At 28.5% G+C, this 59,359-nt stretch overlaps 8 protein-coding genes, 1 long non-coding RNA gene and 1 pseudogene across 12 annotated transcripts; 1 reads left to right on the top strand and 9 right to left on the bottom strand.

Annotated features, from left to right (window-relative positions):
- The first annotated feature begins 12,313 nt into the window (after positions 1-12,313).
- On the top strand, positions 12,314-14,039 carry LOC126683081 (berberine bridge enzyme-like D-2). Its single transcript, XM_050378911.1, has one exon. It carries the CDS (start codon positions 12,314-12,316, stop codon positions 13,940-13,942), a length of 1,629 nt encoding a protein of 542 aa, XP_050234868.1. The 3' UTR covers positions 13,943-14,039.
- An 805-nt stretch (positions 14,040-14,844) lies between these two features.
- Positions 14,845-17,187, bottom strand: LOC126681342 (GDSL esterase/lipase 2-like; annotated as a pseudogene).
- Positions 17,188-17,920: 733 nt separating this feature from the next.
- LOC126680962 (GDSL esterase/lipase 2-like) lies at positions 17,921-19,874 on the bottom strand. Its single transcript, XM_050376283.2, has 5 exons — positions 19,578-19,874; positions 19,344-19,465; positions 19,032-19,262; positions 18,563-18,818; positions 17,921-18,352 (listed from the first exon to the last, which is right to left on the bottom strand). The coding sequence occupies exons 1-5, from the start codon at positions 19,834-19,836 to the stop codon at positions 18,108-18,110; spliced, it is 1,113 nt and encodes a 370-aa protein (XP_050232240.1). The 5' UTR covers positions 19,837-19,874; the 3' UTR covers positions 17,921-18,107.
- Positions 19,875-21,420: 1,546 nt separating this feature from the next.
- LOC126680965 (GDSL esterase/lipase 1-like) lies at positions 21,421-23,990 on the bottom strand. Of its 2 annotated transcripts, none has more exons than XM_056105812.1 (5): positions 23,718-23,990; positions 23,162-23,283; positions 22,370-22,600; positions 21,902-22,160; positions 21,421-21,775 (listed from the first exon to the last, which is right to left on the bottom strand). In XM_056105812.1, the coding sequence occupies exons 1-5, from the start codon at positions 23,953-23,955 to the stop codon at positions 21,561-21,563; spliced, it is 1,065 nt and encodes a 354-aa protein (XP_055961787.1). In that variant the 5' UTR covers positions 23,956-23,990; the 3' UTR covers positions 21,421-21,560. The 2 variants fall into 2 exon arrangements, with proteins under 2 accessions (XP_055961787.1, XP_050232245.1); XM_050376288.2 differs by having other exon boundaries at positions 21,421-21,784.
- A 7,437-nt stretch (positions 23,991-31,427) lies between these two features.
- On the bottom strand, positions 31,428-35,210 carry LOC126680964 (GDSL esterase/lipase 1-like). Its single transcript, XM_050376285.2, has 5 exons — positions 34,903-35,210; positions 34,365-34,486; positions 33,233-33,463; positions 31,927-32,185; positions 31,428-31,810 (listed from the first exon to the last, which is right to left on the bottom strand). The coding sequence occupies exons 1-5, from the start codon at positions 35,141-35,143 to the stop codon at positions 31,581-31,583; spliced, it is 1,083 nt and encodes a 360-aa protein (XP_050232242.1). The 5' UTR covers positions 35,144-35,210; the 3' UTR covers positions 31,428-31,580.
- Positions 35,211-37,840: 2,630 nt separating this feature from the next.
- Positions 37,841-45,549, bottom strand: LOC130015509 (GDSL esterase/lipase 1-like). The gene is made up of 6 exons (XM_056105814.1): positions 44,549-45,549; positions 40,355-40,476; positions 40,017-40,100; positions 39,661-39,807; positions 38,287-38,545; positions 37,841-38,173 (listed from the first exon to the last, which is right to left on the bottom strand). Exons 1-6 carry the CDS (start codon positions 44,787-44,789, stop codon positions 37,950-37,952), a joined length of 1,077 nt encoding a protein of 358 aa, XP_055961789.1. The 5' UTR covers positions 44,790-45,549; the 3' UTR covers positions 37,841-37,949.
- Positions 45,550-46,305: 756 nt separating this feature from the next.
- Positions 46,306-48,921, bottom strand: LOC130015510 (uncharacterized). Of its 2 annotated transcripts, XR_008790734.1 has the most exons (3): positions 48,654-48,902; positions 47,544-47,628; positions 46,306-46,624 (listed from the first exon to the last, which is right to left on the bottom strand). It is a non-coding gene; the product is annotated as an uncharacterized LOC130015510 (long non-coding RNA). The 2 variants fall into 2 exon arrangements; XR_008790733.1 differs by lacking the exon at positions 46,306-46,624 and having other exon boundaries at positions 47,352-47,628; positions 48,654-48,921.
- A 567-nt stretch (positions 48,922-49,488) lies between these two features.
- Positions 49,489-52,895, bottom strand: LOC130014502 (GDSL esterase/lipase 1-like). 2 transcript variants are annotated; one of them, XM_050376291.2, is made up of 5 exons: positions 52,744-52,895; positions 52,238-52,318; positions 50,812-51,042; positions 50,005-50,263; positions 49,489-49,894 (listed from the first exon to the last, which is right to left on the bottom strand). In XM_050376291.2, exons 1-5 carry the CDS (start codon positions 52,810-52,812, stop codon positions 49,668-49,670), a joined length of 867 nt encoding a protein of 288 aa, XP_050232248.1. In that variant the 5' UTR covers positions 52,813-52,895; the 3' UTR covers positions 49,489-49,667. The 2 variants fall into 2 exon arrangements, with proteins under 2 accessions (XP_050232248.1, XP_055961788.1); XM_056105813.1 differs by lacking the exon at positions 50,812-51,042.
- An 815-nt stretch (positions 52,896-53,710) lies between these two features.
- On the bottom strand, positions 53,711-54,484 carry LOC126681343 (uncharacterized). Its single transcript, XM_050376888.1, has one exon. It carries the CDS (start codon positions 54,482-54,484, stop codon positions 53,711-53,713), a length of 774 nt encoding a protein of 257 aa, XP_050232845.1.
- A 1,627-nt stretch (positions 54,485-56,111) lies between these two features.
- Positions 56,112-58,360, bottom strand: LOC126680966 (GDSL esterase/lipase 5-like). The gene is made up of 5 exons (XM_050376292.2): positions 58,082-58,360; positions 57,860-57,981; positions 57,435-57,653; positions 56,639-56,900; positions 56,112-56,492 (listed from the first exon to the last, which is right to left on the bottom strand). Exons 1-5 carry the CDS (start codon positions 58,320-58,322, stop codon positions 56,266-56,268), a joined length of 1,071 nt encoding a protein of 356 aa, XP_050232249.1. The 5' UTR covers positions 58,323-58,360; the 3' UTR covers positions 56,112-56,265.
- Between the last annotated feature and the right edge of the window lie 999 nt (positions 58,361-59,359).

A 59,359-nucleotide genomic window follows, 5' to 3' on the forward strand; every position in this document is an offset into this window, starting at 1 on the left:
CACCTCTGTTTCTAACCGCCACACTCGTTTCGCCTTCAGCCACCGTACTCGTTTCAACGTCAGCTGCCGCACTTCTTCTTTCAGATGCAGTCGCGACACTCCTTTTAACTCCAGTTGTCGTCGTTTTCGGCCGAAAAAACCGTACCCAGCTGTTCCCTCATAGCGATGGTGATGAATGGAAAAGTGGCGAATACAATAGCGGTTCTTTTTTTTTTAATTTGGAAGTTAACAATGGAGAGAATTTGGTTTAATTCATGACCACAAGAGTAATTTATGCAAGAATTTATATGTATCTTTATTGAATCTGAGAAATTTAATCTTTTGATTGGTTTTAATCTTGCATATATTTTCATTTATGGGTTAGACATGGGGATTTTTCTGATTTTGCAGATTAAAAGGAAGAATATCATAAGTGTCTAAAGATTTGTATGCAGCAACTAAGGGTTTGGTTATAGTGGATTCGATGCAACGTTTTAAGGTTGTGTTGGTTGTTTGAGTTTAAGATGGTGGTGGTTGTTGGTCGCCAGAGATTACATGGTAGTGGAAATTAGAAGAAATTTTATTAGATTTTAATTTTAATTATATATCCATTAGATTATTAAATAAAATAAATTTAATAGATTTAGGTTAAATTTGATTTTATTGAATTAATTAGAATTTTAAATAATTTTAATTAATGTTAATTAGAATTAATTAGAGAATATAATTAAAATTTATATAGAAATTAATTAAAATTAAATTTAAATAAATTTATTAGTCGGCGTGAATTTTAATCGGAATAAAATAAAATGTTGAGATAGTTAATATTTATTTTAATTAAATATTTTTTTTTTTAAATTGAATTGATTTGATTTAGTTGGATTTGATTTTATTTGATTTAGTCTTTGGTTTAGTTAGGTTTGGGTTAGTGATTTGGAATTTGCCATGTCAGCTAGTTTTGTTGAGTTGGCAGTGACATGGATGACATGAAGGCACAAAATCTGGTTTGATTCAAAAATTGCTGAAAAAGAAACACAACATATATGGTTTGGCTAAATATGGTGGTTTTTAAAGATTTGGCTAAAATTGACCCAAGCCGCAAAGATTTGGCATTTTTCGGTGAATAAGCCTATATAAAAACATGGATGGGAGGAAAAGACGATATGCACATTTACATTAATACTCATTATAATTTATATAATTTATATAATTTAATATTAATTAAAAAAATATTAAGATAGTTATTAGATTTCGAGTACTAACTGAAATCAACTACTTATAATATATATAAAGATAATTGTCCATATTGCTAATTAAAATAAATTATGTTAGATATCTAATTACTACTGTTTTAATTATTATTAAATTATTTAGAATTCTAATTAAGATACTCTGCTTCTAATAAATTACTATTATAATTATTATTTTTTATTTGATATTTATTACTTAAATACAATTTATAGTTATAAAAATAATTATTAATTAAATATATAATTGCCCTAATTCATAATAAATATAATTATCATTATTTGAGGAGTCATATTTCGTGCTACATGTAAAACACGTAAAGCGACACTAGTATTTCAAAAAAATATAATAAAATTAAAATAGATAATAAAATTTAAGATTTTTGAATAATTAATCTTCATGTAATCAATATTTAAAATTCTATTGTATAAAATATATCAACAACAAAACTGTAACATCATTTTTTTAAAATTAAAATTAATGTCTTAAAAATATTAAATCTTTGCTTTTAAAGTCAATTAAAACTGAATCTTTCAAACTCACTTTTTTGAAAGTTTGTATGTCAATTATACCAATCTTGAAAATAATCAATTTTTGTGTTAAATAAGGTACTTCGATTGGCTGCCACACTGACAAACATATATAAATATTTTTGAATGACTATACACAAATCTCCAAAATGGATTAAATAGGGTGATTTTAAAAGGTTTGTTTATAATTGATCTAAAACGTAAAGATTTAATATTTTTAAGATATTAAGCTTAAAATTACTCACATTTCACTTAAAAAATTACTTGCATAAAAGAATTCCATAAACTCATTTAAAATTTAATTTTTTTGTTTGTATTTAGTTATAACTTTTTTTATAATTATATATTATTGATTAATTTGGTCAACTTTAATAATTAATCAGTATAACACATGTAAAAAGATACTTTAAGTAAATAAATAGTTAATTAGTTAATATTTATTTATAAAATTATAATATTAATTTAATCTTAAATAAACTATATACTCATTAATTTGAATATTAAATAAAAAAATTATTTTTTATGAATTTAAGATTTTCTGGACGCTGAATCTAATATGAAACTGCTAAGCAGCTAAAGTAGATCACCAACTTGTTCTGTAAATATCCCAATGGCATGGAGTAGTTTATTTTCATTTAATTATTTTTCCAACAAAAATAAATAAACCTATATAAAAATTGAAAGTAACCCTTAAATATAAGTGTGTATTATTATATAGTATATTCCAATGTTGAAGATTTGAAAGAATATGTTATTATGCCCTTCTTTTTCTCAACTTGCTTGTACGCATTATATAGCTTCTTCAAATTACATTCATATCCATCTTTGATTTTTTTCTTTTATCATTCGGTGAGGAGTTGTTTTTTTTTTATTCATCGATAGAATTATCAAAAATACAATAACATGTGACTCCTCAACAAGCTGAGAGAGTCAGTCTAAAAAAAATGATGATACTGCAAAAATAGTCTCAATTATAGTAACAACGTATTAAAAAAAGCTATCACCCAAATAAATCTATCATCATTAAAAGAAGAACTTATGATTTCATGAAATAATGATAGTCTATCATTTTAGCAATTGTGAGAAGATTTGATTTTATACATTCGGTCGAATAATAGCTAGCGCACATACTATTTAAACTATAGCTTATTGTCTCCATCCTGAGAAAATAATCTCTAATTATAACCCCTTTTTTTGTTAATAATACGCCATTTTCATTATAAAAGTTGGTGCATAATTATTTTTTTACCAATTATTTTTAAAGTTTTTAGCTCGTCTTCCGCATACTATCATTTTATTAATTGCTGATGATTTTTTTATTAATTTAATATTTTAATTTATTTTAATTCAATATACAAATTTCAAATATTTTATTTTATCTTTCTGGATTTTTATAGATATATTTGCTCATCTTAAATCGATTATATTTTAAAAAAAATATATTGATGTGGATATTTTAACTAGAATAATAAATTTATTATTTTTGATGCTATCAATCATACGCATTCGAAGATTAAAATAGTTGACTTTTAGTTTGAAATATTCGCTGCTGTTTGAAAAGCTCCATTTTGGAGCTTTTTGCCAACAGCTGATAGTTGTTTTAGTTGTTTTAGTTATTTATACAAAATTACCTCTACTTGAATATTTTTTTTTATAATATATAAAATAATGTAAATTATTTTTTAATCCTAATTGTTTATAAATTATATAAGGTTATTTTATTTATATTAAAACAATTATAATTTAATAATTTTTAAAAATAAATTATAAATTTATCAAAAAAAGTCTCTAAATAAATTTAAACTAAATATTGCCTCTTATAAAAAAATAATTATTAATATTTTTATTAAATATTATATAATATAATATATTTATAGTTTAATAAATAAAAACAAAAAAATATTGCCTTTATGGTCATTTTATATATAAACAGCAACAAATAGTCAAATCTTACCAAACACGTATAGTCTACCAGCTATCAGCTATCAGCCAACAGCTAACACTTAACAACTATCAGCAACAGCTACCAGCTATAAGAAACAGCTGAACCAAACAGGCCCTTCATTAAATGAAATGGACAGACTGTCGTGTTGTATATTCAAAAATCTTTATCCAGGAAGCCGAAGTATAAATTGAAAATTTTCATTGATTATTTAATTTTATTTTTTGTACTTCTTGAATAGATTTTTTTTACTTAATTTTAATCAAGAATATAGTTTTATTTTTCTACTAAGGAAATATTATTTATTAGTATTGTCAGAAATCATTCTGGTGAGTAATTTAATTCTTTTGAGTTTAAATTTTCTTCACATTTATATGAAAATATGAAAAAATCAAATAAGTTTGACTTATAGCCGACTATAACGTAATTAAATTGGGACAAGGAATGTATATTAATATTGTTTTCTTGGAACATTAGAATAACCTACACAAACCCATAGTTGAAACATTAATGTTATTTATAAAATCAAATTTGTGTAGTTAAATTGGTTAATCAATCAAAGGCTAATAATGCTGTTAATTATTCTGCGAGAGAGAAGAACAACAAAATGGTGAAAATGTACATTTATATTTCTTTTTGAAGAATTATTCATTCCGTTCCATTTTATTAACATTACAGTTTAAAAAAGACATACCTTACTTTCTCTACATTTTTTTTTTCATTTTTTTTAATAATTAATGATATTTGTTGTTTTTGTCAGATTATTGAAATTTTGAAAGGTTCTGTTGTATTACATTGTAGAAGAACAGTACATAAAAGAAGTATTGTCATGTATATCTTTTAATATCTTAATAAAATTTATTATTTTGAAAATTCTATTTAGTTAGTAATTTTCTAAAGGCTAAATTATTTTTAAATTCAAACCTTTACATTTTTTATTAATTACAATTAAATTATTTAATATTTATAATTATGTTCAATTTAAACGTTTTTATTTTAAATTATATTCCAAATTTTAAATTTTATTTTTTGAATTCAAACTTTTACGTTTTGTATAAACTGCGAGCAAACTTTTGTAATAACTCTTTTTCAAAGTTAGACAATATTTTTAAAATTTGATCGTAATTGATAAAAGATCCAAAAAATTCTTAAATGAAATTTAAAGTCTTGGATACAATTGCAAAAAGAACTTTTCAAATTTGACAAATTGAAGAAAACTAAAAAATTTGGTTCATAATTAATAAAATATATAAAGATTTGAATTTAAAAATAGTTGTGCCTTTTGTAATTTATGTTCAATTAAAGAAATTATAAATAAAAAAATTATGAATATCATTAAAAGTATAAAATATTTACATTTTTTAAAATGGGAGGATGTATATATTAGGATAAACAACTTGCCAGTAATTTTACCTAAAAGAAAGAATGGATTTCCATTGCCAATGGTATCAAAATTATTGTTGAGGACTATTAAAAATTTCAATATATATATGTGGTGCAGCTGGTTTTGCTTTCTTTTCCAACATTAACAAAGCTGATGTTCACATGTAGCATCATAATTGTGCTTATATTAATATTATTTATGGCTATCAAAAATCAATATCATACTTCACCATGTGACATCATTAATTTTAATACCATATCATATCTGGCAAAACATGAACATTAATTATCTTTTCTGATTTTTTTTTTCAATTTTTCTTATAAATTACTTCAAAAAGAAACCCACAAAGAAAATGAGATTTTAGGATTTGTAAAGAAACATTCAGAAAATAGAAATTAAGGAGAGACAAACCCATGAAAGGACCGAATTGCAATAATATGACAAAGTTGACTTCAAGAAATATGGGAATGGACATAGTGTGGGTTTTCATTTAATTTTTCCTTTGAGAATCCAACATTTAAACGTGCCAAGGCCTTTCTACAAAGTATAGCTAATTCCAATAAGTAGATGGAGTGTTTATCCCATGCAACCGTTGCGCCACGTCATTTTTACATCAAGCCAATGAGCATTTGCGATAGGGAATCTTTTAATTATTACTTATTTTTTTTATCATTTAATTTTCCACATGGCTAACGCACAATTGGTTTGTTGCACGAATGACGTGGCGCAACGGTTGTGTGCAATAATTTTTCAAGTAGATGTCATGTCTACAACCATGGAGAATTATTATAAACGTATACGCAATAAATATTTTTTTTTTATTTTTTTTGATAGAGATAGATATATAAGCTAATTACATATACAACATTACAAATATGTACAAATTATACGCTAATCACGCCATTCAGACAATGTTACGTTAAATATATCGCCTTACGAGAGTCGCCATCTTGGCGGGACGATGCCGCATCCATCGCTTCTAACGCTTGTAGCCTTCTTCATAAATCTTCAATAATTTTCATCTTCTTTTTGTCCACGAAGGGATTCGGACCCAGACGCCTTAAAACTTGATGTCTCACTCCTTAATTAAATGAGCTAGAGGTCATTGACGCATTAAATATATACAAAATATCCAAAATGACATTATACTATCAATTAGAAGAAGTATTGCAAATAAAAAAATGGGTTGGGCATCGAATTTGGAATTTAATTAATTGATTATTTAATATGAAAAATGTTATTTATAATATTTTATAATTTGTGTGATATAAATTATTAGTTAAACGTATATTTTTGTAAAATAAGATGCCATTTTATTGAAAAGAAAAATTTATTTTTTTGTGTCATATATTCTTATAATACTCAAAAGTGAAAATAGCAGATGAATATTTTTTAATAGCTATTATCATGTAATAATTTTATTACTATGAATATTTAGTAAAATTATAATTTTTTAAGGAAAAATATTAAATTGGTAACCATAATATTAATCTGACAATTTCTTTTTGATCAAGTTCTCAAAAACAAACAGCAATCTTATGGATTATCTGCAAAACCCGTAGGATTTGGCGAGGCAAGCCCATAAAAGTGAATAGACTAACATGAAAGTGGGTAGGGATGTCAACTAAACTAACCAAACTAAACAATCAAATTGGATCGATTTGAAATTATAAAAAGATTTAATTTTCAGTTATGTTCAATTTAGAAATAAACATGTGTCATATACACACATTAATAATGGAGTAACTAAGATTTAATAAAACTGAAGCATAAATATGTACTGTAAAAAATACCTGATCTAAAGTGAAAATAGGGTAAAAAAATAGGGGCCAGAAATGTATTTTTCCTAGATTTTGCTAACACAAATTTCATGTGCGAGCATGAGAATGGATAGGAACAAGGCACATTCATCCATCAACACATTTTATCATGTGTGGCTATTTTAAGGTGGCCAATCTTTATTTTGATTAAGACCACCTTAAACATGTGGTTTACCTTAAATTTTTAATAATAAAATAAAATTATTCATATCATTTTGAGATTAATTTGCTAGATATGAATATAATCATAATGTAAAGAGTTACACACTACAAGTTCACCAATTTTTCATATTTTGCAGTTTATAATTTATTAAAAATATAAATTTAGTTACTTTTTATTTTATACCATTTCGAAATATGATATAATTTGTTGAGGTGGAAATGGAAAATGACTTCCACTTAACAAATTATTCGGAAAATAGCTCCCGCCTCAGTAGATCATATCAGATTTTAAAACAGTATCAATTTAACATAAACTAAAAATTAATATATAAATTTGATATATTTTATAAATTGTAATAAATTCAAAATATATTAAAATTGAAGATTTTTTACTATATTAACCTAAATGTAAAATCAAATATGAAGGTTTTTGATGTCACTGCGAATTTGCCACATAAAAGAGGAAAGCTAGTAAAATGACGGCTTAAGGTCTGAAAAACTACCGACCTTTCAAGTTTTTTTCAATAGCACCCTCACCTTGTAATTTTTTCAATAGCACCCTATTTTGTATTTCTAGCTTTCAATAACACTCTAAATTAAAAAAATTAGATGATTTGATTACTATAAGGATGAAAAATTTCAAAAAAAACTAAATTTAAAGGTGAAATCATACTTTTTTCTAATTGGACACTTTTAAACAAGTCCTTTAACTTAAAAAAAAATCAAATAAGTTCTCGATAAATGAGTTTAATTTGATGATTTATGGTGCTATTGAAAGTCAAAAATAAAAAATAGGGTAAAATTGACTGTTTTACAAGGTCGGGGTGCTATTGAAAGCCAAAAATACGAAATAGGGTGCTATTGAAGAAATTACAAGGTGAGGGTGCAATTGAAAAAAATTTGAAAGGTCGGTAGTTTTTCAGACCTTAAGCCTAAAATGACAGGCGAAGCGGAAGCAAGAATTTATACTACAAGGCGATAGATATGAAAATACACGTGGCAGTTTCAACGTGGCCAGATATAATGTTTAGCTGGAGCAAGCTGGAGGGATGACGTGGCAATATGTGGACGTTTCATGTTGACAATCATGTGAAGCTCAGACGTTTGGGTTTGGCCGACAGTGATGCCACGTCTGTTATATGTAATAGGTCAAAAACATCATAGTAGAGGATTGTAGAAGGCATGTAGACCCTACCTTTAGAGAGACGGCGCTTCCACTCGCTACACTTTGCTGCCATTTGGCCTTGATAATTACATCAAACAGATAAACATTACTTTAATTTTGTGTTTAAAAAAATTGTGTTTATAGGACTTAAGTGGTAATTTGATCCTTCAACGTGTAAGTAATGCGTAATTAATATAAAAATTAATTTTATGGATAAATTAGTCACTAATTTGTTGATTGGTAACTACTCTCATTTTGGCAATTTGCCCCCTCAACTTGTAAGCTAATTATTTTTTAAATTGACAATTTGCCCCAAATTAATTTGCCCGAAAGTGGTTAATTGCCCATAACTATTAGGTTCGTGACTAATTTGCCCATAAAATTTAATTTATGTGTTAATTGCCCATTAGTTATAAGCGTGCTATACTGACATCAGCATATAGATTCAATCATATTTTTAACCAGAAGTTATAATAAAGTTTAATTGCACCAAAAATCACTAACTTCCGCGTGTTTTTAGTATTTAACATAATATTTTTTTCTTGACATATTTGACATTAACTTTCACTTTTTAGTATATTTGTCCACGATCGCGTTTATTTTAATTTTTTTTATATAGATGCAAAAAGACGCCGTTAAAACGGTGCCGTTTTTAATTCAAAACGGTCCCATAAACAAATATGTGAAAAATAAAAGTTAATGTTAAATATGCCAAAAAGAAAAACTATGTTAAATACCAAAAATACGTGAAAGTTTGTAATTTTTAATGCAATTAATCCTATATTATAACTTATGGTTAAAAATATGATTAAATATGTGTGCTGGTCTCAGGGTAGCACGCTTAAATGGTTACTTTAGGTTTGATATACTTAGGGCCTTTTGTTTGAAGTAGTGGCCCATTTCATTGATTTGGGGCTTATTCATATGACTTTGATCCATATGTTAAGATCATTTATGTTTTTGATGAGAGGATAGTTTCATGTTGGGTGTGCCAAATGAAGTGATCGAAAATTGAATTAAATAAAAACCAAATAATTAAAAAAATGTCAATTTTTTTTATTTTTTTTATAAAAGTCTATATATTTTAATTTTATCTGTATCATTATGAAACTTAATTTTTCATTTCAATAACGTCCAATTACGCGATTTTGCTGATGTGGAGCCTACGTGGCGCTGATATGGCAGTGCCACGCATAAGTAAAATCGCGTAGTTGGACATAATTGAAAAAAAATCTTACATTTCATGACAAATAGAATAAAATTAAAAGATTTAAAATTTTGTGGAATTTTTATAAAAAATTCGGCCTTTTTTTTTAGTTATTTGGCCTTAAATAAATAATAAACATTTTAATTATTTTTTTGCTTATTGGCAAAATGGAGAGTGCTTGTGGAAAATCGAACCAGGCCACGACCTAAAAATTTGCTAACCTGTATGAAGTTTTAAGTGAGCAGATTGTATCCATTGAGCCAATTTGTTGGACCGTAGGTGCGATGATTTACTTCACGGGTGAGATCTCTGGTTCAAGTCCAGGATGGCCCAGCTGCGCCAAAGAAAAGATTTTAATATTTACACTATTTGAGTTATAATTTATTGGTGAACATTTTGATTTATTATTAAAATTTTTGCAAAAAATATTAGTCGGCAATATATATCAATTTTTAAAAAAAAACAATCAAACTCTCTCTCTCTCTCTCTCTCTCTCTATATATATATATATATATATATATATATATATATATAGAAGTGTAAGTACATTATATAATTTAATGTAGAATTAATTATTAAATATAGTAATTTTTAAATTTATTTTCTGTCTTTATTTTTTTAAAATTGTTCTTATATTTCAGTAAAACAAAAATCCAAAAATCAAAAATTAAACCAAACTTCATCTCCTTAATTTGATTCGATACCGGATCGGCTTTGTTATTTCACAACTTAACCAACTTAAATAATCGAATGCACCACCACATGCATTTAAGCTCTTGAACATTGTAATTACGTGATGAAATTTGATGAGCTGAGATTTGATATGATTTTGTGCACCAACTAATAATAGGTATGAAATTGACTACCAGTTCATTACATGAAAGGTTGTTTGTTTTCATTCTAATTATTTGTTTGAGCTGAATTTTTTTGCATCAACCTTAATAACAGGCAGAACTATCAGTGATAGCATGAAACTATAATTAGATGTCTTGAAATTTATAGCATACTATATTTTAATTTGGATACATGAAAAGTTCATTTTAGTTGATAATACATTGGAAGTTAATTATTTCTAAAGGTTGGCATTTCTATATATGTCAGTTAATTGCATGTGGATGCATAAAATATACAGATTAGGGCAAGGCATATCTATTTTCTTTTTCTTAAATAAGACGAGATCTAATTTAGGTGTGCATATTAATAAATTTATTATATGAACTCTTAACTACACAACATAATTTTTAATACTCCGAATAGTGGAATATGATCAATGAGTTATAATTTAAAATTTTAAATATTATGTGCTATGGACAAAATTTTACTGATATCGTAAGATCAAATTCTCGCATAAACGTCAAAAACCTCCCCTTTCCAGTCCAACGATAAAAAAGAAACAATGATATATAATACATATTTTTAGGTAATTGATTCTTATTATCACCGTGTTTCGCTTGTATTTCGTTTTGGTTATCGTACTTGGATTTGTTTTATTTTAGTTACTAATTTATAATATTATTTCGACAGTAAAGATTTTTGTCGATAAAAAAATATCGGAGTGATTTTTTGTTGATTACATGTGTACATAAAATATAAGATGTAATAGGAAAAAATAATAATAAAAAACTGATTGTCAATCACTTTTAAACCTTCTGATATTATGGCAATCATATTTTAGTAAGTTAATTGAAATGATGTAAAGTACGATCACCAATTTAAAATAAGTATAATGTACAATAATCTTCATATTCAATTATCCTATATATTTTTTAGTATTTTATATTTGAAATTAAAAAATTAAAACTGCATGCATGATTTTGCATAACAATGGTATGTTAAAACTGAGAATCTTTTTCCGATTCAGATATCACAAACATAAAAATTCAAATGTATATCAATATGGACAGAGAACATATATATATTATTATCAGATAATCATTTAGGTAGAATTTTTTTAATTGTTAAATAAGATGTTAACTGTAATTATTATCTCTAATTACTAAAAAATTCTCCATAGTCCATACGTTGACGATATTGTAATTTTAATTTTATTAAATTAACAAGAACCAACTAATTGCATTATATATATATATATATATATATATATATATATATATATATATATATATATATATATATATATATATATAAACTAAATTCATAACCTGCCATAAATTAAATAAAGAAAACAAACAACCGAACACAGGCAGGCCTTGGATTTTCTATTTGGCTGCCACTATATAACTCTATACTTATCTTCATCATCCTCTTTTTTATTATATTTACTAACCTTAAAAATGCCTCTGCCTCAAACCTTTAAATTTCATGCAAAGTGTTGTGGTGTTTTTGTCACCTTTCAATGTCTGTTTAAACCCATTAAATATGAGTAGTTCTACTAAACAATTTTTGGCCGGCCACGTATATTATATCCTCTCAACTTTTGATTTTTCTATCTTCTTGTCTTAAATCTATGACTTTGATTCTCATTGTCGTCAATATATGAGTTATTAACTCATGTGCGGTACTAAATCTTTACCCGTAATTTCAACTTAATACCAAAACTTTAATTCGTATCAAAATGATAACCGTAATTTTTAACGATCGTATATTTTGATAAATTTAAGTAAGTGCATAGTTATACGATATTTGAAGATACAGGAATTTATCCAATTATTATCTACCACGTCAACATGCATCAAGCTGAATTTTTCCAAAACCATAACACGAGGTACTGCTTAAATATGAATTAAAATTTAAGTACCAAATTGAAACTACGAGCAAAAAACCGGTACCATAAATGCAAATAATCTTCAACTTGTAGCCTATTTCTTTATCACTATATATCTCTCACCAAGCTTCCAAACTAAAGAATCTCAACAATGACTAACTTTCTTGCAAGAATCACATCTTCTCTATTCAACTTAATATTATCATTTTTTCTTCCTCTTTCTTTAAGTGTTCTTGATCACCGATTCAATTCTTGCTTAACACAAAATCAAATAACCAACTTCACCATATTCAAAGAAAATGACTCCGCATATTACTACACCCTTCTTGATTATTCTATCCAAAATCTTCGTTTTTCAGAGCCCAAAATTCCGAAGCCATTAGCAATTATCTTGCCTAAAACAGTCGACGAGCTAGTAAAAATTGTAGCTTGCTGTAGAGAGGCAGTTCTTGAAATTAGAGTAAGATGCGGTGGCCATAGCTACGAAGGAACGTCGTCAGTAGCCGGCGACGGAGCTAAATTTGTGATAATAGACATGATGAATATGAATAATATTTCAGTTGATCTTGAATCTGAAACTGCTGTAGTGGAAGGCGGCGCGACTCTCGGCGAGACGTATTCGGCCATTGCAGAGGCAAGCAGTGTTCATGGATTCTCAGCTGGATCATGTCCGACAGTTGGCGTCGGCGGACATATCGGAGGAGGCGGGTTCGGGTTATTATCGAGAAAATACGGAGTTGCAGCTGATAATGTAGTTGATGCACTTCTCGTCGACGCTAACGGACGGTTGTTAGATCGGAAAGGTATGGGAGAAGAAGTGTTTTGGGCCATCAGAGGCGGCGGCGGAGGTGGTTGGGGTATTGTTTACGCTTGGAAAATCAAGTTATCAAAAGTTCCACACACCGTGACTTGTTTTATAGTTTCAAGGACCGGCACAAAAGATTACATAGCTAAATTGGTACACAAATGGCAATCTGTTGCACCAAAACTTGATGAAGAATTCTATATCTCATGCTTCGTCGGCGCCGGTTTGCCGGAAACTAAAACCCTAGGAATTTCAGCTACATTCAAAGGGTTTTATCTTGGGTCAAGAACCGAAGCCATGTCAATCTTGAACAAGAATTTCCCTGAATTACGAGTTCACGAACAAGATTATAAAGAAATGAGCTGGATTGATTCAATTCTGTTCTTCGCCGGCTTGAAACAAGGAGCCACCGTCTCCGACTTGAAAAACCGGTATTTGCATGGGAAAAACTATTTCAAAGCGAAATCAGACTACATCAGAACTGAAATTTCTTTTTCCGGTATAAAACTTGCCCTAGATATTCTTGAAAAGGAACCAAAAGGGTACGTTATATTAGACCCTTACGGTGGGAAAATGGATAATATAAGCAGTGAAGCTATTGCATTTCCTCATAGAAAAGGTAATATTTTTGCAATTCAGTATTTAGTGGAATGGAAAGAAAAGGATAATATTAAAAGTAATGAGTATTTAAATTGGATTAGAGAATTTTATAATGCAATGACACCATTTGTGTCATGGGGTCCAAGGGCAGCTTATATTAATTACATGGACTTTGACATTGGAGTAAATGAAATGATCAAGGAGAAGAATATTTTATCTCAGGATCATGCAGTGGAGATTGCTAGGGTTTGGGGTGAAAAATATTTCTTGGGAAATTTTGATAGGTTGGTTAGAGCAAAGACAATTATTGATCCTGATAATGTTTTCAGGAATCAACAGAGTATTCCTCCACTTGGTTCCAAAGCTGAAATCTAATACACATTAGAACCTTGTATAATTCATCTTTTGAATTCTAAATTTTGTCTGCAAGCATTTTTTTAAGATTTTTTTTATTTGAATGGGTGGAGTTTAAATACGGAAAAATATTATTTATCAACATATATATATATCTCATTTGCCGAACATATCATTTTATTAAAACTTTTATTAGTTTGGTTGATCATTTTTCAAGTGTAGCCAATTATATTTAGACTTAGTTTGTAGCCGATTTGGCACAATGTTGTATATGGCAAATAAGATAGATTTTGGTCAAGCAAACATATAATTTTGTGCATGCCAGTTCTAAACAAGTTGTATGTATATTTCAAAAAGGTTAAAAGAATAATGGATCTGTCAAAATTTCCAAATTACGGTATGTTTGGCCACCGATATAATTGTGGGCAGACAATTACAAATACCTATAAAATATTTATATTTGAAAATTTATTAAAATAAGCAATGTGCATAAAAATTTCAGTGTAGAAAATAATTTATTATGTTTTTTAGTCTTATTATTTTATCATATACAAAAATATAAAAATTTAAATTAAATTAAAAGTGTAGATTTTAAATTATGAAATTATGAAACAATATTTTTATAAATAAGTTAAATATTTAATTTCTTTAATATTTTGTACAAAAAGTTATAAGAGTGTTTTTGAAGAAATATTGTTGAAAGGGGGCCAATTATATAAAATTTAAATATAAGAATTGTATTTTAGAAAGTGGAAGATTTTTTTAGAAAAAAATTAAAGCCAGGGTCGTCCATAATTGGCATGCTCTGGCTCATATAATTTCAAATAAGTGATATATTTATAAATTATAATTTAAAATGGTAATAAATAAAAACTGCTATTCGTAGCTGTTTCAAGACGATATAAAACTTGTTGTGATATTCATCAAAAAAGAAACTTGTTGTGAAATTTAACCAGTGTTGTAACTTGTTTCATGCAGCCACCTGATTTTTCAGAGTTTAATGCTCTAATTTTTGGTAGACAATCTACTGCTCCCACATTTTCAAATCCAAAATTTCTTCCACCAATCTCATGTATTTTCTGACAAAAGTAAAAGAAAAGCAAACCGAAAACTGAATCAGAATTTTTCTTCGATTTGATATCATAAAAGAAATTTGGTTTTTAATTCGGTTCGGTTATGAAAGTTAAAATAATAACAGCTATGTTTTGTATAAAACAAACCAAAAATTTGAACCTAACGAAAGAATCAACTGACCGACTAATTTATGTTTGGTTTGATTTGAAAAAGTTTACATCCTTATAAATTCGATCCAGTTTGTTTTTTAAAAAAATAAAAAATTTTATTCTGTTCGAACTACATTGTTCGTGGCCGGACTTGCACGGGCTCGGACCGGGCCCAACTAGGCTTGACTATTTTTAATACAAGCTCGAGCCCTGTTCGGGTCTCATATTTACTATCCAAATCCGGCCCGTGCATTAATTCATACAGGCTTGGGCCGGATTTTTACAAGCTTAAATGGAAAATTATATAATAATAAAAGTCCCCGCCCGTCCGTAAAAAAATCAGACTTATTGCAAGCTCGAACACTAACCGGGCTTAAGATAGAAATTAAATGTCCAAACACAGACCAAATAAGACGGGCTTGGACCGATCAGACAAGTATCCAGGCCCTGATTTAGTTGGAACCAAATTACACACCCTTTGTGAGAGACAAGAAAAACAAAAACAATATAAGAATACTTAAAATCACTTGGAGAACACTTGTCAAATTTCCAATAACCATGCCTACATACTCTTGTTTAGTGTAGGATCGAAACTGATAACGTAGCTAGTAAAATAAAGGCAGTAAAGCGGCTTGAATTCATTAGGATAGGAAACAAGTAATCATTGGTTCCGACGCTGAATAACTCCACAACAATTTCTTGGTTTCTTTGTCACCTAATTTTTGCTTCAGCTGCTGCTTCACTTTCTTGAAATATTTCAGCTGAGTTTTAAGGCTGATCGTTTACAAATCAAAAAATTAACAAGCCAAATTAAAAATGTATTAACATTTTCAAAAAATATTAAAATTAAAGATTATATACCTTTTCTTGAAACGTTTCATCTGGCAGCTCCTCCTGATCAGGGCGAAGTCAGAAATTATTTTTAAGGGTGTCAAATTTTAAAATTTATTATAAAATATAAAATTAACGTTGTCAATTTATATAAATTCTGAATATAATTATGACTAATTATAACTAATTTATACAAAGTGTTTGTATAATTTGTTTTCCAATTGACCACCTAAAGTTCAATATGGCTTCGCCGCCGTCCTGATGCAAAACTTACTCTATTTTTGAAATTACGTATACCAGGCTTAAGATATGGCCTAATAAATGGCACCTTCAAATACTTAGCTACAACAAAAAAAAATTCTAAAACATTATACAAATTTTGTTACAAAGTAAGCAATAGATTAAAGCATATTTAATGTATAAAGATTTGTGATAATTTAAGGGTTCTTTTACCAATAAAATATGGAATTATTCGACCATCAGTAGGGATGGCAATAGGGCGGCGGGGAATCCCCATTCCCGTCCCCATTTAATTAATGGGGATAAAATCATTCCCGTCCCCATCCCCATGAATTTTCCATCCCCATGGGGATTCCCGTTCCCCTACAATTAAATATAATTTTATTATTTTCATAAAATATTTTAAAAAAATTAATTATAGAAAATACTATTATTTTTTATAATATCGTATATTTATAACTAAATAAAAATTAATAAAAAAAATAAATTAAATTATTTAAAATTATAAATAACATACTAAAATTTATAATATAATATAAATATGTATAAATATAAATCGGATCCCCATGGAGATGGGGATGGGGATCTCCATGGGGTGGGGACTATACTCCTCATCCCCTCCCCATCCCTGTGGTTGGGGTTCCCCATCCCCGTACCTATGGGGGTAATTGGTGGGGATTCTCCGCCCCATTAGGGGCGGGTCCCCATGGGGAACGAGGAATCCCCTCCCCATTGCCATCCCTAACCATTAGACCACCTTCCGGTAGGATACTTGAAAAACGTTTCACCAAATGGCCATAAATTTGCTCTGCCGATAGGGTTTTTGAGGTAATTATTGTTTCCATCAACAAATAATGAATCTCCAAATATAAACAAGGTTGTGTGATTATTTGGTGATGACAGATGAGTTTATTGGCTGATAAGACTTTAAAAGTACATCAAGAAACAGAAATAGGACCTTAAAATCACCATGCCTTCAATTCCGTCTATCCATATTCCTCTCAAAATAAAAAAATTCATTTATTTTAAGTATATATATATGCGTGTCTGTGTTCGAATTAGATTTTAATCAAGTTTTCAAACATTAGTATAAACCTCGGAATATTTCACATCGGTGGTGGATTCATCACTTTATAATCAGCTGACAGACGCGCATACTCAGTGACATCTGAGTTAATTGTTTTGGAATATCTAATTGCCAAAACAAGAAGTAATTTTTTTCCTTTTGAATTTATCGTCTTCATGGAAAGGGATACCAAAAAACTTGATTATTATGATATAATTGAGTTGCTTTGATAAGAAAGTAGGTCTTAACCTTGTTTATGATATAATGTTTAAAATATTAATTTGTCTGTTTTCTATAACAAGCTATAAGAGTGAATAGATAGCCAATAATACACAAGTTTTAACAAAATGTAAAATGTCATTATTTCAAAATTAAAATCTTCCAGCTATCTTCCAGCTATATCACAAATATCATAATCAAACTATCTAAATATGATGTGATGAATAGAAACTGCAAATTTTTTTATTAAATGAAACTTTCTGAAAATAATTAAATTCATATACTTATTATGCAACCAGCCTATTACCATTGATAATGATGGATTCACCAATTTAGCTTCAAATTTAGCCAGTTTGAGATGGATTCATCCAATAATGTATGATATAATGATCCGTTTGGAAGAGGGGTATAATTGAGCCGTTTTTAAAAAATTTAGAGTATATTTAAGATAAATATATTAGCAGGGCCTTGTTCATACTCCAATTTTAATATTAGGGGCAACACAGAACCTTTTCCCTAGAAAAAACCTGAAATTACAGGACATAGAACTTGCGATTCTAATTTACTCTTATGTCTTGATTCAAAAACTTTTCACAATCATCACCCATCATTCTAATACAAGATTTTCAGAGAGAAGCAATTGTTCAAGATTACAAGGCCTCGTAAACGCCGTACTCCCACTCCATAACAGCTCTGCAAATTGATGGTTAGCCTTCTCTGTAGGATGTCCGTCATAGAACAAATATTCATCGGGATTGTCACATAATTCGAACAAATTTCCCTTCCCTCCACAATTTCCCGTTCCCCTGAATCGTCCTCTGCCACAGCATGCCGATTTTGCCTCCTTGAACCCTGATATAGCGTATATTAGCTCGATTGAAGATCACACGGAAACTTTTAGAGTCTTACATAGCGTCACATTTTCATTTCTGAAAATATTTACGAAACTTCAAAATTTATATTCGTAATCTATTTTTGTACGAGCGTTTCTGTTTCCGTGCAACATAAATAACGTTATTAGATAGTTAAACTTTGGTTACATTATAGATAAAAGAAACTTACCATATCCGAAAGGATTTTTGATTCTTTCACTTAATGATTTGTAGAAATCAAAATCAGAATACTTAAATCCATGCAGCTGAGTCTGTAGCTGTTTCATGACAATAGAAAACTGTTTGTTGTGTAATTTAACGATTTTCGTAACTTGTTTCACGCAGCCACCCGATTTTTCAGAGTTAAATGCTCTCACGTTCGGTAGACAATCTACTGCTCCCACACTAACAAATCCAAATTTCCTTCCACCATTCTCATGTATTTCCTGACAGTCCATCAAATCAGAAATAGGAACATGCAAAAACAAAATCAAAAACCGAATAATCAACCAACGCGAAAAAATTGGTGCGTTTCAATTTAACATTATAATAAAATTTCAGGTGTGATTCTGGTTCAGTTTCGAAAGCAATGAATTCATGTTAGACTTTAGTACAAACCGAACTGAAAAACCGAAGCGAGCCGAGAAATTCATGCTTACTTGGAGGACTCTTGTGAGGTTGCCAATAACCATGCCTACATATTCTTGTTTAGTGTAGGATTGTAACAAACTCGAATTTGTCAGAATAGGAGACAAATAATCGTTGGTTCCAATGCTAAACAAGTAAATAGCTCTAGACAACAATTTTTTGGTCTCTCTGTCACCTAATTTTTGTTTCATCTGCTGCTTCACTTTCTTGAAATATTTCAGCTGAGTTTTAAGGCTGATCGTCTACAAATCAAGAAATTAACAAACCAAATCGAAAAAAGTACTTAACATTTTCAAGAAACATCAAATTTCAAGATCACATACCTTTCCTTGATGAGTTTCATCAAGAGCACCAGCTCCTCCTGACGCAAAACTTACTCCATTTTTGAAATTATGTTTACCAGGCTCAAGATACGGTCCAATGTATGTCAGATTCAAATACTCAGCTTTAACAAACAAAATCGGAACGAAATTCTACAAATTATGTTAAAATATTCTAACTAGAATAAAGGATATCAAATGTAAACATAATTAAGATAAGTTAAAGTCTTTTTTTACCTATAAAATCTGGAATTATTCGACCATCAGAGCACCTTCCGGTAGGATACTTGAAAAACGTCTCGCCATACGGCCAGAAATTTGCTCTGCCGATAGGGTTTTTGAGATAATTATTGTTGCCAGCATCAAATAATGAGTCTCCAAATATGAATAAGGCAGTATGATCTTTAGGAGATGACATGTGAGTTTGGCTTATAACTATGCTGATAAGACTTGAAAAGAAAATCAAGCAACATAAATGGGACCTTGAGATCAACATGTCTATTTGAGCTTTCAGTTCATTTATTTCAAGTTTCCTTTTTATATATGTGTTTGGATTAGACTTTAATCATGTTCTCAAACATTTATACCGCGGAATATTTCATATCGTTCATCATCACTACACGACTTTATAGACACGCGTACTCTATGCCATCACCGGATTAATTTAAATTTTTCGGGTATCTAATTGCCAAATGAAGAAACAAAATTATTCTCTGAGTTGATTGTACACCTCGTGGCTCAAAATCTCTTAGACCATGTTTGGTTCATGAAATGGGATAGCATGGAATAGAATAGCTATTCCATAAGAAATGGAATATCCATTCTTTAGTTTTTGAGAGGAGTACTTATTCCATAAAATCATGGAATAACAATTCCGTGGAATACCTATTCTATGAACCAAAGCAAAGAATTTTTATTCTATACGGAATAGCTATTCCATTCCGCACCTATTCCATGAACCAAACATGGCCTTACATCATAGTTTCTGATGAAAGGGACAGAAAAAAATTGATCATATTATGATATATAATTGAACTGCTTTGGTAAGAAAGTAGGTCTAATGAGACAATTTTGTTATAGTACAGTGTTTGATATATTCATTTGTCTGAGGGAATAGATTGCCAACAAAACAAAAGCTTTAACAAAATGTGAAATGTCATTATTTCAAAATTAAACATCTTCCAGCTATATTCCATAATTTACTAGTTTATCTATCTGTTGATATCATTAAGATCTTAATCAAATAATCTAAAAATGATGTGGAAGATAAAAACTGCAAAAAAACCAATTAATTTGATAAATGAAACTTTGAGAAAATAAGTTTATATATTGTGCAATCAACCAATTCCATTGAAAAGTTGAGATGCATACTATTGTAAGTATACTGAGCCCGGACTAAGCTAAAATTAGCCAACGCATAGCTAGAAAAGGCTAATTAGGCATTAATTATGAATGTACAAGGGTAAAAGGTAACTTTGTGGAATCCTACTCATGTAAAACTACTAAAATTCTGCCCATTTTATCGGGGAAAAAAAAACCTGCCTTTGACATGCAATATTCTGTCGCAAGAAGGCAAAAGTTCGACGCTAATTGATAGCGACAGATGAAATCCGTTGCTAATATCTAGAGACAGATGTTAGATTTTCATGGTTTAATTAACAAATAAATTGTTCCAACGGCTAATTTTTTGTTAAATAGAGACATATTTAGATTTTTGTAGCTAATTAGAAAATAAACCACTCTATGATTAATTCTTGCTAAATTTTATATCGACGAGGATGAGTTTTGACTAAATTAGTGACATATACTTTCTGTTGCTAAATTTGTCCTTAATTGATATTTTTTGTCGCAATTTACATAGCCATTTATGGCCGCAAATTTAGTTCTGCGCTTAACTATAACTTCCAGGAGTAAGCAATTTAGCTTGTTGTGCAGCTTGATAGAACCAAGTTTCCGCATTTTCAAAATCTGCTTATTACAGAATGACTTGTTCTCCTCGGTTAGTCATATGTCTTAACAGTCAATTTTTTTGAGTCCCGTAAACAAGCATCATTAAATCCAATATAGATAAACACGATAATAAATTTAAAGATCTTATTATATTTATTTGAAAATTTAATAACATAGAGAACCATCATTCGTGAGAATTATTGGAAATAATTACTCTTATTATGTATAACATGATAATTTTGGCTTTCCAACTATAAATGAAAATATTAACTATGTCTCAAGTAGAGTTTTAAGATTGTAAGGGCTTGTGTACTTTGAATTTCCACTCCACATGAGTTTAGACATTTCGTTGCTGAAATGCTCTGTTGGATGACTTCCATCAAAGAACAAAAAATCATTAGGATTCTCACACAATTCATAATCTTCAACTAAACCGCACCCGATTCCTCTAAATGGTCCACTTCCACAACACGCGGATTTTCCATCTTTAAAACCTTCAAAATGAAACACAATATTAATAATGATGATGATTTATAATTCAAGAACCGTGATGATCGCTTACTAAAAACCAAATTATGTCCTTCAAATTAGAAAATTATAATTTCACTTACCATACTTAAAAGGACTGTTAATTCTTTCACTTGTTGAAGTATATAAATCAAAGATGGAATATTTAAATCCTCCCAGCTCTTTCTTTAGGTCCTTAAGAATATTAGGAAGTGCCTTATTGTGTAGTTGTATTTGAATTGGAACTTCCTTGAAGCCAATTGGTGTATTATTAGTTTGTTCAAATGCTCTGGATACTGGTAGAGAACCCAAATCAACCAAGGTTGAGAATCCAAATCTTCTTCCTCCATTCTTATAAATTTCCTGACACGTCAACATTTTCTTAAAATCGTGGATTCAATTCCTTCAACAAACGCTCTTCTTTTCTGAAGATAAAAAAAAGTTGAACTAACGAACTTTTGCTCGTTTTGGTTAAATAATGGGAAAAACAATCAATTTAGACATATATAAAAAAATCAACTAAGTTTTAGTACAAAAAGGCTGAAAATGAACCAAAAAAAAGAATTACTTACTTTGACTACAGTGGTGAGGTTGCCAATAACAATTTGAACATACTGTTGATTGGTGTAATGGTGAAGTATAGTGGAATTTGTTTGGGGTGGTGCTGCATAGTCATTGACGCCAATATTGAATAAATAAATGGCCTTTGATAATAAGGCTTCGGTCACTCTATGACCTAATTTCTTCCGCAGCTTCTTCTTTACATTCTTGAAATAACCAAGTTGAGTAGTTAAATCTATCACCTATCATAGAAATAAAGAAGTTCATAGTAAAACACTGACTAAACTTTGTCCCTTGGTGATTAATTATATCTAGCAATTTTGTTTTATATATTATTTCAATGTTAATGTTTGCACTTTTAATTTTGTTTTAAAACAAGTGCTTTTATTGTTTTCGATCACCCCTGTGCTAAAAAATTAAAAATAAATTTAACATTTTTTTAAAATCAACTTTTGACCATTTTTTAGTGTTTACATTAATGTTTTTTCGATGGACAATAAATCGGTGTTTTAATTTATCAAAATGTAAAAGTGGCTGACTAATTTTATCAAGTTTTATATTCATGTTTTGTTTACAAATCATGCTAAAATTTAGAATTTAATTTGCATTTAACCCTTATAAAAATTTCAGTTTTCATTGTATTATTTTTCCATTTAAAAATTGAAAGCTCTTTTTTTTTTAAAAAAACTCAACTAAAAATTATCATTAACTCCAATCCGAAACAATTATATTGATAAGAAATATAAAAAAAATTATTTCCAACAAAAAAGTAAACAAAAATAAGAGGTCTAAGGATAACATACATATCCTTGAAAAGTTTGAACAAGTGCACCAGCTCCACCTGATGCAAAATTCACTCCGTTTGTGTATTCTTGATTTCCAGGTTGAAGATAAGGGAGAATTAGTGGTAGATTTAAGTACCCAGCTGCATATACCAAGTTTGCACATAATTATTCAATTTACGAAAAGACATGAAAAATAAAATAAGCGGTTAATTGAAAAAATAAATAATAATTTTAGCATATGTTTTACAATTTTAGCATAAATTTATAATTTTAACGATTTAGAACACGAGTTATTAAAATTTTGTAACTCAAATACTGATCAAATTTTCGGTAAACAAAAATCTGATGCGGATCTATTATGGAATCCACTGTTTTGATTTTCAAATCGACATTTCATAATCGAAAATTTATTCGGTGTTTTGAATTATAAAAAAATAATAGATTGTGTTTTAATTAAGTTATCAAAATTAAAAGTTTATATTAAAATTATAAAAAACATTAAAACATGACTTATTTTTTAATAACCCTATTAATAAATAACAATAAAATAAAGCAAACCATGTCATATTCTTACCAATAAAATCTGGAATAATTCGACCATCAGAGTACCTTCCGGTAGGATGCTTAAAGAATGTTTCTCCGTACGGAAAAAAGTTGGCCTTGTTGACGTCCGTATTCAAATAATTATTGTTTCCGGCATCAAAGTAAGAATCTCCGAAAATGAATAAAGGAGTAGCATTCTGTTTTATGGTAGCTGAATTACTTACAAGCAAACATGAATAGAAAATCAAAAGAGAAAATACACAAGACATGATTTGTGTAATTTCTGTATATGCTATATGCTATAGGCTACTCTTTTATAGTGTTCTTCAAGTTTTTTTTTTCTTGGTTAAATTAATTATTTGTGAGCTTCCCTTGAAATTTCTGATGTGTAAATTGGTTGGAGTTTTTAAATCCATATCTTTGAATTTTATGTTTCTTATTCTAGATGATTTTTACAACATAAATAATTAAGATAGAGTCATACATTGAAAAATTCCAAATTCAAATGACCAGGTGTACAAATAATTCTACAATATCCGGTTAAGAAAACTTTCAAATTAATTATCAATGCTTGAGGTTCAAGTATACTGGTAAGTATAATATTTGATATATGTAAAATATTATTCAGAGTTTTTATGAAATTGATAATGTTTAACTATAGAATACCAAATTAATTAATCTATAAATAAAATAAATGTGAGCAAAAAATTGAATGAAATACGAAATAAATAATATTATCATTAATATGTTAATTTAATGAATTTGTCCTTACATCACTTAATTTCTTTTGTTTTAGGATGATATAAAATAATCAGATAGTCCAACGGTGTAAAAATATTGTGACGCCATTTGAATTAATGGTAAACTCAAGCGCCTATCTGGATGTAACTGAATTGATGGGGGACTATTTTCATCCAGAGCACATTGGACTAATTAATTAAAGGGAAAATTAGGTAAATACCTAATTAGAGAAAATATTAATATTTTGTAACCTTCATTTAGTGATTTTATTGTTGTACCCTAGCATGTCTTTCAATATTTTTTTACTCTGTCTATTTAATTTTTATACTTAAATTTTACCTCACGTCTTTTTCTTTCTCACAAACTTTTTTTTCTTCAAAAACCTTCAGTTCATTTTCAACTCACTATTTCTGTCAAGATTTTCATTTTTATTCTCAACGATTTATTTCTTCTATATTCTTTCAGATCCGATTGAATTAAATAGATTGATTTTTCTAATTCTATTATCACCTTTTAAAAAAAAATTGTGAGTTTCAAAATTAATTTCCGATCTGCTTGAATTTTTAATTCGTAATCAAATCGCTTCAAATTTGCCTTCTGATTCCTATTCAACGATCATAACTTTCTCCAAAAATAAAGAAAACTGTAATTTATTAATTTATGTGTACTCATTAAAATCTATTAAAAACGGTTTCAAACGCAGTCTAAAATTTAATCATGTTGCTAACATTTGCACCTCGGAATATTTCACATATCGGTGATGATTCATCATTTAACATCCAATTTTATAGACACGTGTACTCTATGTTGTCACGAGATTGATTTTTTTTTTTAAATATCTTAAAATTAAGAAATAAAATTATTCTACAAATTGATTGTTCTCTTGCCTCAAAATCTCTAACATCGTAGTTTCTGATGAAAGGGACACTAAAAACATGATCATTATGAATTTATGATATATGATTGAACTGCTTTGTTAAGAAAGTAGGTCTAAATGAGACAACCTTGTTATGATTGTTTGATATATTCATTTGTCTGATCTCTAAAACAAGTTATAAGAGCTAAAAAGGACGAAAATTTTGATAAAATTGCAAATCCCATCTTGGAAATATTTCAAAAATTAAAAACTCTCGGAAACTCATAAGAAAATGTTTCTGGCCGTTTCGCTAAATAAAAAAGTTAGACAGTTGTGGAAAACCTAAAACATTCTCAACAAATAATCTTTTTAAATCAATTACACAATTGCTATTATGTACATTGCCTATAATAAATTTTATCTTTTTATTTTTATTTGGTTTATATATTTTATTTTTTTGTAATAATTGGCATATATAAATGCATAAAATAAAATTTAGTATATATAGAATTATATATTTTTAATATTACTAACATATCCCTATATTTTTATGGAGTAATGTTAAATAAATTCATAAACTATACTCCCTCCATTCCACATTAGTCTCTACAAAATTCCAAAATAGTTGACGTTATAAGCACTTTAACCTCTTTTTGACTAAAATAGCCTTTCTCTTTCTATCCACTATATTCAATAGGTTTTCTCTTCCCTAAACTATCTCCTCCACTCAAAATTTCCTTTTACTGTGTAAACATATTTGTGCATGCCTTTTTTTAAGGGAAAAACTCAGGCTTCTCTTTTTCATAAAGCTCACTTCTCTCCTTAATTCTTCGCCGATTCTTCCTCTTTTATTTTTCTACTTCCTTTTACTGGTTTTACTAATAAAAATGGTGAAAACTGAAATCAATTTACCTTTTTAATATTTGGCGGCCTTTTTTTCGGGAGGTATTCTAGTAGGACCAGGCTAACAATCAACAGTAGTGATGTTATGCTTGCGCTGCTGAAAAGGAAGGGAAGTGATCGGGAACCTTTCATCTCTTGACATTCATAATCAAGCATGGATCCTTTTTGGATTAGCTAATTGTCCTATGTTCACATCAAATTTGTTGTAATGTTCCACAAATGCCTTTGCTATTGCGTTTCGAAGCATATATTTTTCCAAATCACCTCAGTCTCTCTATCTCTAGTTCTCTACCTGTCATTTCTGTTTCAATTTTGATTTTTCATTTTGAAGATTTTTTTTTTCAATTTCGTTTTAATCTCAATAATCCCAGAAGATTTTACTTGATCTTTTGTAAAACAGATTTGACTAGCAATGTGATTGAGAAAAAAAAAGCTATTAATGGATTTGTTTTTGTTCATTCAACTACTGTTGAAATACAGTGCAGAGATTTGCAGAGACACATGAAAATAAAGAAGACGTGTAAAGGATAGTTTAGACATTTTTGTATGTATTAAATGCATTCTTAATATGTGTGCATCACTCTATAACGTCAAGTATTGTTATTTCAATTTAATCACAAACTTTAAAACGTCTTAATTGTATGCCTGAAGTTTCATTTTTCTAAATTTGATGCATATGCTGACATGACACTAATTCATTGGTGAGATTTTGCTGAGGTGTACATCATTTTTGGTAGTCACATCATCATATTATAACCCTATGTTTCGGATTGAGAAAAAAATGAAACTTACTACATACAATTGAACCTTTTTAAAGTTCGTGATTAAATTGAAAAAACAAGTATAGTTTATGAATTTTTATTCCATAGTTTACTACTCTATCTATCTGTTATGTCATTAAGATGATAATCAAATTATCTAAAAATGAGGTGAAGATAAAAACTGCAAAAAACCAATAAATTTGCTAAAATGAAATTTTCAAAAAGTAAGTTCATATATTATGCAATCAACCTATTCCATTGAAAATGATGAACCCACGATTTTAGCTTTAAATTGAGCCAGTTCATCATGAAAGTTGAGATGCATACTAGTGTAAGTATAATGAGCCCAGATTAAGGTAAAAATAGCTAAAGCATTAATTAGGAATGTACATACAAGGATAAAAAGTAACTTTGTGGAATCCCACTCATATAACTCAACTAAAAATCTGCCTTCGGCAATGTTATTTTCTGTCGCAAAAAGGCAAAAGTCCGACGCTAGATGATAGCAACAGACGAAATCCGTTGCTAATATCTAGAGATAGATTTTAGATTTCCATGGCTAATTATCAGATAAACCACTCCATGGCTAATTTTTTGTTAATTAGAGACATGTTTTAGATTTCCGTAGCTAATTAGCAAATAAACCACTCCACAGTTAATTTTTTTAAAAATTTATATATCGACGAGGACGGATTTTGACTAAAAATTTGTGGCGTAAATGTAATATCCTGATTTTTTTTTATTATATATTTTAAATTTAAAGATAAAATAAGAATTTAAAATTAATTATTTTATCTTTTTAATTTTGACACACGTGGCATTTTTTTAAATTTGAATAAAATAAAATTTTACAGATAAATGCACATTTTTATAAAACCAATTGAAAAGAATTTTAACCCTAATTTGCCTCTGCATATACGTGAGTAACCATTCCTTTAGAACCCTAATTTAAGAAAAATCTCATACTTAATTATCTCTATTCTCTGTACGGCTGAAATACATATTTGTGCTAATTTCTATTTTGATTCCTTGGTTTGCAACCACAATATAGGTAATACTTTTGCCTTTTTGTTAATCATGTCCACTAATTTTGCCTTCATCCAATGCCATGGATTATTCAAAACTTGGTTTCTTAATTACTACTTTTGAAGTAAAACCCATTCTGTTTAAGGTTCATTAATTATGCGTATATACTTCAGCAATTGCTTTTGTCATTATAAATACCTTATTGCTTATATAAATGGATATCTTTGAAAATTTCGATCAGTATCAGCGCCGTGGAATTGTTATTACTTAACGAACATTTTATGTTTTTTTTTATTCATCGTTCTTCGTTCAAATTCGCATTCCTTATTCTATTAGGAATTCTTATTAAATTTAGTCGATATATATTTTATAGGAACTACTCTTGCGTGGTTCATTATTTTTTGTCTTTGGTTTGTGACTAGTCTGAAATTGGATTTACTCTGCTTATCAAGTGAGTGGTAATTGTAGTGCACGACTAGTTTCATTTTTGTTTTAAATCAGCTTTCAATGTCATTATTTTTATATAGAGTATTTTATTTCAGTAAAAGTCTATTTGAACTCTTTAACGTATTTAATTGTTTTAAAGTGCCATTAGTGTCTTTGTCAATATTCTGATTATGATTTCCGTCAAATTTTTGTTTTCGGTACGTATACTTGACTTGTTTATTTGATTAGAATTTATTATTACTTATTTTCTTTGTATATCCGGATTATTATTTGTTTATACGACTCAGTCTCCGAATTTCGTTGTTTGAACTCTGATTATTTTTCTATGATTTGATTAAATATAATACCTATGATTTTAAACCGGTACACGTGCTCAGTATTTATTCTGTTTCTGGCTCTGTCGTGAGGAGCATCACGATATAGGATTATTAGCAGGGACGGAGGTAGGGTATGGCCAGCACGGGCCTGGGCCCTACCTCACTTTCATTAATTTTTTTTTTTAAATGGGTTTTTTGCTATTCATTTGTCCAGAGTTAGAGTTTTTGTTATTATAGATTAGAGTTTAATCAATTATTAGAAGAAAACTAAAATTAAAGTGGAAAATAGTTAGAGAGGGAATTAGTTAAAAAAAATAACACGTACACAAAAAACTAAAAAAGCGACACTGCACTGTGCCAGGTTTACTTTAATCTTAGTTTTACATTTCAATTTCTTATTTAATTATCTTTCGCCTTTGATGAAAAATGTTTATCTATTTATTTAGTAAAATCTGTGATTATATTTAATTATTGCAGTTTTACTTTTCAGTACAATTTTTTTTTGTGATTTCTATTTGCTCATATTAATATATAATTCAGTTTTTACGGGTTTGAATGTTTAGTAAGACGAAAAAAATCATTTGTTTCTTTTAATTTATCTATTTATTCTTATGTTTTACAGAAAAAAAATCTTTAAAATATTGATGATGAAGATATTTTATAACGGTTTCAAAAAATGAAGACTCACGTGACATAATTGTTTCCAATTGAAAAGAGATAATTTTTTAATTTTGTACTGTTTATTTTTTCACTTCTGGTTGTACTTTTTATTTAATAATTTTAAAATTTATATTTTTCGGTGTAAATTTTTTGTGGTTTGATATTTTAAATTTTAACTAAATTGTGCCCTACCTGAATTTGTCGTCTGGCTTCGTCACTGATTATTAGTCATACCATGCATCATTCTCTGAACTGTATTAGATATTTGCATTGATCTGAGTTATAGTAGATCAACACATCTGTTTTGATAGCGCGCTTTTCATTTATCTGGTCTTGATGATGTGGAGGATCATCACTCTGTGATACCGTACTGGGTGTTTTAAAATTTAACTTATTTACTTGATTATTTTTGCTTGTTCCTTTACTATTTATTTTATATTATGAATTATTGGATTTTCTTATTCTGATACGATTTATTTCTAAAAATGATTTATAAAATATCCATGTGTATGCATGTTTCCCCTTCTATTGTGTGCTATGATTATCATTCACTGGGCTTTAGCTCAACCAACGTTTTCTCTGCTGTTTTTGTTTTGTTTCAGATTAGAATAGCCGGTTCAGTTAGCAGTCAAGTTTGAGGAGCGTATTTCAAATTTCTTCTTTGGCTCAATTTCTGTTATTTTTGGGTCATACTATATTTGAATAAATTGAAATCTTTAGAATTCCGCATTTTACTTTTGGGATTACACTTTTGCTATGTTTGTTAAACTCATATTTCTTTTGTTGAGCTATTATCAAATTTATTTATTTTAGTTACTTTTTATTAGGCTTGTATAAGTTGAGATAACCTTAATTTATGCGCCGGTCATGATCTAGTTTTGGGTCGTGACAGTAAATTTTCTGCCACTAAATTTGTCATGAAATATTTCCTGTCGCAATTGATATGGCTACTTGTAGCCGCAAAATTAGTTATGCGTTTTACTTTAACTTCTGGGAGCTGTAAGCACTTTAGCTTGTTTTGCAGCTTGATCGAACCACGTTTCTGTTAGAGATGAAGAATTCGACCAACCAGAGATCGGTGGTCAAGATGCTCCCATTGAGTTTAAACCAGTTAATGATGATGACTAAGGTGCTCATAACTACCAGCAGATGTGGGTTCTCCAGTTTTACGGAGATCTGGTAGAGTTCGACAACAATCTACTAGATATTCTGAAAATTAGTATGTGTTATTAACGGATGGGGGAGAACCAGAGAGCTTTGAAGATGCTATGGATGAACACAAGTAGAAACGGATTGATTCCATGCAAGATGAGATGGGATTCTTGTATGAGAATGATACTTTTAAGCTGGTGAAGTTGCCTAAAGGCAAGAGAGCTTTGAAGAACAACATAGTCAGTTTGAATGACACTAATTACCACATATGGAGAACACAAAATGAAGGATCTCCTATTTGTGACGAAGCTGCATTTACCTTATTTTGCAACAAATAAACCCGAAGGAAAATTAAATGAAGATTGAAGAATGGGCATTTGAGCATGAACAGGTGTGTGGTTACATTTGACAGTTCGTCGAGGATGATGTGTACAACCACATTTATTGAAGAATGATGGTATAGTTGAGTTGTGACATAGACGACTCTGTCACATGAGTGAAAAAGGAATGTCGATATTGGGCAAGAGAAATATGCTCCATGGATTGGATCGAGTCCATTTGGAGAAATGTACTGATTGTCTGGTAGGGAAATAAAACAAGATTTCTTTCAAATTCTCTCCTCCTTCTAGAATGAAAAATGTATTAGATCTTATTCACTCAGATTTGTGTGAACCACGTTAAAAATTCTCGGTGTCATTTATTATTTTATTTATGCCGTCTTTATTTTTATTTCCGACAAAGTAATTACGTTGTGCCGCCCAACAGCTTCCGCATTTTCAAAATCTACTAATAGAATGGCTTGTTCTCCTCGGTTAGTATACGGCTCAACAGTCAATTTTTTTTGTGTCCCGTAAACAAATATCATTAAATTCAATATATAATCCGAACAATAAATTTAAAGATCTTATTATATTTATTTGAAAAGTTAAATAACATAGAGCACCATCATTGGTGAGAATTATTGGAAATAATTATTCTTATTATGTATAACATGATAATTTTGGCTTTCCTACTATAAATGGAAATATTAACTATGCATCAAGTAGAGTTTTGAGATTGTAAGGGCTTGTGTACTTAGAATTTCCACTCCACATGAGTTTAGCAATTTGGTTGTTGAAATGCTCTGTCGGATGCAGACTGCCATCAAAGAACACAAAATCATCAGGATTTTCACACAATTCATAATCTTTAGATACACCACACCGTCCGATTCCTCTAAATGGTCCACTCCCACAGCACGCGGATTTTCCATCCTTAAAACCTTCAAATTAAAACACAATAGTGATCATGATTTATAATTCAAGGACCGGGATGATCCCTTACAAAAATAAAATAAAATTATGTTCTTTGAATTTAGAAAATTATAGTTTCACTTACCATACTTAAAAGGGTTGTTAATTCTTTCACTGGCTGAAGTATATAAATCAAAAATGGAATATTTAAATCCTTCTAGTTGTTCCTTTAGGTGCTTGAGAACTTTAGGAAGTGCCTTATTGTGTAGTTGTATTTGAATTTGAGCTTCCTTGAAGCCAATTGGTGTACCATTAATTTGAGCAAATGCTCTGGAAGCAGGTGAAGAACCCAACTCAACCAAGTTTGAAAATCCAAATCTCCTTCCTCCATTCTTATAAATTTCCTGACACATAAACAAGGTCTAATCATTTAAAAGTATATTTTTTTTGTTTATATTCAAATTTTAAAAATCGTCTTTTTATTATATTTTTCGGTTTCAATTTCAGTTATATTCATTTTTTTAAATTGGAAATTTTCCTTCTAAAAACCTCCAAATATATTCTTTATATTTAGCATATATTCTAAATAAACCCTTAATATTTTAAAAGTACTAAAATGAGATTATGCATCAATATGAAGCACATAATTGAACAATTTTAAGTGAAAAACTGTAATTTTAAAAATGGGTACAATGATTTTAAAAATTTAAAATATAAATTAAAAAAGGCAAAAAGATAAAGTATTTTTGGATGATTTAGTCAAATTGTAATCATAAAATGGGATCAAACGTGGAAAAATTAATATAGAATTTGAAGAATCACATTGATAAGAAAAAGAACGAATGAACTATAACTCTAATGACATGTTAGAAAATATTTTATTAAAATTGTGTGTTCAATTTTTTTCACAAGCGCTTCTCTTTTTGAAGATGAAAAAAATTGAACCAAAAATTTCTGCTTGTTTTGGGTAAATAATAGGAAATATATATTAATTTATATATATATATATATATATATATATATATATATATATATATATATATATATATATATATATATATATATAATCAACTAAGATTTAGTACAAATGGGCTGAAATTAATCAAAATAATCAAGGTTTAAATAAAAAAAATCATCACCTTTTGCATGTTTTTGTATTTTACACAAACTTTAATTTTGACATATAAATACATGAAGTATCAAAATTTTGTTCATAAAACCATATTTGCATTATTATTTTTAAAAAATGGTGCCGTTTTACGTCCAAAACAGTGCCGTTTTAAGTTAAAAACGATGTTGTTTTATGTTCAAAACGGTGCCGATGTTATTATTGCAAAAAATTGATACCATGTATTTTATGCCAAAATTAAAAAACCGTGTTAAATATCAAAAACACGCGATAATTCGTAATTCTCGGTGCATTTAAACCAGAAATCAACTAAATTACTTACTTTAATTACAGCGGTTAGGTTGCCAATAACAATCCCAACAAACTGTTGATTGGTGTAGTGGTGAAGTATAGTAGAATTTGTTTGGATCGGTGCTGCATAATCATTGAGGCCAATGTTGAATAAATAAATGGCCTTTGCTAATAAGGCCTCTGTCTCTTTATGCCCTAATTTCTTCCTCAGCTGCTTCTTTACATTCTTGAAATAACCAAGTTGAGTATTCAGATCTATCACCTATCATAGAAATAAAAAAAAAGGTCCATAGTAAAACACTGACTAAACTTTATCCTTTATTGATGAACTATATCATGCAATTTTTATAATTTATTATTTCAATATTACTTTTTTTTTTCAATCAAGTGTTTTTATCGTTTTTGATCACTCATGTGCCAAAAAGGTAAAAAATAAATTTGATAATTATTCAAAATTTCTAGTGTTGACATTTTCTTTTGATGGACTATATAGATTGTTGTTTCAGTGAAAGTGGATGACTAATTTTATCAAGTTTTAAATTCATATTTTATTTTAAAATTATATTAAAGTTCGTAATTTTATTTGCATTTAAATCTTTAAAAAATTCCGACTTCGTTGTAATGTTTTTGCATTTAAAAATCGAAAACTTTTTTTTTTGTTTGTTTTTGAAACTTAACACTAAAGTTAATATGTCATTCAGTTTATCCCAAATTTCAACTATAGTAACTAATCTTAAAATGTTAAAAAAGGTCACAAATTAAATTTTAAAATTATTTCAACGGGAGGCCACTTGAATCAAAACACTCATATTTTGCATTTTTGCTACATGTCACGCTGGAATTATAAAAAGTGGATAACTCAATACTTTTTATTAACAATTGATATAACTTAGTTTTTTTTATTTTTATTTTGTAAATTGTGATAATTTTTCTAACGAATTTTAAACTGATCCGTGACCTCCCATTGAAATAAAATCATAACTGAGTGACTTTTTTAACGATTTGAAACATAATACCATTTCTACAATTTCGGATAAACTAATTTAATATCCAAAATTTATCAATAACTCAAATTCGAAACAACTATATTTGTAAAAAATTCAAATAAGAAAATATTTTGAACGAAAAAGTAAACAAAATTAAGAGGTCTAAGAATGACATACATATCCTTGAAAAGTTTGAATAAGAGCACCAGCTCCACCTGATGCGAAATTCACTCCATTTGTGTATTCTTGATTTTGAGGCTGAAGATAAGGGAGAATCAATGGTAGATTTAAATACCCAGCTGCATATACCGAATTTGCACAAAATTATTCAATTTACTAAAAAAATAGGAAAAGGAAAATAAGGGATTAATTGAAATAAATTTATATATAATAATTTTAGCATGTTTTACAATTTTAACAATTTAAAACACGAGGTATTAATGTTTTATAACTCAAAACACCGATCAATATTTTAATAACAAATGATGACGCGGATCTGTTATGACATCCACTTTCCGTGTTCAAATAAGCATTTTCGAGTAAAAAAATATTTTGTGTTTTAAATTGTAAAAAGATACTGATAGTTTTTATTTTAAATTACCGAAACTGAAAGTTTATATTAAAATTACAAAAGGCATTAAAAGTCATGATTTATTTTTTAGTTACCCTTTTAATAATTAACAATAAAATTAATCAAACGATGTCATATTGTTACCAATAAAATCTGGAATAACTCGACCGTCGGAGAACCTTCCGGTAGGATGCTTAAAGAATGTTTCTCCGTACGGAAAAAAGTTGGCCTTGTTGACGTCGATCTTCAAATAATTATTGTTTCCGGCATCATAGAGAGAATCCCCAAAAATGAATAAAGCAGTAGCATCGTTCTGTTTTATGGTAGTTGAATTACTTACAAGCAAATAAGAAAAGAAAATCAAAAGAGAAAATAAACAAGACATGATTTGTGTAATTTCTGTATATGCTATATGCTATAGGCTACTCTTTTATAGTGTTCTTCAAGTTTTTTTTTTGTTAAATTAATTATTTGTGAGCTTCCCTTGAAATTTCTGATCTGTGAACTGGATGGAGTTTTTAAATCCATATCTTTGAATTTTATGTTTCTTATTCTAGATGATTTTAACAACATAAATAATAAGATAGTCATACAGTGGAAAATTCCCAATTGAAATGACCAGGTGTGCATATAATTCGCAATATCTGATTAAGAAAACTTTCAAATTAATTCTCAATGCTTGAGGTTCAAGTATACTGGTAAGTATAATATTTCATTTAGGCTTAATTACTTAAAAACCACTCAGCTTGAACTTTTTTTTCGTTTATACCCTGACCTAGGAAAAAATTCATTTATACCCTGACGTATGTATTTATGTTTCACCTCTACCCCGAGGCAATAAATTAACCTCTTTTTATTAAGAAAAAAGTTTAAAATAGTTCTTCATTTTTAAGCTAAACTAATTAAAGTTTAATTAGAAATGAAATTTTCTTTAAATAAATGACTATTTTAAACTTTTTTTTAAATGAAAAGAGGTTAATTTAGTGTTTCGGGGTAGAGGTGAAACATAAACACATACGTCAGGGTATAAATGAATTTTTTTCTAGGTCAGGGTATAAACGAAAAAAAAGTTCAAGATGGGTGGTTTTTAAGTAATTAAGCCTTTCATTTATGTAAAACACTATTCAGAACTTTTATGAAATTGATAATGTTTAGCTATAGAATGCAAAATTAATTAATTTATAACTAAAATAAATGTGAGCAAAAAATTGAATGAAATGCGAAATAAATAATATTATCATCAATTCGTTAAGTCCTTACATCATTAATTTTTTTGTTTCTATGATATAAAATAATCAGATAGTCCAACAGTGTAAAAATATTGTGACGCCATTTGAATTAATGGTAAACTCAAGCGCCTATCTGGATGTAATTGAATTGATGTGGAACTATTTTTATCCATTGCACATTCGACTAATTAATTAAACTATTAAAGGCAGTAGACTGTTAATATAGAATTTGATTCTTTGGCAGCAAGATTTACTAGCGAAGTTAGTTTGAGCCAGACCCATTGTGTGAGGCACAATTTACTTAGATTTATTATTTTGGGACGGAAGGAGTATAATTTAATATGTTTAGAAACTTTAAGCAAATTTGTTATTTGTGGGATCGATTCCTCCTACAAGTGTTTTCTCTCCTCCAATTATCAAAAAAAAAAACCTAAAAAGCTCATATAAAATAGAAAATGGAAAAGTAAAACCTCATTGATGGAAATAAAGAGGAAATAATGGATTAAAAGCAAAAATTTATATTCCCTTGTATAATCAAATAATAATATAATTTTCTATAAATACAAAAATCTTCTTTTTATATTAAATGAATTTTAATAAGATAATAAGAAAGTGGTAAATAAGAGTAGAATATAATAAGCAACAATGATGTGCATATAATACGTTGAAACTTTTAAAAACCCTAGCCGCAATAAGAGGGAGGTGATTTTGGCCACTTTTTGGTTCAAAATCACCTCCCTATTTTCTCGTTTTCTGTTCAAATCTCGTATTTAGTTTATTTTCCGTCAATAATCACAGATCTGAGATCTGTTGGTATTTTTCTTTCTTCCTTTATGGATGTTTTGTCTTCCTTTGTGGAGTTCTGGCTCTTACCCTTTATGGGTTTTGCTATTTCCTTGATGCAATTATCTACGGAGCGTAGATCTGAAGTGCTATCAGTAGAAATTTTATTTTTAATATTCTCTTAATCGGACTCATTCAAAGACCAAAGAGTCGATTTGTGGTTTAAAATAACCTTCGAGTGGAGCGGACGGATCTCCGAGTTACATACCCAAAGAGCTCCGTCAATGCGATTGAAGAAATTAAATATGATTTTCTGTTATTTTACTGATGTTCTAATATTGTACTTCTTGAATGTATTGATTTATTCAATATTTGATCAAGTTGTATTTTTATTTTTCTATTAATGAAATTTTCATTATTCTCTAAAAAAAAAAAATACGTTGAAACTTTTTCAAAATATACTCAACCAGTTTAACCTGTAGTTAAACTGGTCGAAGCGCAAACCAGTGGCCTCGTCGGTTCGGCCACCGGTCTTGTCGGTTCGGCCACCGGTTCAGTGTTTAAAACACCGGGTAAAAGGTAACTTTTTGGAGTCCTACTCGTATAACACTACTAATGATCTCTGCCTTTGGCAATGAAATTTTCTGGCGCAAAAAGGTTAAAATCCAACGCTATATGATAGCAGCAAATGAAAACCGTTGCTATTACCGAGAGATAGATTTTAGATTTCCTTGACACTTTTGCAAATAAACTACCCCATGGCCTATTTTTTATTAAATTGTATATCGAAGAAGATGAGTTTTCACTAGATTGGTGACATTTATTTTCCTGTATCTAAATTTGTCATTAATTCATTTTTTTCTGTTGCAATCCTAGAGTAAGCAATTTAGCTTGTTGTGCATCTTGATCGAACCAAGTTTTCGCATTTTTAAAATTTCCTTAGAGAATGACTTGTTGTTAGTCATACAGCTTAACAATCAATTCTTTTTATGTCCCATAAACAAGCATCATTAATTCCAATAGATAATCACGATAATAAATTAAAAGATCGTATTATATTTATTTGGAAACTTAATTAAATACAGCACCATCGTTCGTGAGAATTATTGGAAATAATTAATTATTCTTATTATGTATAACATAATAATTTTGGCTTCCAACTACAAATGAAAATATTAACTATGCCTCAAGTAAAGTTTTGAGATTGTAAGGGTTTGTGTACTTAGAATTTCCACTCCACATGAGCTTAGCAATTTGGTTGCTGAAATGCTCTGTTGGATGTCCATCAAAGAACACAAAATCATTAGGATTCTCACACAATTCATAATCTTTAGTTACACCACACCCTCCGAGTCCTCTAAATGGTCCAGTCCCACAACATGCGGATTTTCCATCCTTAAAACCTTCAAAATGAAACACAATAGTATTCATGATTTATAATTCAAGGACCGATATGATTCCTTACAAAAATAAATAAATAATGTCCTTCAAATTACAAAATTTTAGTTTCACTTACCATACTTAAAAGGATTGTTGATTCTTTCACTTGCTGAAGTATGTAAATCAAAAATGCAATATTTAAATCCTCCCAGATCTTTTTTTAGGTCCTTAAGAACCTTAGGAAGTGCCTTATTGTGTAGATGTATTTGAATTTCAGCTTCCTTGAAGCCAATTGGTGTAGTATTAGTTTGTTCAAATGCTCTGGAAGCAGGTGAAGAACCCAACTCAATCAAGGTTGAAAATCCAAATCTTCTTCCTCCATTCTTATAAATTTCCTGACACATAATTAGTGTAATGTCTAATCAGATTTTTCATTTTGTTTTGTTATATTTCAAATTTTGAAAATCGTCATTTTTATTATATTTTTCGATTTTCAATTTCAGTTATATCCATTTTTCAAATTGGAGTTTTTTTTCCTCTAAAATAAATCCAAATATGTCTTTCAAATTTGACATCAATTTTAAATAAACCCTTAATGTTTTAGAAAGTACTGATAACTGAGATTATTTATCAATATGGAGTATATAATTGAACAATTTTCAAGTGAAAAAAAACTATAATTTTCTTAAAAATGCTTACAATTGAAATTGAAAATAACAAAATGAAATATTATTTACGATTTTAAAAATTTGAAATACAATTTATTAAAGCATAAAAGAAAAGAAATTTTAGATGATTAAACCAAATTGTAATCATAAAATAGGATCAAACATGGAAAAAAGTAATATAGAATTTGAAAAATCACATTGAACAAAAAAAACTATTTTTTTTAATTATAATGACATAAACGCTAGGAAATATTTTGATAAAATCGTGAGTTCAATTCCTCCCACAAACGCTCCCATTATTTGAAAATAAAAAAGTTGAACCAAAACGTTTTTGCTCATTTTGGTTAAATAATAGGGGGAAAAAATTTACACATATATAAAAAAGAGGTATTTGTAAACAAATCTTAACGTTTCATTTTTACAGTGATTTAAGCTTAATTTTCAAAACGTGGCAAAATAAATTCGAACCTTTTTAGTTTTTGCATTTTGTAGTCTGCACCATTTTTTTTGCAATTATTTGCATACATGGCAGCCATTTTAAATACATGTATTGACATATTAAATCTTAATATTTTCAAAAACATTACATATAAAATTATAATTTTTCGCGTTTTTTCATCATGTAGCCTAAAAAAGATGACAAGACAAGAGTTCGAAATCGGGCTACAAAACGCAAAATTTATAAATGTTAGCATTTGTTTCGCAATGTTTTAAATATTAAATTTAAATTATTATAAAAATAAAATTTAGGATTTGTTTTGTCAAAACTCCTATAAAAAGACAATTAAAACGGGCTAAAAACAAACCAAAACGAACCAAAAAAATCAACTAAGTTTACTTACTTTAACTACAGCGGTTAGGTTGCCAATAACAATCCCAACAAACTGTTGATTGGTGTAGTGGTGAAGTATAGTAGAATTTGTTTGGATCGGTGCTGCATAATCATTGAGGCCAATGTTGAATAAATAAATGGCCTTTGCTAATAAGGACTCTGTCGGATTGGGATTCCCTCAAGTTCAAATGAACTTGAGAGGATCATGTTCACGATCTACACCGTTCATTTTGTAATGAACGGTGTAGATTAAAAAGGCACAATTTTAATCAAATTAATCTACACTGTTCATTTTACAATGAACGGTGTAGATCGTAAATATAACCTTCTCAAGTTTATTTGAACTTGAGGGAATCCCAATCCGGCCTCCGTCTCTGTATGCCCTAATTTCTTCCTCAGCTGCTTCTTTACTTTCTTAAAATAACCAAGTTGAGTATTTAGATCTATTACCTATCATAGAAACAAAGAAGTCCATAGTTAAACACTGACTAAATTTTATCTTTTTACATTCTCTAAAAAACAAAAACAAAATATCTTTTATTGATGAACTATATCATGCAATTTTTTAAATCTATTATTTCCATATGACTTAATGTTATAAAAATTATGATTAGCTCAAATACGAAATAATTGTATTTGTAAAAAATTCAAAAATATTTCGAACAAAAAAATAACCAAAAGTAAAAGGTCTAACGATAACATACATATCCTTGAAAAGTTTGAACAAGAGCACCAGCTCCACCTGATGCAAAATTTACTCCATTTGTATATTCTTGATTTCCAGGCTGAAGATAAGGGAGAATCAGTGGTAGATTTAAGTACCCAGCTGCATATACCAAATTTACACATAATTATTCAATTTACTAGAAAAATAGGAAAATTAAAATAAGAGATAATTGAAAAAATATATATATAATAATTTCAGCATGTTTTACAATTTTAACATAAATTTTAATAATTTAAAACAGGAGTTATTAATATTTTATAACTCAAAATACCGATCGATAACAAATGCCGATGTGTATCTATTATGGCATCTGTTATTTTTGTGTTCAAAGCATTTTCTAATTGAATTTTTATTGGTGTTTTAAACTGTAAATAGTAGTTTATGTTTTAAATTATCTAAATTGAAAGTTTATTTTAAAATTAGGGTTAATTACTTAAAAAAAACTCCACCTTGTAATATTTTTTTATTTATACCATGACTTAGGAAAAAGTTCATTTGTACCATTTTTTTGATTTTTTGTTTTCAACTCTACCCTAAAGCACTAAATTGAACTTTTTATATCTAGAAAAAGCATAAAATAATCCTTCCTTTTTTAACTTATTTGTATTTTTTCAAATAGAAAAAAGATGACATAACCCTTTTATTTAATTATTTTTAATATTTTCATCCTTTAATTAATTAAATTGTCAAAAAAATAAAATTTTGGGGTACAGTTGAAAACAAAAAATCAAAAAAAGAGTATAAATGAACTTTTTCCTAGGTCAGGGTATAAACGAAAAATTGTTTTAAGGTGGGATTTTTTTAAGTAATTAGGCCTTAAAATTATAAAGGTATTATAATTAATGATTTATTTTTCAATTATCCTTTTAATAAACTAGTTTCGCATTACGTGCTACGCACGTAGCACGTAATGTGACTTGCCAATTATATATTAATTAAATTTGTCATAATTATGTTAATATATCTTATTTATATATAATATTAAATTAGTTAGAATTCTTATTATAAATAAATATAATACTTCAACTAATTAATTTATAATTTACTATGTTTATTATAAAAATATAAAAGTGATCCAACTATAATAATATATTACAGAAAAAATCAAATAATAACTAAAAAATTAATTTATTAAAATGAGTTTACCTTAGTTACAATTGCTGGTGATTAATAAATAAAATAGCAATTAATGAATGCTAAAGTAGCCTATCTTAATTAGTTCTTTAGACAATTATTATAACATAGTTTTGAATAGTTTATTTAAATTGATACTCTAACTCTAATAATTATTTTAATAGTTTTTAAATTAGTAACTACATTTTACAAAGTAAAAAAGAATTAATTCAAATTAAATTTATTTTACAAATAAATAAATCATTTAATTTATAAATAATTATAAATTAAAATAATTGCATTATATAATTATAAATTAAAATAATAACATAGAGTTTGGATATTTTTCCAGTTATCAATATCAACTAAGTCTTTGGTAGTAATATTTGACATAAAACTGTATTAGTAAAATAGTTGGCCGATTAGAATTGCTGCTAATTAATCTATATTTGTATAGTTTAACTTGAACTTTATTTTATTGTTTTGTTTTTAAAAGGCCTAATTACTTAAAAAAAAACCCACCTTGAAATAATTTTTCGTTTATACCCTGACCTAGGAAAAAGTTCATTTGTAACTTTTTTTTTATTTTTCGTTTTCAATTGTACCCTAAAATTTTATTTTTTGACAATTTAATTAATTATAGGATGAAAATATTAAAAATAATTAAATAGAAGGGCTATATCATCTTTTTTCTATTTGAACAAATACAAATAAGTTAAAAAATGAAGAATTATTTTAAGTTTTTTCTAGATAAAAAAAGTTCAATTTAGTGCTTTAGGGTAGAGTTGAAAACAAAAAATTAAAAAAAGGGTACAAATGAACTTTTTTCTAAGTCATGGTATAAACGAAAAAATATTAAAAGGTAGAGGTTTTTTAAGTAATTAAGCCCCTTTAAAATAGTTTGACTTAAACTTTAGTCCTCTAATACATTTCACATTAGTAAATTGTTTAACTTTCAAAAAGAATGTCTATTTGATAAGCATGTCTAGATAAACTCCTTATTCTAATTAAATTCTTTCTTAATAATAAATGTGTTAATTAGTAAAATATAAACAGTTTGTATAAACATATAATTAGTATATGACTTAGAACCTTAACTTAGAAAGTTAATTAGCAATAAAATAGCCTATGACAAAAAAAACTTAGATAGTTAATCAGAAATAAAATAGAAAGAGTTATTTAATAAACTAGTGTCGTTTACGCGTTTCACACGTGGCTCGTAGTGTGACTCGTCAAATTATCAAATAAAATTTAAAATAATGGTTGATTTGTAATAGTTTATCTTATTAAATACATAAGATGACTGTTTTAATTATTTTTAAAAAATTAATTGGTACTCAAATTTTATAATTATAGATAATTTTAATAAAAAATATAAAGTAAAAATTAAAATAGTTCATTGAAATAGTTTACATTATTTAGAATTCTATACGATAAAAAAATAATTAAAATAGTAATCATTAAATAGTTAAAATAGTCTATTTTAATTAGTACTTACAATTATTTTAACGTAGTAGTTTATTTTTGTTGGTACTCTAACTTATCTTAACATAATAGTTTATTTTAGTTAGTACACTAATTTTAATGATTATCTTAATAATTTTTAATTAATAATTAAATTTTATAAATAAAAAAGATATTAACGTAAATGTACTTATCCTCCTCCCCCCCCCCCCCCCCCCTCCGTGCTTTTATATATAGTATAGATAGATGCGCATGTTCTCCCTTCATCCGTGTTTTTATATATACTAGTTTCATATTACGTACTACAAGCGTGGCTCATAATATGACTCTTCAAATTTTATGGTCATAACTAATTTATTATATAAAAAATAAAATCCGTAATGGCTTAATTTTGGCAAAAAAATAAAATTAAAAATTCAAATTATAATGCCAGTTATACCCTTAAATTGTATATTTCTCTAATTCTAAAATTATGAACAAAAGTAATACCAAAAAATCTAGAGAAACTCACAAAATACTAAGAAAAAACCTTTCCTTTTCACTAGGTACAAGCTTTTTACCAAACATTACTTTTCTAGCATTTTACGAAAGAAAATTTCACAAATACAATTTATGTTGACTTCACCATGATATCAGCGTGCGTCATTCCTTGTACGAATATCAAATGAAATGACCCACGTGGGTCATAGTAGACCTGTTATTGTTTTTTTGTTTGCTTCTTTAATAAAAACAAAATTTGTACAATATATTTGACTTAAGATATAGAATCTTGTCCAATCTTTTATAATATATGTTTATTTAACATTTAAATTTTAAAATATTAATATTAAATTTAATTTTAAAATTATAAATATATTAATTAAAAAAAAACAAATGATACAGTATTTAAAAGAAATTATAAATTACGAATTTACGAATACATTATTGATACATTTACTAAATATGTATAAATTATATATCAGAAATGTATCTATTAATATACATTTAAAAATGTATCTACAATGCATCGTCGATGTATCTATTATGTACAATTAAAAATTTATATTTTTAAAATAAAAATATAAAAAATAAATCTAAAATGAATATTAAAATTTTAATATATAAAAATACATTAATGATATATATATATGTATATAAATTTAAATTTTTAAATAGCAAATATACATATTTTATACATATTATATACAACTCAAAAAAATAAAAATGTATAAATCATGTATAAATTATGTCTTAGATATATATCTATAAAGTATATTAAAAAATATATTTATCCTGTATAAATTATGTATCAGAGATGTATAAATATAAATAATATATCTCCAACATTTTTATAAATAATTTTTTTAATAGCTTGAATAATTTTTAATTTTTTGTCCAATATTCATATAAATATTTTTTCGAATGATTTAAAAAAACTTCTAAAAGTTATCGAATAACAAAAAGTTAAAACAAAAATTATTTAAGCTTATAGTAGAAGAAAAGGAAGTAATAAGACAAGTAGAGATATGAGCAAGAAAAACAAACAAACAAAAACAAAATTTAAAATCATATAAAAGCAAACAATAAAAGTAAACAAACGATGTCATATTCATACCAATAAAATCTGGAATAATTCGACCGTCGGAGAATCTTCCGGTAGGATGATTGAAGAATGTTTCTCCATATGGAAAAAAGTTGGCCTTGTTGACGTCCATTTTCAAATAATTATTGTTTCCGGCATCAAAGAGAGAATCCCCGAAAATAAATAAAGCAGTATCATCGTTCTGTTTTATGGTAGTTGAATTACTTACAAGCAAACAAGAAAAGAAAATCAAAAGAGAAAATAAACAAGACATAATTTGAGTAATTAATATATCTTCTATAGGCTACTCTTTTATAGTGTTCTTCAATTTTTTTTTTAAATTAATTATTTGTGAGCTTCCCTTGAAATTTCTGATATGTGAATTGGATGGAGTTTTCAAATCCATATCTTTGAATTTTATGTTTCTTATTCTAGAAGATTTTAACAACATAAATAATGAGATAGTCATATAGTGGAAAATTCCCAATTGAAATGACCAGGTGTGCAAATAATTCTACAATATCCGATTAAGAAAACTTTTAACTTAATTCTCAATTAAATTTTTGCGACTTTTGCAATTTAAATCAAATCTTTTTAATTTGTGTAATAATAGCGAAATTGTATTTTTTTTGTTTTGTAATAATAGCCAAATTTCACTTTTTGAGTGATGTTTTTTTATTTTTATGTCAAAGGTCACGGGTTCGAACCCCGGCTATGTCCTTTCTTAATATGGAATGGTTGAGGTTGGATTACTGTTCATTATTATCAGGTATGTGCGCTTGCGGGTGGTTCACATCCCGGAATTTGACAATAATATTGAATTTCGGCTCAGTAGAGTGAGATCTCGTCACCAAAAAAAAAATATTTATCAGAAAATAATAATAGCCTAATCTTTTAATTGAAAACAACAAATTTAGCTATCAATTTGGCTATTATTGCAATAAAAAAATATTGCAATTTGACTATTATTATAAAAATTAAAATATTTAGTTTAAATTGCAACAAGTTGTAAAGGTTTGTTTTTTTTTCACCACTAAACCTTGAATTAATGGCAAACTCGAGATTATCAGCGACAGGTCAAACCCTGGCTAATATTTAGAGACATATTTTTGATTCCATGGCTATTTTTTTGTTAAATTGTATATCAGGAAGGACGAGTTTTGACCGAATTAGTTATAATTTTTATCGCTAAATTAGTCATTAATTCATATTTTTATATGGAAAGTTCTTACTTAGATCTGGTCTATGAAAAATTCATGGACCCATTCAATAAGGTGTTAGAGAAATGAGAAGAAAGAGAAAATAATAAGAAAAGAGAGAAAATTATATTTGATTTTCTAACAGCTCATTGGATAGGTGCATGGAAAATTTATAGACCGGGTCTAGATAAGAATTTCTATTTTTTATATTGCAATTTATATGGCCACTTACTACTTATAGCTGCAACTTTAGTTCCGCGTTTCAATATAATTTCAAAGAGTAATCCATATAGCTTGTTTTTGATCTCTGTATCTTGATTGAACCAAGCTTCTGCAAATTCAAAATCTCCTTGCTGAATGGTCTGTTCTCCAGTTCTCCTCGCACGATTAGTCATACGGTTTAAAAGTCGATTTGTTTGTGTTGCATGGATGTCACAATCTAAAATCGAGGGCCGCGACCGGCGCTAGAAAATGGGAGTGGTAGCTCCGAAACCCGTAACAAGCATAAAATTACTATAAATTTCTCGCAAACATCAATCACATAATGACCTTACAATTGGAAGCATTTAAACAAAGATACACTGGTAAAACTAAAACCATACAACTTGCCCGGGCTTATCGTTTCTGTATCATGTACGTACTAACCCGACATAAACCACTATGTTGAAATTACATCACGGGAATTTACCTCCGTGGTACAATGCATAACTAAAGTAGCCAGACCAACATATACACAACAGACATCAACTATAAACCTTATAAAATTTTACTGCTATAATAGGCCACGACACTGGTCAGACATCACACTACTACAGCAGTTATGGAAGTCGGGAATGTACATTGGAACATTAACTTCCGGTCAAAGACGGACTTCTAGCCACGTCCAGAATCTAGGTACATGAAAAACACACTATTTGGGGGTCAGCTATTAAACTGAGTGAGTTATACTTTACCTACCATATTATCAAAATAAGCATCGCATTTTTTAAAACATATTTTTATTTTAAATATATATATATATATATATATATATATATATATATATATATATATATATATATATACAATCACCTTTTCAAACAATTCCAACATATAAAATCACAGCAATTGCAAACAATTCACTTAAGGCAAGTATTTGATCCGATCGAAACCTTAATCTTAAACTCCTAAACTTTCCTATCCGTATCGTATTCGAATCACATCATTTTAATCCAAGTAGTACGGTCCCGAGATAGTTCGACCGAGTTACCGCTACCACGTGACATAGTCCCGAGATAGTTCAACCGAGTTACTCATGCCACTGCTTAATCCCAAGTTGTGGGTCCTGAGATAGTTCGACCGAGTTACCCACCAGATACGGGTCCCGAGATAGTTCGACCGAGTTACCTCGTATCTGCCAAAATAATAATTCTCCTTTCCGATACCCAAACATATTCCATTTCATAATTATAAATATGATCAACATTTAATGAGTTCATATCAAACGTTTCTATATATGAATATCTAGACTCTTATAAACACCGGTGATCACACGGCCTATTGACGCCCAATAGGTAGCTTGTTTCTTCAGATCGTATACAAATCACAATTGCAAATAAACATCGATATCATAAACAAAACAATACAAACAAGCCATATACAAAACAACCAATCCAATCCATATACAAATTAATATAATCCAATCATATGTAAATCCATCCAAGCCAATACAATACAATTCAAATCCAATACGATCAAAACAAGTAAGTATGCGATGCATTTAAATATTTATCTATATAGTATATCAAATAATTTTAATATGATAATACGTGTAAGTAAAATATACTCACCGCTTGCTATCCATAATCTTTGATAATAGCTAGCGATGTCGCGTTCTGTAAGTTTCGGGTTCCACTGGTAGTCGCCTCGTCAAGCCTACACAATTTCGATAATAACTCGAATTAATTACAATCTAACTATAATTAATTAATCCTTAACTAGGTTTTTAGCCAACTTCGTCCATTGAAACCGTTTACTTAAAACAGTGAGACCCCTAAACAAAATTGACATTCTTAAAGTTCATAACGTCGCCTACAACCTTCATTTAGGTCTCGGACTGAGATTAGCACCCGAAGGTGTCAGAATTTGGCCCCGAAGTTAATAACTTAGGGCTGTCCTAAATTTCAGAACTGCTATGCGCGACATAATGATCTGATTTATTTGAGCCACTTAGAAGCCGAACTAGCAGAAACGTATACTTAGACATTTATAGACAACATCTTTAAATTTCCGTACCAACAAACGAAACTTAATTTGGAGCTATATAACTCGAGATATTGCCCTGGCAATATGGCTGCTCCGCAGCGCAATAATTCCAGCAACATCGTCAAATTCTTGAGTTATCTCTTTAACTTTTTTTTATTTAACCAACCTATAAACTTAACATTATAGCATATTTTTCAGCCTCTAACCATGCTATGATTTTCAACTTAAACTCATTAAAGCATTAACTCCAATTCCATTTCAAAACCGTTTTTACATTTCAATCGAAACTAGTCCGCGTACCTTGACGTTTAACACGAAACTAACCGTAAAGGACCTCGGGGAAGGGGTGGCTTCGGCCCCTTCCTCTACTCGCTGTCCTCCCCTGATTTAACAAGGGGAGGGGCTGCTCATGGCCAATCCTTGTTACTCACAACAATTATACATTAAACCAATCAATTACAAATCATATATTCCATATTATTTTCAACTTCTAATCAATCATACCGAACCCTAAGGCAAAACATCATATTTCAGCCAACTCTCCATCCTCACCATAACAGTCATCAAACTTAGCTTAACTCATCTAATTAATAACCATAAACACCAATTTAAACATTAAAATCATCATCACCATCATATCTCAAAAATCCCGAAATATACATGCTGAAACTCTAAATGGAAAACGTAATTTATACCTTGATTTTCTGAGCTTAATTGATAGAGGACCCCGCGCTTGTTCCGTGTCCGTAAGAATCGTCCAATTTCGCTGAGAAATGAATGAGATATGGCCATTTGAAGATTTTTGCATATGAGGGTTTTAAATTGGAGAAGATGAAGTTTGGTGTTGCTGAACTCAAATGATATTTGCTGATCTTAAAATTAAATCCCTTAGCTATATAAAATTAGGGTAAATGTCTCACTTTAATCCCTCACTTTGCCACCTCCTCACTTTTTGGTTTCACACTTTCCTTTAGTCCAATTTAGTCCATTTAATCACATAATTTTTTGATCTCGATAAATTGTATATTATTTATGTCCAAATAAATAATATCACCTTAATACCTCATAATTCTATTTCCGATAATTTATTTTAGAAATTTTAGGCGAAAAACGCTCAAATTCCAATTTGAGCTAAAATGCCCTTTTTTCAACTTTTTCGTCCAAATCTCATTTTAATATTTAACACTAACCAACTTATCGATATTATTTTTATGAATACTAATTCCCGTAAATAATTTATTTAATTTCTATTTTCCGGAAATTAAAGGCTTATTTCTTAATTTTCGAGTTTAAGTGCACTTTATCCACTTTTACATATTTTTCTTTTTAAGTCTAATTCCATTTCTTTTATGAAATTCTTAATATTGAATTTTCTTATTAAAATCTCAATATCGACCTACTCGAGTCCTCTTTTATTTAATTATCCCCCGATAATTCCTTTGTTGGCCGTTTTAACTGTTTAAATTTAGACACGCTGCCTACTTTGGCAACGTCAGACATACGGGGTATTACAATGGACACCAAGCATCATTAATTCGAATAAATAATAAAATAATAAAATTTTATTAAAATTTTTATTATATTTATTAAAATTTAATCAACATAGATCATCATCGTTCATGGTAATTATTGGGAAGAATTATTCTTACTATAACATAGATAATTTTGGTCCTCCAACTAAAAATGGAAAATAGACATAATAATATTGACTATGCCACAAGTAGAGGTTTGAGATTGTAAGGACTTGTGAACTTAGAATTTCCACTCCACATGAGCTTAGCAATTTGGTTATTGAAAATCTCTGTTGGATGGTTGCCATCAAAGAACAAATAATCACCAGGATTTTCACACAATTCGTAATCTTTAATTAATCCACACGGTTCGATTCCTCTAAATGGTCCACCCCCACAACAAGCAGATTTTCCATTCTTAAAACCTATAAAATAAAACACAATAATGATCATGATTTATAATTCAAAACCCGGAATGATCTTTTACTCAAAAATATTACGTTCTTTAAAATTAGAAAATTATAGTCTCACTTACCGTATTTAAGAGGGTCGTTAACTCTTTCACTTGTCGACGTATATAAATCAAAAATTGAATATTTAAATCCTCCCAGCTCTTTCTTTAAATCCTTAAGAGTCTTAGGAAGTGCCTTATTGTGTAATTGCATTTGAGTTGAAGCTTCCTTGAAGCTAATTCTTCTACTATTAGTTTGTTCAAGTGCTCTAACTGAAGGTAGAAAACCCAACTCCAACAGTTTTAAAAATCCAAATTTTCTTCCTCCGTTTTTATAAATTTCCTAAGATATAAATATTGTAACCATAAGCTATATCTTCAAATATGAAAAAAAATAAGCACAGGACTTGAAAAATCGAATTCAGCCCACAAATTCAAGTTCCATTTGGTTTGATAATATAGAAAAAAATGTAAAAAAATTCCATATTAAAAGTTTTATGTGGTTATTGAAGTTTATTTTATAGAACGGTTACCACCATTTCATTTATTATATTTAACAACTGACATTTATTTTTACATCAACTAGAGATTATTATAGCGATCTAGGCCAAAATTGATTAAGCAGAACCATGCCAACATATACGTTGGGTAGATATACAAATTTCCGTTGTCATATAAATAATTTTTGACATAAATTGCTATAGTTATCTCCCAATGTAGAGTCGCAAATTTCAGTTATCAAAATATAGCAAATGAAACAATGATAATTAGAACTGTAAAATATCTACGGTTTAATTTGAAAAGGATACAAAATTTCAGTTTGATCCGATCCGATTTAAACCGACACGACAGAAATTAATAATCATTATAAGCATGTAATTACTTACTTACTTTGATTACAGTGGTGAGGTTGCCAATAACAATCTCGACGTACTGTTGGTTGGTGTAATGGTGAAGTATAGTAGAATTTGTTTGGGGTGGTGCTGTATAATCATTGAGGCCAATGTTGAATAAATAAATGGCCTTTGATAATAATTTTTTTGCTCTTGTGTCACCTAATTTCTTCCTTAGCTGCTTCTTTACATTCTTGAAATAATCAAGCTGTGTATGTAAATCTATTACCTATCATAGAAACAAACAAATCCATAGTAAAACACTTGCTAAATTTTATCATGCCATTTAAAAATGAAAATCACATTAGTTGTGTCTAAATTTTTCTCAATTTATTAATTTTAGTGTCAAGTGTGTGCTTTTATTTTTTTAAAAAATATTGTTTCTATTTTTTTAAATGAAGTATCAAATAAGTGTTTTTATCACTTTCTGGTCACCAATGTGCCAAAAATAATAATTAAATTTTACATTTGTTTAAGTTTTATTGTCATATTAGAAAAATAATAATGATAAGAGTGAAAACTATATACTGTTTCTATCCTATAACAATTGTTCACTTTTTTACATAGTTTAAGCAGATGCAATTAATATTTTAAATTTTTAGGGTTAATCCCAATAAAATACCAAACCTTTATAGATTTTGTTAATTATAACCAAATCTTTAAAAATCGTCTATTTTAGCCAATTTTTCAATATTTGAAACCTTTTCTAGCCATTCGTGAATAAAACCAAAAAAATTGTCATTTCATCAATGGACTAAACTAACCGATTTTGAATGATATAAGATATTTGAAATTTTTTCTATTGAAATCAATCAAAATTGGCTAATTTAGCCCATCTACGAATAGCAAATTTTTTGGTTTTATTCACGAATAGCTAAAAAAGGTTTTAAATATTCTAAAATTGACTAAAATAGACGATTTTTAAGGTTTGGTTATAACTGACAAAATCCGTAAAGGCTTGGTATCAATTGAAATCAATCAAAATCGACTATGATTAATTTTCTTTTCTTGTAATAATGAAAATAAATTATAGACTATAAATAAAGACAATCTGGAAAAAAATATGATTTATTAAAAATATACAAATATTTAGGACAAAAGAAGTGAATAATTGTATTGGAACGGAAGGAGTATTGGACTACATAAAATTTAAATATCAAATCATATCATCAAATCAAAATTAACTATTAGCAACAGATAATAGCTCGGTGTATCAATTTGTCAAAATTTATAAATGGACGACTAATTTGTCATGTTTTAAAGTTTGTATTTTATTTACAAATCATGCTAAAATTCGTATTCTAATTTGCATTTGACCCTTATAAAAATTATGGCTTCACTTTATTGTTTTTCCATTTAAAAAATCAAAAACATATTCCAAACAGCAAAAGTAAATAAAAATAAGAGGTCTAAGAATAACATACATATCCTTGAAAAGTTTGAATAAGAGCACCGGCTCCACCTGACGCAAAATTCACTCCACTTTTATATTCTTCATTTCCAGGCTGAAGATAAGGGAGAATCAATGGCAGTTATAAGAATCCAGCTGTATTACCAAATTTGGACGTAACTTATTCACTTTATTGAAAAAATGCGAAAAATTAACTAGGAGATTAACTGATTTTTCAATTTTGACAATTCAAAAGACGAGCAACTACTGTTTTTATAATTTGGAATACCGATCAAATTTTAGATAAAGAAAATACCGATGAAGACTATTATGACATTTATAGTTCCAATGTTCAAATCATCATTGTTTTATTGGAAAATTAATCGGTTTTTTAAATTATAAAAAATTGCCAGTTATATATTAAATTGTCAAAATTAAATATTTGTATTAAATATACAAAATATGCTAAAATTTATGATTTATTTTATGATTATCCTAAAATAAATAACTATTAAATTAAGCATGTTGTTATATTCTTACCAATAAAATCTGGAATAATTCGACCGTCGGAGAACCTTCCGGTAGGATGTTTAAAGAATGTTTCTCCATAGGGAAAAAAGTTGGCCTTGCTTGTATTTTTCAAGTAATTATTATTTCCGGCATCAAAGTAAGAATCTCCAAAAATGAATAAAGGAGTGGCACCCTTCTGTTGAATAATAGTTGAATTACTTATAAGCAAACATGAAAACAAAATCAAAAGAGAAAATAAACAAGACATGATTGGTGCAATTTCTGTATGCTTTAGGCTACTCTTTTATAACATTTTCTTTGGTTAAAATTAAATTAATCCTTTGGTTGGAGTTTTTAAATCCATATCTTTGATTTTTTTTATATTTTATTTTGAATGATTGTAACAGCATAAATAATTAAGATATATTATTATAAATTAGTTCTAATTTAATGAATTTGTCCTCGCATTATGACTCACTTTCTTTTGTTTTTATGATATAAAAGAATCAGATTGTCCAAAGTGACGCCATTGAATTAATAATGGTAAGTTCGAGTGCCCATCTGGGTGTAATTGCATTCATGAGGAATATTTTCATCCGGTACACCTTGGACTAATAAATTAAACCATTAAAACAATAGGCTGTCAATACAAAACTTTTTTTATATATATAATTAGGAGAAGGAGCGTTTGTGAGAGAAATCGATTTTACTGCCGAACAAATTGTTGTCTAGTGTTTGAAATTTTTTTAGGTAGACTGAGTCTATCACGTCATCTGTAGACTAAGTCACTCATAATATAACACCTCATTAAAATAATAACAATATCGTAATAATTATGTAATAAATACTTTCAAATCTTAATGACTAGTGTCTATACCATTAGATCTATAACTTATTGGTTGTCAATACAAAACTTGATTCTTTTTTTTTTGGATAAATGATGAATATATTAGCACAATCACAAAGTGTGATTGGCAAAAGCCAAAAAGAGGCAAAGTCAAGCAAATTTACAGAAAAAAGTTAAATTGCGAAATACATCATTTCCCGAATAAGTAAACCCATGATGGTTATCCTTATAGAATTCCACCGCCTTACATATTGTCATGAAAATGGTTGTGTCAACCTCAGTATGTTCATGTCTGAAGACTCTCTTGTTACGGACTTTCCACAATTCCCAAACACCAAAGAACCATAACGTTTGCCAAAACCCTTTAAACTTCCTAAGAGCGATATCCTCCCAGAATAAGAAAAAAGCAATTAGAGTGTTTGGGGGCACTGTTATAACATTGCACATATTCAGCAACTTCGACCAAAATAGCCAAGAGTAACGGCAATACATGAAGATGTGTAAACTGTCCTCATCATGAAAGCAAAACGAACAGGGTATGTGATCCACCGATATGATTCCTCTATTAGCTAGAGAAACATTTGAAGAAACTCGGTTTCTTAACAAAAGCCAGAGAAAGAAAGAAATCTTGGGAGGAAGCTTGAACTTCCAGCAAAAGGAATAATTCAGATCTCTAGAAACCAAAGTACCATTGTGAACAGTTGAAACACCGGCCGGAAAGAAACCTGTAGCTGGCAGAATGTGATGCGGGCTGCATAGCAGTTTGCGCCTAAAACCTGCTGCTGAATAATTATCCTTTTTATTCCAAGAAAAACTATCCAACAGCTCAGGCCTTGGAGTAATGTTGCGGAGCTGATCTTGCATAACGTCGAGTAACTGAGAATCTCCAATACGCAGACGACGATTCCAGTTAAAAACGAACATGCCGCTTTCCGCATTAAAAATTTCTGAAACTGTTGAAGATCTTTCTTTAACCAAACTGAAGAGACGTGGATAAGAAAGTGATAGAGGCTGATTACCAATCCAGTAATCGTTCCAGAAGTTATTAGATGTTACTAGTGATTACTCCGTCCGCCTCATAAAGACATGCGGGGTTTTTATTTTAGATGTATTAAAATATAAGTCAAATTTTTATTTAATTTTTAGTTTGATTAGTTAAATTGAGATATAAACTTTATACTTTATTAATTTTGACCACTTATAACATATCCTTTTAATCATTATTGACTATTACTTAATCTAATATAAAAATAATAATGGGTTTTTTTATAAAGATACTTATTTTAACCTAAATGTTTGCAAAAATACTCTCCAATTTTTTTGTTTTACAAAAATATGCTTTTTGGTAGATTATTGGTATTTTATTGGAAATTATGTATTTTTTGAAGAAAAAAAAGTTAAAAAGGATATTTTTGCAACAGCTCCAAGTTAAAGTATATTCTTATAAAAATTTCAAAAAAAAATACAGGATGTAATTTTTCCAATGATAAACTTAATTTTCAAAATTTATTAATATTCTCAAAATTTAATTGATGTTTCCAAATATATAATTAAAATAAATAGATTATTAAACCAAAAACATTATAAAAATTAATTTAAAATAATTTATTTAATTTATATTCCTTTATTTTTGTGCAAAATTAATTAGCAAATTTTTATGAGACGAATAGAATATTTTGTAAGAAATATTACACAAACTAGGTCTAAAAGCTTTAAATGAATCATGACTAACACATTTGAGAATAAAGTGATCAAAGTTTGATTAATCTTATTTGAAGGAGGGATTCTATGTAAAATATTTTTCATAATTTATAGAAAAACACTACAAATATTTTCTAATAGAATTTCATATGTACAAAAATGACACATTGGGATTATAATTCAATCAATATCAATATGCATGATAAATTCTAAGAGTATTTTAATAATTTTATATTTAATTAATTTTATTTTTTTTATTTTTAAGTGATAAAAAGGTAACTTAATTTTTTTATTATTTTTACGGGACGGCTAGAGTATTATTTTCAAGGTCAAATAATAAAAAAAATGTCAAACATTTATCGAAACTTTCACTTGTATCCAAACCTTTTAAAAGTGTTCATATCGTCTCGAAACACGAATTTTTGTTTCAAAAATGTGCATCCACTTAAAGGCACATGCCTGAGCCGACGTGGCAGTGACATGACGATGATGTAGCGTGCCACCTATTTGCCACCATGACAAATATTTGATAAAATATAGACAAGCCTTTGAATTTTTTCTAAAAACATATAAGGACTATTCTGGAAGAGATCATCTGCAATTTCTTTGTTAAGGCGGTCTTCTTTTACAAATCTTGAAAATCTTTATTTTCTTTATTCTAGCATCGATTCCTTTGCAAATTCAGATTGTATTATTATTGCTTGACTTTGTATCTTCCTTTTTAGAATTGTAGCCTTTATTACGCGTAAATTCTTAGATCAATTGTTTTTTGCCCTCTTTCATGCTGGTTATTATATTTTTTTTTTTGATGAAATGGTTATTATACTTTCATTCATAAATAAAACAAAAATCACAAAATGACTCCTAGTAAACAAAAAGTATATTATTTTTTATAAATTAATTTATATTATTAAAATAAACTAAATTTTTGGAAATAATTTCTTTTACTATAATATGATAATTTTAGCCTTCCAACTAAAAATGAAAAATAGACATAATACTGATTATGCCTGAAGTAGTGTTTCGAGATTGCAAGGGCTTATGACTTTAGAATTTCCACTCCACATAAGCTTAGCAATTTGGTTACTGAAATTTTCTGTTGGATGACTGCCATCAAAGAACAAATATTCATTTGGATTCTCACACAATTCGTACTCTTTAACTAAACCACATTGTCCGATTCCTCTAAATGGTCCACTCCCACAACATGCCGCTTTTGTTTCTTTAAAACCTTCAAAATAAAACACAATAATGAATTAATAACGCAAACTAGAATAAAAGGTCATTCCGGCCATTGAATTAGTGAGTAAAATGCGAAGAGCTTAAAGACAAATATATTAAAATATGTTAAATATAAACATATCCATGATTACTTACCATACTTAAAAGGATTGTTAATCCTTTCACTTGCTGTAGTATATAAATCAAAAATGAAATATTTAAATTCTCCCAGTTCTTTTTTAAGGCCCTTAAGCACCTTAGGAAGTGCCTTATTGTGTAGTTGTGCTAGAATTGTAGCTTGCTCCTTAAAGCCAATTGGGGTACTATTAGTTTGTTCAAGTGCTCTGACTGAAGGTAGAAAACCCAAATCCATCACGTTCAAAAATCCAAATTTTCTTCCTTCATTCTTATAAATTTCCTGACACATCAATTTTGTAATCATAAGCTATAAGATCAAACATTTAAAAAAAAACAATCAATCCAAGACTTAAAAATATCGAACTGAATCGATCGCTTCACTTTGATTTATTTTTCAATCTATTTTTTAAATTTGCTTTGGTTCAATTTGAACGGACTGCGCATAGTAATCATTATAAATAGACAACATGTTTTTGTCTACCCATAACTATGGACCGTTTGTCAAATGTAAAAAAATTTAAAAATTTTATCAGCTTAATTTATTGTTTTTTTCTATTTTTGCCAAATATATCCACATCTTATTTAGAGATTGGCGTATCACAATATTATACGTCCACGTGTACAAAACTGATCTTGTTTGGCATCTATAATATCATGCCATATCAAATACAAACCAAACATGTATATATTTGACAATGCTCGAAAAGCTGATAGATCAAATTGACAAATTTAAAATCATAATTTATTTGGCAAACGAAGGCATAATTGTGGATATAATAACAATATTTTGGCTTATGAGTATGTAGTTACTTACTTTGACTACAGAAGTGAGGTTGCCAATCACAATCCCAACAAACTGTTTATTGTTGTAGTCCTCATCAAGTATTTTAGGTGCTCCATAGTCATTGAGGCCAATGTTGAATAAATAAATGGCCTTTGATAATAATTTTTCTCTCTCTGTGTTGCCTATTTTCTTCCTTAGTTTCTTCTTTACATTCTTGAAATACCCAAGCTGAGTTTTTAGATCAATAACCTATCATATAAGAAAAATCCACAGTAAAACACTCGTTTGATGTACTTATAAAAAGTTAAAACAATAATTTAAAAAAGTTCAGATATTAAAATAATTTATTTATAAAAGTTGAGACTTTTTTAATTTAGTTTTTCTTTTAAAAGATGAAAAAAATGATTCTGAATAAATAAATAAATGAAAATAAGGCCTATTAAAGAATGACCTACCAATCCTTGATAGGTTTGAACAAGAGCACCGGCTCCACCTGATGCAAAATTAACTCCATATCTATACTCTTCATTTTCATGTTGAAGATAAGGAAGAATCAACGGTAGTTTTAAATACTCAGCTGCATGTATAAATTTTTGCATAATTTATTCAATTTAGGACAAATAGAAAAAGTAAAAATAAATAACCGTAGGATTATAAATATGATGTCATATTCTTACCGATAAAATCTGGAATAATTCGACCGTTAGAGAATCTCCCGGTAGGATGTTTAAAGAATGATTCACCATAGGGGGGAAAATTGGCCTTGCCGGCTGCAATTTTGAGGTAATTATTGTTTCCGGCATCAAAGTAAGAATCCCCGAAAAGGAATAAAGGAGTAACATCGTTCTCTTTTATGGTAGTTGAATTACTTATAAGCAAACATGAAAAGAAAATCAAAAGAGAAAATAAACAAGACATTATGTGAGTTAATAGATTGCTTCTGCTTTTATTTTTAATGCTATATATAGGCTACTCTTTTACAGTATTCTTCAACATTTTTCTTTGGTTACATTAATTATTTGTGAATTAGTTGGAGTTTTTAAATCTATATCTTTGAATTTTATGTTATTCAGTGGAAAATTTCAAATTGAAATGACAAAAAAAAAAAACTAAGATAGCCATCCAGTGGAAAATTCAAAGTGTGCAAATAATTCCTCAATATTCAATGTAGAAATTCCAAATGCTTGAGCTTCACGTATATTCTTAAATATAATATTTGCTTTATTTAGAAACTTTATTTAGAAATTTTATGAAATTGATAACGTTTAATCTATATGAATAATAAAATTAATTAATCAATAATTAACATAAATTTGAGCAAAAAAACTGATTAAGATAGGAAATAGATGTATTGTCACATATAACTTAATGAATTTGTTCTTAGGTTAAAACTTACTTAATTTTTTTGTTTTTATGATATAAATTAATCATATTGTCCAGCAGTGTAAAAAAGATGTGATCCCATTTGAAATAATGGTGAATTAAGTACCCACCTGGATGTAATTGAATTCACGTAGGGATCTATTTTCATCCGGTACACCGTACACCTTGGACTAATTAAATAAACTATTAAAAGGGTCAACTGTCAATATGAAAATTCTTGGGCAGCAAGATCATATTTTTTTTCTCCAAAAGATAGGATTTCATTGACTATGAAAAAACGACTCTTCGGGTCTTAAATCTAGCCACGTCATTTGATCTAGAGAATTGCAACAAAACTCAAAATCTCTAAGCACTTTTTTGGCTACTTAACGAGTCACCCAATTACAATTTCTGTTAACGAAACCAAACGAAAAAAACTGACAATTCTGAATCAAGAGACGACAATCTTAAATTATAACATCACAGTTCGAGTCGACCATCGAATCTCTGTTAATAGCATCAATACTTGCCTTAGCATCTCCTTCAAAGTGTACTGCTTGAAATCTCCGCCTAATTGCTAAGATGATAGCTTC

Source organism: Mercurialis annua, linkage group LG5, assembly GCF_937616625.2.
Source record: "Mercurialis annua linkage group LG5, ddMerAnnu1.2, whole genome shotgun sequence".
Classification (NCBI taxonomy): domain Eukaryota; kingdom Viridiplantae; phylum Streptophyta; class Magnoliopsida; order Malpighiales; family Euphorbiaceae; genus Mercurialis; species Mercurialis annua.

Excerpts from the sequence above, each read along its gene's own strand:
- LOC126680965 (XM_050376288.2), bottom strand. The coding sequence starts at position 23,955 with ATGTCTTGTGTATTTTCTCTTTTGATTTTCTATTCATGTTTGCTTGTA. Across the intron at positions 22,601-23,161 it reads TTCAAACTTTTCAAGGATAT|GTGATAGATTTAACTACTCA; the intron begins GTATGTTATCCT and ends TTTCTATGATAG. Across the intron at positions 21,785-21,901 it reads TAACAGTCCTTTTAAGTATG|GTTTTAAAGATGGAAAATCC; the intron begins GTAAGTGAAATT and ends TTCATTTTGAAG.
- LOC126680962 (XM_050376283.2), bottom strand. The coding sequence starts at position 19,836 with ATGTTGATCTCAAGGTCCCATTTATGTTGCTTGATTTTCTTTTCAAGT. Across the intron at positions 18,819-19,031 it reads ACCTCACAAGAGTCCTCCAA|GAAATACATGAGAATGGTGG; the intron begins GTAAGCATGAAT and ends ATGGACTGTCAG. Across the intron at positions 18,353-18,562 it reads CAAAAATCCTTTCGGATATG|GGTTCAAGGAGGCAAAATCG; the intron begins GTAAGTTTCTTT and ends ACGCTATATCAG.
- LOC130014502 (XM_050376291.2), bottom strand. The coding sequence starts at position 52,812 with ATGGAGAAACATTCTTTAAACATCCTACCGGAAGGTTCTCCGACGGTC. Across the intron at positions 52,319-52,743 it reads AATTATTCCAGATTTTATTG|CCTGGAAATGAAGAATATAA; the intron begins GTAAGAATATAA and ends CCTTATCTTCAG. Across the intron at positions 49,895-50,004 it reads TAACGACCCTCTTAAATACG|GTTTTAAGAATGGAAAATCT; the intron begins GTAAGTGAGACT and ends TTTATTTTATAG.
- LOC126683081 (XM_050378911.1), top strand. The coding sequence starts at position 12,314 with ATGACTAACTTTCTTGCAAGAATCACATCTTCTCTATTCAACTTAATA.
- LOC130015509 (XM_056105814.1), bottom strand. The coding sequence starts at position 44,789 with ATGTCTTGTTTATTTTCTCTTTTGATTTTCTTTTCTTGTTTGCTTGTA. Across the intron at positions 40,477-44,548 it reads AATTATTCCAGATTTTATTG|CTGGGTACTTAAATCTACCA; the intron begins GTATGAATATGA and ends TGGTATATGCAG. Across the intron at positions 40,101-40,354 it reads TTCAAACTTTTCAAGGATAT|GTAATAGATCTAAATACTCA; the intron begins GTATGTTATCGT and ends TTTCTATGATAG.
- LOC126681343 (XM_050376888.1), bottom strand. The coding sequence starts at position 54,484 with ATGTTCGTTTTTAACTGGAATCGTCGTCTGCGTATTGGAGATTCTCAG.
- LOC126680966 (XM_050376292.2), bottom strand. The coding sequence starts at position 58,322 with ATGTCTTGTTTATTTTCTCTTTTGATTTTCTTTTCATGTTTGCTTATA. Across the intron at positions 57,654-57,859 it reads TTCAAACCTATCAAGGATTG|GTTATTGATCTAAAAACTCA; the intron begins GTAGGTCATTCT and ends CTTATATGATAG. Across the intron at positions 56,901-57,434 it reads ACCTCACTTCTGTAGTCAAA|GAAATTTATAAGAATGAAGG; the intron begins GTAAGTAACTAC and ends TTGATGTGTCAG.
- LOC126680964 (XM_050376285.2), bottom strand. The coding sequence starts at position 35,143 with ATGTCTTGTTTATTTTCTCTTTTGATTTTCTTTTCTTATTTGCTTGTA. Across the intron at positions 34,487-34,902 it reads AGTTATTCCAGATTTTATTG|CTGGGTATTTAAATCTACCA; the intron begins GTAACAATATGA and ends CGGTATATGCAG. Across the intron at positions 33,464-34,364 it reads TTCAAACTTTTCAAGGATAT|GTGATAGATCTGAATACTCA; the intron begins GTATGTCATTCT and ends TTTCTATGATAG.